At 41.7% G+C, this 71013-nt stretch overlaps 4 protein-coding genes across 7 annotated transcripts; 2 read left to right on the forward strand and 2 right to left on the reverse strand.

Annotated features, from left to right (window-relative positions):
• Nucleotides 1-40: 40 nt before the first annotated feature.
• LOC308679268 (complement C1s-1 subcomponent-like) lies at nt 41-8038 on the reverse strand (the record flags this gene model as incomplete). The annotated part of the gene is made up of 6 exons (XM_081346867.1): nt 7716-8038; nt 7239-7351; nt 6355-6559; nt 3796-3973; nt 2635-2760; nt 41-127 (listed from the first exon to the last, which is right to left on the reverse strand). Coding segments are annotated over exons 2-6 (616 nt in total), but the record flags the coding sequence as incomplete, so codon positions are not given.
• An 18438-nt stretch (nt 8039-26476) lies between these two features.
• Nucleotides 26477-45823, forward strand: LOC308679267 (lysophospholipid acyltransferase 5-like). 3 transcript variants are annotated; one of them, XM_081346865.1, is made up of 14 exons: nt 26477-26709; nt 34302-34434; nt 35039-35146; nt 35258-35364; nt 35547-35640; nt 35884-35921; nt 39347-39525; nt 39776-39884; nt 40993-41079; nt 43081-43247; nt 44060-44207; nt 45043-45201; nt 45301-45427; nt 45511-45823. In XM_081346865.1, the coding sequence occupies exons 2-13, from the start codon at nt 34425-34427 to the stop codon at nt 45415-45417; spliced, it is 1323 nt and encodes a 440-aa protein (XP_081202991.1). In that variant the 5' UTR covers nt 26477-26709; nt 34302-34424; the 3' UTR covers nt 45418-45427; nt 45511-45823. The 3 variants fall into 3 exon arrangements, with proteins under 3 accessions (XP_081202991.1, XP_081202990.1, XP_081202992.1); XM_081346866.1 differs by lacking the exon at nt 26477-26709 and adding an exon at nt 27838-27853; XM_081346864.1 differs by lacking the exon at nt 34302-34434 and having other exon boundaries at nt 26478-26709.
• A 1831-nt stretch (nt 45824-47654) lies between these two features.
• LOC308679265 (ribosomal RNA small subunit methyltransferase NEP1-like) lies at nt 47655-51856 on the reverse strand. Its single transcript, XM_081346861.1, has 6 exons — nt 51621-51856; nt 50817-50918; nt 50372-50513; nt 49313-49371; nt 49086-49235; nt 47655-47902 (listed from the first exon to the last, which is right to left on the reverse strand). The coding sequence occupies exons 1-6, from the start codon at nt 51753-51755 to the stop codon at nt 47789-47791; spliced, it is 702 nt and encodes a 233-aa protein (XP_081202987.1). The 5' UTR covers nt 51756-51856; the 3' UTR covers nt 47655-47788.
• A 31-nt stretch (nt 51857-51887) lies between these two features.
• On the forward strand, nt 51888-67058 carry LOC308679264 (prohibitin-2; the record flags this gene model as incomplete). Of its 2 annotated transcripts, XM_081346859.1 has the most annotated exons (11): nt 51961-52119; nt 53181-53309; nt 53395-53479; nt 54031-54110; nt 55943-56127; nt 58695-58824; nt 60461-60564; nt 60767-60844; nt 61617-61693; nt 62083-62163; nt 66458-67058. In XM_081346859.1, exons 2-10 carry the CDS (start codon nt 53183-53185, stop codon nt 62087-62089), a joined length of 873 nt encoding a protein of 290 aa, XP_081202985.1. In that variant the 5' UTR covers nt 51961-52119; nt 53181-53182. The 2 variants fall into 2 exon arrangements, with proteins under 2 accessions (XP_081202986.1, XP_081202985.1); XM_081346860.1 differs by lacking the exons at nt 62083-62163; nt 66458-67058 and having other exon boundaries at nt 51888-52119; nt 53176-53309; nt 61617-61697.
• Between the last annotated feature and the right edge of the window lie 3955 nt (nt 67059-71013).

Raw genomic sequence — 71013 nt, forward strand, 5'->3', positions numbered from 1 at the left:
ATCACCTGGTATCCTGGTTCCAGGATGACACGGTAATCACAGTGCGAGTTCTCAGGATACGGCCTGGGATAGTTGGGGCTGGTAATCTCCCCAGACAGCTCAGTAAATACATTCCCACTGCAGTTCACTAGAGTTTAGAAGGAAAGCAATGGCAAAGAGAATAGAAATAATCTTGACAGTAGTTTGTGATTACTGTTTAGCTCTCCTTATGGTTTAAAGGCCTATTAGTAGGCAAGCTGAAGTATGCAACAGCAGTGTTTTGGGTGATATGATAGGGGTATAGTTATATTTTTATCACCTGACCACATATTTTGCCCATGCCATTTGAAGTTTCTGTATTTAAATCTCTTGGGCTTCTCCTACTCAAGGCATTGTCCCAGGAGAACAGGAGATAATTTATCAGAAGAGCACATTTTGGTATATTAACTTCCTTGGTTAACTCTGTATTGCCTGCAAGTTCCCATCTCAATTATTTCTGAAAGCGATTCATAAGAGAATGACCCATATTAATTCAGATTTTTTTCCCTTAAAAATTAACTCTTCTCTAAGTTTTAAGAAATACTTAAAACCTTAATATAAGAATAGATATCCATGCAATATTTCTAAATGGGAAATCTCTGAGAAGTTCAGATCAACCATGGGAACCAGGCACTTACTCTAATTCACATGTGGACCCACACAATCCATCAGGACATACTCTAGATTTGGAATTCTGTTTAAGATAACATTGTGACCTGAGAATGAAGGCGATCTTATGAGCTTTAAGCTGAATATTGGTAGGAAGGTTTGCAGAGTCAGAGGACCAATTAAAAGGTCTGTCTTAGACATTTAGTGGACTGTTTCTTGAATGCACATGGGAATTTTCCTGCTCCTTCTATCAATGACAATTGAACAGGGAAACAATGGACTGTGGACACTCTTGGTCCCACTGGTTGCTCAGTTCTCTTCTTTAATGAGAACAAAGCTGATGAAGCAGAAGGAAAGTTAGCCCAGAATTCAATATAAGATGGGCAGCTGAATAAATGTTTTACATAAATAAATAAATTTAGTACAAATGAATAAAAACTCAGGAAGCTGAGATCATTGCAGCATATTCTGTAGATAAAGTTACCTGGTTCTACCTCAGTTTGGACTTCAGTGTAAGGATGTAAACTTGCATATTCTCGATTTTTAAAACCAAAACAGCTGGGGTCCTTACAGAGTCACTGTTGTGAGATGGGTAGCCTTGGTGGAGCAGTGGGCTAATGCCTCCTTAAGTAACACCAGCTGCCTGCAATTAGTGCAGGTTCGCATCCCACCAGGCTCAAGGTTGACTCAGCCTTCCATCCTTCCGAGGTAGGTAAAATGAGGACCCAGATTCTTGGGGGCAATTAAGCTGACTTTGTAATAATGCCGCTTGGGGGTGTGTGTGAAAGCCCTAATAAGCAGGCATATACATAGAATGAAGGCTACTGCTAAGCTTGTAAGCCGCCCTGAGTCTTCGGAGAAGGGCGGGATATAAATGGAATTAAAATAAAAATAAAAAATAAAATATAGATCTGTCTGTCTGTCTATGTATTATTTATCCATCCATATCTATCTATCTATCCATCTATCTATCTATCTATCTATCTATCTATCTATCTATCTATCTACCTACCTACCTACCTACCTACCTACCTACCTACCTATCTATCTATCATCTATCTATCTATCTATCTATCTATCTATCTATCTATCTATCTATCTATCTATCTATCTATCTATCTAATCTATAAAATTAGATTGCCCACTTATTTCTATATGAAAGTGTTGGGAAACGAGGGTCAGTAAAAGATGCTCTCTTCCATTTTCTATAGTCTATTTATCACGTTCATAGGAGAAAACCTCTGATGTTGGTTTCATAGTAAAACCATCCATTTGGGAGTTGAGGTTACTTTCTATTTTTTAGGAAATTCTTCTATGTAGTCAGCTGTTTTCATTTTAAATTAACAGTAATTTTAATGAAGTGTTCAGATTTTAATTCTTTGTGTTTTTATTTTTTTTTTACTGTTAGCTTTCCCCTTGAATGCTCTTCGGACAGAAAGGCAGATACAAATCAAATCTATTTCTAATCATGATCAAGACAAATGTGCATTGTGTTTCAACAACACAAGCCTTATCCCTCTGCGCTCACTGAGTGGTTCTGGTTACAGAGAGGGAATGGTTATTTGAGGGACCACCTGCCTGCCCAATTTGATCATGCAGGGTTGGTGCACTCTGGGTACCTTTGATTAAACAATGTCAGCTGTTGGGGCCTCAGGAGCATCCCTTCTCCGCCGCAGCACATGCCATCTGAGAGGAAGGCCCCACAGAGAGCCAGATGGCTCCCACTTAGCTGTTGTTTAGAAGAGCTGTGAAGCCCTGGCCCTTGAGAGGCTTCCCTCACTTCATTCCCTCTAGTCTAGTATTTCACGCTTGCCACCTTTTTATCTTTTATTGACTTTTATTGTAATTTCTTTGTTTGATTGTTGTGAACTGCCGTAATCGTTGGGAGTTGAGCAGCCTACAAGTTTAATAAAGTATTATTACTATTAATTATTACTATTAACCTCACAATGTACGTTTTGTCATTGACTCCGCACCAATGAAAATCTATCAGTCAGTCAATGGTACCTCCACATGTCTTTTTATCTTCATGCAAAAAATATTCAGGAGGACAAGAGCAATAGTATCCACCAATGTAGTTATTGCAGTAATGGCTACAGGCCTCTTCCACAAATTCTGTGCACTCATTCACATCTGTAAGAAAGGAAAAGAGATGTAAAAAAAATCCTCAGTGGAATAGGAGCAAAGATGACAGAAACAATGACATAATTTACCACCCCAAGACTTCAGCAACATGGCTTGGTCTCCTAGGGAATCCCAGTAGTGTCTTTCCCAAATCCTGAGCCCTCATTTACAGGAAAAAGTTTACAGGAAAAAGGTGGCACAATTACAGATGGTACTCCTCTCTCTCTCTCTCTCTCTCTCTCTCTCTCTCTCTCTCTCTCTCTCTCTCTCTCTCTCTCTCTCTCTCTCTCTCTCTCTCTCACACACACACACACACACACACACACACACACACAAACACCATTTATCTTCTTGGTTTTTCTAGTAATTAGCATTTCAGACTCAATTATACCAAATCAAATATTTGTAGTTTTACACGAGCAGTTGAATAGGAGAGGAAGGAGGACTAGAAAAGTATAAAAGAAGCAGCTGCTCATTTATCTATAATAATAGGAAAGCAGTACCAAGAAACCTCTTGGTTTATGAACCCATGAGTCTGCAATGCACTGCAAACGGAGGATGCTTTTCTCTAGAGATTTTCAGAAATTGGGGAAATTATAAAGTTATTCTTTTGCAACAGAATCACGACCAGATTTAAGAATGGGCTTTCAAATAGTGCAGGGAGTTTTTATTTCTTCTTTCAGAGGAACAGAAATGGTTCCATTTTTAAAAAAAATAAAATAAAAATAAATAAATATTGGTTTTGGTAACTCTCCTTAAGGCACACGCCTTTATCTGCTCAGAAAAGGCAGCTAATGTAGAAAAAGGAGTGACAGAGCCTGAGGATGGAATCAAAAGAGGAATCAACCTCGAGTTTCCACATAGCCACAAATAAATTAAGTCCAACCCTTCTTGAATTCTGTTGACTCTTATCTAATAACAAGACAGTGCTAACCTTAGTTGAATAGATTCTTCTGCCAAAGGCATGATTGGTAATAAATCAATTCAATCAGAACATCCAGTGTGGTCCTGATCTTTTGCCCCTGACAAGGGCTAAGGGCTTACCGATTGCAGTGTAATAGGCAGCAAATCCAGTGTATCTCTCTTCATTGGAAAAGTCAGACTGAAAGAGGACAGTCAAACTATGGTAGGGCACGTGGAGTTCTTCCAGGATAGGAGAGCCCCGTGTGTCCCTTGTTTTTCTCCCACAGAACTGACCCTCCACCTGTTCACCAGACAGGACCTGGAAGGATCAGATGAACAAATATAAGGGCTTGTGTTCAACTATATTTCTACCCAAAACTTTGCCCATAGAACATCCTTCCTTCATGCATCTGTGCCAGCCCTTCAAGGGAGGCCAAGTCAGGAAATAGACTCCATGACTGGAAATGTATTGACTAACAGAACCTTGAAAGCTTCTTGGTGTTTTCTTTTCCCTCTGTCTTATACCCAACAGAGTCAAGGGGGGAGTCATTTTAGGATTCCCCTCCCCCTTCTGGTCTTGAAACATATTTTTCTACAATAATGCTGTGGCACACATTATTCAAGATCATCTTTGCATTTCATTGCAGCAGCCCTTTCCAGCAATTCCTCATTGCTCTATTGCCAAAATGCAAAAAAATGTAGCCCATCAACTCCCCTTTTGTGGCTCGCAGAGCAGTAGAGTCTACAAGGTTGCCTCCATTTTATATGCTGGGATGTTCTGATGAGGTTTAAGGTCAAAACTGCCTTTTTTGCACCTCATTTACCACGATTTCAAAATGGCCCCTTTACGCCAAACACATTTTGTTGTCTGAGTGACGTGAATATCATCCAGCAATATTTGCCCTTCTTTCTGTTGTGATTCAGGGTCAGCCTGTGGGTTCGGCAGTTGGGTCGGACGACTCAGAGGAGGAGGGGGGTGTTGAAGAGCTTGCTGAGGGGGTTGAAGATCTTGCTGATGAGAGCCCTCAGCCAGGCCCCTCCCACCTGGTCACGACGGAGACCCAGCTGTGTGAGCCTGACAGCGTGGATGAAGATGACCCACAGCTGGCCCTGTTCAAGGAGGCCCAACACAGGAGGCAGTCAATCAGGAGTAAACAGAGGAAGGCAATGGGGCACCTCGGAAGGAGGCAGAGAGAAGCCATGCCCTGAACTGTATAAAAGGGGAATGCGTGGGAGGGCTGGTTTGCTGAAGGCAACCGCTTGATTAGTTCCTGTTTCATAGCTCCTGTTTCATGGTTGGTGTCTTGTTTTGCTGTTTTATGTTAATAAATTTGGCAGGCTTAATTCCAGCCTCTTGCTGTTTGTAAAGGGGTTGTCCCTGCCTTTTCTGCAGGGCCGGTAGCAGGCTGGTACAGAACACTTTCCTTTTTTGTTCATGTCACCCAAAGTTTATTTTTTTTCCAGAAAATGGCTGCTTTTTCTAGAATCATTGAAGCACAGGCCTCTGCTCCTAACACACAAGGTTATCCAAATGATGAAGTGGGCATGGTGACATCATAACACACGTTCCATCCATTTTTACTTGCATCAAGACATTGCATGTAAGAGGCAGAGTTTGGGTTGCGACATTACATCACACGATTCATCACTTGCTTCCACTTCCCCATGCCTCCAGATAAACATCCAAAGGTCCAGACTTTTAGAAGCTACTCCCTTCCCGTAAGCTGGAACAAGACTTTGTTCATGCCTTCAGTTTATCATTCAATCATCCTTTCCTTCTATTCCTTCAGAACTCAGATGTGTGCTGTATTAGGCCAGCATAGTGATAATAGCTGTAAGTGGATGACTTCTCAACATTTCTCTGATGTTTATTTTAAACCTTCTTGATATTTAAGGATAGCAGCAGACACTAAGATCTTAACTTACTACCCACCTTCCCCATCTTCATGCATTATAGGGAAATTAAGATGGCAGTCAGAGACTCCTCTCCTAAGAATTCATGTCTCCTGCTGCCGCCACTAAGTACAATAATAAAAAAAAATGAGTGAGAAGTTGGCTGGGCCACAGGGGAAAAAAACCACTATAGCCCTTAAAAAAAGAAAAAACGACCAGGAGCATGAACGAGAGGATCACAAGCAGGCACTCTGCCACGATTCCTTCAGTGATGTAGCTATCCCTGCTAGGAGGGAATGCAGAAGGCTTTTAAGTCAGGAGGAGCTGTGAAAAGGCTGGATCTGTGTCCAGATGCCATTGTGCTGGGATGAAGAGCAAGAAGTCAACAGTAGACCATGACAAGATGAAAGGCCTGAAGGCTGCCATGTCTGGAACTTGGGGTGAATGTCCTGTCCTTGGAATATTGTGAATTAGATAAGCTCAGTAGCTTGGAAACGTTCTGCCCAATTTGGGTTGTGTGCCAGTTATGAACACAGCCAGAGAACCAGCTAGCACAGGGATTCATGTCCTATAAACTTTCTATTTGAGGTTAGGGTAATGGACTTAACTGTAATCTACTATACAGAAGCAATCCAAATAAAAATTCAAAGCTATTCAAACAATCCATATTCCTAACTTTTACACATCACCAGAAAAGTTCTGTATCTTGTATGAAATAGTTTCCTAGCTGGGTGTTTCAGCCTGGAAAAGCTCAGCCTACACACATCTTCACTCTCAAGTTCCCAACAGAGAAATACGTCCCTGTACCTTCACAAAATCATATTCACAGTTTTGAGATGGCTCTATATCCAGGTGGGTGAAGTAGAGATGAATGCCATAACCAGGAGGAACTTCTATTTTCCAGGATTCCAGAGCATCATTGGGATATGCTTGAGGATAATTTGGAGACAGAATTTCTCCATGCATGGATGCTGCCTCAGTACAGGACAGGAGGAGGAAGGCAATGAAGCTCCTAAAAGAGGAAAGATCAATATTGGGCAGGGCTGCCAAACTCACATTCAGCCCCTGGACATCCTAGGTTTTGCTCAGAGGTCCAGGGCTAATAATATCCCATTGCTTAAGCCATAGTTGGTTCAGCTCTAACGTATGGGTGGTGGGACACAAACATGCGCAATCTGAACGCCCTTGCAACCTCCTCAGTCTTGATGGAAAAGGAAAGAGATAAATGTCCTTGCACACTCCTTTTCAGTGCAAAAACCAAAGAACGGGTCATGAGGAGGAATCTGCTGCTTGTCTTGAACAGAAATGACTCCACAAGTGGCTCACACACAGAAAACCACAGGAGAATGCACACAGTAGGAAGACTTTAGCTTTCCATCCCATACGCCACAGGCTGGGGTAGTCACAGCAACTTGATTCAGAGCCTCCAAAGGACAGTGGCCCTGGCTATTGACCCAGATGAGCTAGAGCTGCAAGGAAAGTCACTCTGCTAAGTGAGGGTGTGCAGCAGAGGTCCTACGGATGAGATGGGAGCAGCTGGGAGCCCTGGCAAGAGGCAGTTACTCAAGTGGGTTGTGCGTCATTTTCTGCCACCCCCACTTTCATCTGGAAGTAGTCTTCCAGCAAAGAAAGTAGCTAACCAGAGTCCCAAGTTATTTGTTCAACAATCCTCCGTTCATTGAGTAACTTACCATATCTGTAAGAGCACCATTCTTATTCCTTCCACAAAGCCACGGGATCATGAGATTTAGGAGAACACAGGCACCCTGCTCAGTGGGATGTTTCCTCCCCTGAAGTGTGCCTGCTGGATGGACAGAATAATCAAGTGAAAGTCCCGCTCCCAAAGAACGGAAATAGCATGAATTCATCGCCTATCTATTATTTCTCACTGTCATCTAGCAAGTAAAACCATGTCCTAAAGGTATGTTGGATTTTATAAGGTGCACAGTGTGACAGGAGACTCCTCAGAGCCATAAGGCGTGGAGCTCAACGTGCCGTAAAGTTACTTCTGACTTTCTAAAAAAAGTATCAAACAGCATCAAAACTCTTGGAAGAAGCATCACCTCTTTTACATTAGGAAAGCTAGAGCAGATTTTAGCCAGAAAACTTAATCCCAAAACAGGTACTCGGGATACCTATTTCTGAAAAGGAAATTGAGAGTGATTTACCTTTAACTCCTGGTCTCCGCGGCTGGCTCTCTCTTTCTGTTTGCCTCTTCTGCCTCTCTCCCCTACCAGCTCTGAGCAACATTTCTAATCAGAAACAATGGAATTTCGTTAAGGGACTCTGTCTCCCTCTGCTGTTCAAACATTTTATCTTTCATTTCTCATAGCCCTAAATATTTCAGCCCAAAGAAAAAAACCATGTTCAAATAACTCAGTTGCACAAGTCTTATTTTTGCTAGCTCTAGAATCAACCAAAGAGGGAAGGCTGATTTTTTTTTTCCCCTGAAAGAAGTCAGGTGACTTCTGCGAAGCAAATGGTTGAGGGAAATTCCAAATTCCACTTTGAAAACAAAGTTACAATATTGTGCAATTACAGTGCCTGATTGCTTTTACAAGCTTAAATCACTGACTTTGTCATTTGTTGACCTTTAGCTTAAGCTGATTTAACACACACACATACTTGTTATTGTATATCAGCTTCAAAACAAGTAAATAATACAGCAAGCATCCAAGATAAAAAAAAATCCACAAAGAAAGAATGCCACAGAAAGGTCAGTTAATACAAATATTTGCAACAGATTTATTCAAGTTTTATGGAGAATGCATACCAAATGCAATACAATGAATTAATTTTATTTGCTTGGGGACAATTCAGTCTGCAGGGGAGACTGCAAGATTAGCAGTGTAAATCAGATCTTGGCAACCTTTTAGAGCAGACATGTCAAACACAAGGCCCGGGGGCCAGATCCGGCCCGTGAAGTGGTTTCATGCGGCCCGCGAAGCCATCCTGGCAACAGTGAGGGAACGGCCCCCACTGCCTTGGCCCTGGCCCAGAGACCCTCCTTCTGCCAGAGACCCTCAGATCTGTCCCACTCCTGCCCAGGCCCCCATAGGCACCCTTGATGCGAACGATCTAGAGCTGGCCACGCCCACCCAGTAGGCCACGCCCACCCTGGCCACACCCACCCGGCCCCCTGAGGGCAACCGCAATGCTGATGTGGCCCTCAATGAAATTGAGTTTGACACCCCTGTTTTAGAGTCTGAGGTCCACAAGCAGTAGTAAATCAAGGGCTGGGAGTTTCCCAGATCCTCCCCTCTTCCAGATTCCACACTGGGAACAGTGCTTCCCCTAGAGCAGGGGTCAGCAACCTCAAACAGTGAAAGAGCCACTCGGAACCGGTTCCCTCACAAAAGGAAAAACTGGGAGCCGCAAAAAATATGTGCGCATGCACGTACATGCGCACATGAGCAGAACAGGGTTTGACTGAAGAGTAGAGCCAAGGCGAGATATGCACCTACCCTGCATATTTGAATTGATTGGTTGAACTTTTTTAGTCCCACTTTTTTTTTTGGACTGCACATGGCAGAGGACCGGGAGCCGCAGGAGACGGCTGAAAGAGCCGCATGCGGCTCCGGAGCCGCGGGTTGCAGACCTGTGCCCTAGAGTCTATGTGAGATTGCTAACAGACAGTCAAGCAATGATGGAGTGCTGGAGAAGAGCATGCTGTCCCTAAAGAGACCATGCTTCCAAGGTACCTGCTGTTCAGTTGTGTGGCTGGCTGTTCTGAGAGGGTGATACTGTATTGAGGAAAGCATTGGTCAATGACCTGCCCACTTGCCAATCAACCAATTGACTCTGGACTGGGGACTGCGATTATGGAATTTATCCTTTTGAGTTGAACATTCTTCAGCCAAAGCCCTTCCTAGGCATCTTTAGAAAGAATGCTAAACATGTATCAAATCAATCTTTATTATGATCAGAGACTGGCATACTGTTAGTTCTTTATTTAAAAACTTGGGAAAAACAGGTGAGGTTTGCCAGCTCTGTGCTGGTGGGTCTGTCAACAATGAATGCATTGCAGAGTTTCTGCTGTTTCAGCCTTCATGTGACTATATTATTATTATTATTTTTACTGTTTGAAAAGCTGGTCACCGCTACTCTCGGCCACTATTGTCATTTTCTTCAGTGCTTATGCAGTTTATTCATTATTATCAGTCACTCCTTCCTACTCTCCTCTGTTCACTTGTGATCTAGTAGCAGATGGGCTATTGCTTTGGGACATGGGTTCAGCACTCTTTCAGAAGGGTGCTGGGTCTGTGTTCAAAAGTAGCTCAACTGAGAGATAACAAATGTAGACCATCTCTGCGCCTGGAGGCTTTTACCCAGACAAGCAGAGGGCTAAATCAGCCATTCTAAGCAGTCACCTAAGCTCATTCATATCTACCCCACTGCATTAAGGAGAGTTGGTTGTTCTAACTGGCTGGGAGGGAAGCAACGATAGAGGAATTCACTAGTTAAGAGTCAAAAAGATCTTGACAAACTGGAACAATGGGTCCTATCCAACAAAATAAGTTTTAATGTGGAGAAAAGCAAAGTTTTATATTTAAGCAGGAAAAAATCAAAGATATAAGTACAGTAACTGTGAGAGGGACCTTGGAGTCCTAGTGGACGATCACTTGACTATATGAGCCAGCAGTGTGCAGCAGCAACCAAAAAAGCTAATACAATCCTGGGTTGTATAAACAGAGGCATAGAATCAAGATCACATGAAGTATTAGTACTGCTTTATAAAACCCTAGTGAAACCTGGAATATTGCAACCAGTTTTGGTCACCATACTACAAAAAAGATATTGTGACTATGGGAAAAGTTCAGAGAAGAGCAACTACAGTAAGATGATCCAAGGCCTGGAGACTAAAACATATGGAGAATGGCTGCAGGACTTGGGTTTGGCTAGTCTAAAGAAAAGAAGAAATAGGGGAGACATGATAGCAGTGTTCCAGTATTTGAGAGGCTGCCACAAAGAAGAGGTGGTCAAATTATTCTCCAAAGCACCAGAGGGCAAGACAAGAATCAATGGTTGAAAACTGACCAAAGAGAAGCAACCTGGAATTAAGGAGAAACTTCCTAACAGTGAGGACAATTGACCGGTAGAACAGCTTGCCCTCAGAAGTCATGGGTGCTCCATCACTGGAGGTTTTTAAGAAGAGACTGGACAGTCACTTGTGATGGTATAGGTTCTCCTGCTTGAGCAGGGGGCTTGACTAGAAGACCTCCAAGGTCCCTTCCAGCTCTATTCAATTCTAAAGTTAGTTACTTTAACTTGTCCTGCATTACAACAGTAAGACATACCACTTACCAGCCTGATTATTGAGACAGAAGAGGGATTGTAATGAGTGCAGTGCCATTTATGCAGCATTACTTTCTGATAGCTTGTGTTCTGGAGCATAGCACTTTAATACAGCTGTTTGGTTGTGTCCTCAACCATGGACTGGAGACAGCAGCAACAATGTGAGAACACAACAGAAGAAAGATATTGTTGGGTTCTTTGAGCCACAGTTAGGCACATGTTGGGAAAGGTTCTTAGATCAAGATGCAGCAAAGGATCATTCAAAGAACTCTAAAAGAAATTCTGGAAATTCTAGAAACTTTAAAATTCTTGCCTAATTAGAGTTGTCATTCTTTCTCACTGTTATTAGCATCAAAGAAACAGCAATCTTGACAAAGACTCATCCATCCACCCAAGCTCAGCTTACATTCTGCATTATTCTGCAACTAAACCCCATACAGGACACAGAAAAATCTGCATTTATTTTTTCCATGAAGCTTCCTTTAACATTCACGTTTTGCATACATCTACATGCTTTGCAGAATTTGCATTCCTATTCCAGTCTCTCTTTCTGTAGCCTGGAAAAAAAAGCAGAAATGTAATGGGAAGCATACAACCGCTCAGCAAAACATGAGTAAATAAGAGTAGCAATTCCATGGGGTGCCCCAAAGCTGTGTCCAAGGGAGACATTAATTGCATCATCACTTGGCCTTCATTTGTAAACTTTTAAGAGGGGCCTCAGACATCATCCTCCAATCTTTAAGAATCCTCTGTTCAAAAAGTGGTATCAAAGGATGTGATCTTTGTGGATTTTTAAAATGTCTTTATATTTTGAAATGAGTTGGAAGAGTATCTTTCTCTATATAACATGTATGTGTACATATGCATGTATGCATACACATATACACATACACAGAGATAGTCCTCATTTAGTTACCTAGTTTAGTTGGGATCGACAACTCAATCACTAAGGGGAGCAGCTGCTAAGTGAAACGGTGACTTATGGTCTTATTTCTGCTTTCCTTTGCTTTACAGGCCTGCAGAGGTCATAAATGTGAGAACTGGGTCATAAAATTACATTTTCATCATACAGACAAGTAGGATAATCACTAAAGAAGGACTGTGTATGTGTGTATGTGGAGAGAAAGAAGAGGAAGAAGGGAAGGAGGGGGGCGCCTAAGGGATGGTTATGTTGGCTCAGTGGGTTAGGACGCTGAGCTTGTCGATCAGAAGGTCGGCAGTTTGGCGGGTCGAATCCCGAGTGCCGCGTAACAGAGTAAGCGCCTGTTACTCGTCCCAGCTTCTGCCCACCTAGCAGTTCGAAAGCACGTAAAAATGCAAGTAGAAAAATAGGGACCACTATGGTGGGAAGGTAACAGCATTCCGTGCGCCTTTGGCGTCTAGTCATGCCGGCCACATGACCACGGAGACGTCCTCGGACAAACGCTGGCTCTTCGGCTATGAAACGGAGATGAGCACCGACCCCTAGAGTCGGAAACGACTAGCACACATGTGCGGGGGAACCTTTACCTTTACCTTATGTGTGTATGTGGAGAGAAAGAAGAGGAAGAAGGGAAGGAGGGGGGTGCCTAAGGGATGGTTATGTTGATGGTTGTGATGATTTTTACTTTAGCTGCTGATCTGTATTTATGTTTTTAACTGCTGTTTGCTGCTCAGAGTCACAAGGGTGAGATGGGTAGCCCCACACACTTACAATTTATCTACTATCTACTATATATTATCACTGTTTTATCTTATTTATCTCTGTTAAATTCCACTATTCAGTACTTCCCAATACTGTGGTTTTTTTCCTATTTGTTTCCTGGATAAAATCAGTTAAGAAAGAACAAGCTGCACAATGTCTCTTGTTGCTAACATTGGGAATCTTCTATCTGGAACCCCTCCAAAATGAAGACTCATCCAACCCAGCTGGTCTTCAATCAAATTTTAAAATATCCTTCCCACTTTATATATAGAAACAGCAGAGGGCAGCAGACCACAAGAAATTCATGCCCAGCAGCTCTCTTTTCTTCTCCCTCACTAAAGCCAGCAAACAATGTCCAGATTTTATTGATATCTGGTTATATCTCCAAAGTTCAAAGACCAGGGAAGAAACAGAAAGATTAAAACATGTCTACAAATATATTTATGTTGATCAGATGCAACAGGTTAAAATGTAAAGATGGGCAACTGTTTGCCAATGACTTACAAAAAGAAGATTTTTAAAAATGGCTAGGAATGAATGACAATATTTCAAGAAATCTGACATTCTGAGAATTGCCGTGCAAGCAGATGTTAAGGAATGCAGTGGGATTTCTGCTGTATTCATAATGCCATCAGGAGTGACATGTCGTTTGTTTATGCCCCAAGCATGCCCTTCCTCTGTGAACATCTCTTGCCTGAGGAAGGATTTGGTGGAGAAATTAGTTTTGGATTATTTGAGCCTTAGATCCTCCATGACTAAAACAAAAGTTCTATGGAAAATTGGAAGCTATCCATGGAGGAATGAGCTAGGAATTCAGACATTTCAGAGAACATACTGAGACATTTCTTGGAAGATTTCAAGCTGCCAGAAGGGAACGTATCAAAACAGTTTTTTGGAAGGATTGAAACTGCTAGAATTTCCAGAAGAAGATAGCATCATGATTTTGAATGCCAACAGAAGTGAACCCCACAATCCAGTCTAAAATGCTAGTGTGGTACAGTGGTTAAAATGCCACGTTAGAAACCAGGATACTGTGACTTGACTTCTAGTCCTGCCTTAGGCATGAAACACAGCTGGGTGACTTTCAGACAATTACTCTCTCTCAGCCCAACCCAATTTATACAGTTGTGTTTGTGGAGGAAACAAGAGGATGAACAAGCATTAAGTAGGTTGCTTTGAGCTGTACAATATTTTATTTATTTATTTGTAAAATTTATTGGCTGCCCATCTTATCTCAGGGTAACTCTGGGCAGCTTACAGTCATAAATATGATATAAAATACAAAGGCGGGATATAAATCAAATAAAACCAATTATAAGGTTGGATTTAATCCTGTTTGTCTTCTATGTTCTACTTTCAGAATCTGCATCCGTCTCTTACGGTATTCATAATTGGACAAAGAAGCACTCTGTGATTCCAGGGGAGAAATATTATGGATTTTTTTTTGCTGGCTCAGCATGTTTATTTACATTTTTAATATAAGAAAGGTAGATTTGTGAAAGGTAAGGAAAATATTTAGGAACAAAACTTGAAGAATCAAAAAAATCTCAGAGGTGAGAGGGGAATTTAGAGTGTGAATATAAATGAATCTCAATCCCATCAGGTTATATTCAGTTGTTTATAGATGCCTGTGAGGAAAGCCTGTGAGGAAAGTTTTGATGGGCTGTAGGTCCCTGTTGACTATTAACTCATCCTTTATCAGACTGTGGGCCATGGATAGCTATTGAAAACTTCAACATCAGTATAGTTCCTCATCTAAGCTTTTCTAGCTAGCCTTGCTAGCAAAGTTATGCAAGAGTCAACTATTTATATAGGTGTAGCTCAGTATTAGCTCAAACTTGCAAGATGTTGGGTCTAGATGAAAGTTATTAACTTGGAATCAAAAAGAAAAGCTTTCCATGCTTGAATGTAATTATCATTTATTATTTCTGTGTTTTGAGGGAGGGGGAGTTTCCCTTCTCAAGGCAGCTTAAAATACTGCTTAACAAACTATGATAAGATTTTCCCTTGTTTTTGCTGCTATATGCATCTTAACCCAGGGGTCTTCAAACTTGGCCCTTTTATGACTTGTGGACTTCAGCTCCCAGAATTCCTCAGCCAGCATGCCTGGCTGAGGAATTCTGGGAGTTGAAGTCCACAAGTCATAAAAGGGCCAAGTTTGAAGGCCCCTGTCTTAACCCAATGCAACTTCCACCTGCAAACTTATGATAAAACATTGCAAATGAAGAAAAAAGAGGTCCCAGTTCGCCCTTGGAAATTCAGTTTTTTAATGTTTCTCCTTTCTTCAAGACCTCCGGTTGTAACATCAGCCACTTCCTCTCCACCTCAATCTTTGCTCATCCCAGAGAGCTCCAAATGTAAGGTGCCAGTGCTTCAATTTCACTCTCTATATGCCTTTGCCACAAACTGACATTCCAGGTCACCATGAGTTTGTCCTGCTATGATGCAGAACAGTGTTTTTCAAACTTGACAAATTTAAGCTATCTGGACTTGCACTCCCAGAATTGCTGGTTGAGAAAGAGTGAGTGTCCGTACATCTTAAAATTGCCAAATTTGGGAAATACTGGTTTAGAATAATGGTGTAGTGTAGGCACCTGTCCAGCTGCCTAATTGGTCCACCTGGCCGGCAGGAATTCTTGGACACCGGGCTGGGTGACACCTGCACGGTGGGAGAATGGAGCCAGCGGGTTGGCTAGCACCAGGTAGAGACTGGGGGATATTTATTTATTTTATTTTAATTCCATTTATATCCCGCCCTTCTCCGAAGACTCAGGGCGGCTTACAAGCTTAGCAGTATATAAGGGTAACCTGGGCAAGCAAGGCCAGTTCGGCCACGTGGAGCGAAATAAAGTAGAGTAACCCTAACCCTGTCTCCGAGTCATCTGTCGCGGCACCAGGACACAACAAATGGGAAGCCCCAACCTTTCTAGAAAGTGTTTTGCACCTGGTATAGAACCAATGGCTTCCTGAAAGAGCCTGTGCAAGAAGAAAAAAGAGGAGGGCCTGTAAACATAACTTCAAGCACAGATTTGAATGGAAAATGCATCTAATAATGCTACCCATGCCTCTGCAGAGGAGACATTCTCTCTCCTCCTCAAATCTACATCATGGAAAGTTGAATTGGGAAACGAGTTCCTTAAGAAAATCTGTATCCATCGGCTTCTCTGTATAGTTTTAGCATATCCAGGTGAATTTCATGAAGAATGTTAAGAGCTCAATATAACATCTGTTCCTTCTAATCATAGGAATGGGAAAGAAGCTAAGCTGTGATATTTAAATTATAGCCAACATTTATTCAGCAGACACTCTATGTTTTAAGATTAGAAACCAAACTTCAACTCAGCTGCTCAAATGTACGTGCAACCATGGAGCTTAAAACAAAACAAAGTGGAATAGCAATTGTTATGTACTGGGCTCTTGTGATACACCACATGGGTTGCTGGAGCAGCTAATGGCTCTCCAGCAACCCAGACTATCTGTCTCCTGTCCTGCAATTGGCTAGCCCCAGGCGGCAATGGGTGGTTCAAACCTATTGGCTGCTGCCTAGGGGCTAGACTATATATTGCAGCTGGTTGCAGCCCTTGCTTCAGTACAGTTCCAGCAAGAAATAAAAGTATGAGTTATCCTATACTCAGCCTCGCATCGTCATTCCTGCACCAAAGAACCCACTGTTTAACAGCAATGATACTATACAATACAGCTTTCAAAAAATCAGCACATGTATATAATTGCACAAAAGAACACGGCTTTTCTTTTTTTAGAAAAGCAAGCTGAAACAACAGTACAATTTTCCATTCTCCTGTGCAATTGCAGCACAATAGGAAGTTTGTAGCACATGTATGCTTACAACACCTTTTAGTACACTTCCTCATTTGCCTGTATAGCTATGGCACAGAATCACTTTTTTATTTATTTATTGACATGTATCAGTTTTAAAGTATCGTTTTCTGTCTTCTCACTTAGTCTTTGCTGCTGAAATGATCAGCACACTTCTCTGGCCATTTGGTTGGGATCTGTCCAGTTTATATCGGCCATTTTAGGCTGTTGGAAGCAGGGTCCTCCCACCAAGTGCTGGGCACTACCCTCCTTTTTTGGCATAAGATGCAGGACAGACCAGATACTTCTGGAGGCTTGCATCATAATACGCAACAAGCACTTTCCAAAGCATTAGTCAGATCTTATCTGGGAACTTTCTATATGCAAGTTTAATACCTTTTGAAAGCAGCCACATGCATTACAGATTTTCCATTGTTTCTGCCAACAAGAGGTTTCACATGGCCCCATTTGTTACTGGTTCTACTACTTTTATCTATGTTATTAACTGTGTTTATCCCCCGCCTTTTATTCAGAAGTTTAAGGTGATGTACATTGCATTTCCACCTATTAATTTCCCCACCCCAAACATCCTGTGCAGTAGGTTGGGCTGGGAGAATGGCTCACCCACAGGTTATCCAATGATTGTGCTATTGCAGTTCCCAAGGCTCTTTCTCTCAAGTACCATGGTTGTGTCATGTTTGTTGGGGAGAGGGTGTGTGCCCATTTTGCCCACATGTGCTCTCCATGGCAGGCATCATCATCAAGGAATTTAGCTTAAAAAAGGAGTAGGAGAGATAAAACAGTTGCTTAACTCTGAGGGGAAAAAAGTATGAGGGAGACTAAGTACTAAGTTCTGTCTTGACCTTGCTGTTCTTACAAAAAGGTTTTGGACAAGCTTTCAAGGTTCTGTTAATACAGCTGTTGACACCAGTGTCTGTTTCTTGACCTGGACCACCTCAGAGGGCTGACAAACAGTTACTTCCAGGCACTGCCACCCACAAGGTCAGAACTGAACCCTTGGTTTATTGCTTGGTAGCACAATAATGTCGTTATAGCATGAAATGAGGATGGGGTTCATCACTTAACATTCCCTTTTCCCTTTCTTTGCCCAGTACCATCTACTTGTCAGAAAGACTTTTTCTAAACCCAAGTTCTATGTTCTTTTGTAACTTATAACCTTCTCTTAAAATACAACAAATAATCTATCCCAATTCTTCTCTATAAACAAATCCTTAACACCTCATCATTTCAGTCCTGATGTCAGCAAATGTCCATTAAGGATTATCAGAGCTAACAACATATTTGTTTTGACCTTGATTTTAAAAAACCCTACTTTATATTCCTTCCTTTTGCTTTTAATAATCTTCATTTTAGTCAAGATTGTAATGTCCTAGAGCTTAATTTCTTTCTATTTTTTTAATGTTCCATCTCAAAAAATTCTTCAAAACTTTAGCAAGCCTCTTTTGTAAATCCGGTATAGAAAAATTTATAAATGTTACGCTCTTGGTTTGTTATTTCCATATATCTTATGATTATTAAGACGTCAGCTGGTTTCTTTTGTATATCCAATTTAGCATCTTTTTCCGTATCATTCTTATAACTTGTCATTTTCAAATCCACTTTCAGATCAGGCTATCCTGTCTCATATCCTTTTCCATAACATCTTTTAAACAGTCTTATCTATAGAACCAGATCCTCTTAAAATTAACTTCTGGGTCCACCACTCAAAACTGTCCTTCAATATATCCATTATTAAAATATTTTGCTCCATTTTGTATTAGTAATTTAATTTAATTTAATTTAATAATATTTGTATACCGCCCTTCTCCCTGAGGACTCAGGGCGGTTCACAGGGCAGAATAAAATACTAAATACAAACATTAAAAAGAGATTAAATGATTGCCCGAGTTAAAACAATTGGAATAAAATTCTAAAACACCAAGTTAAAATTAAGACACCAAAAATAAAAAACCCCACCAATCCCCATCAGGCTAGGCCGGCTTGAACAAACAGAAACGTCTTGAGATCGCGACGAAAGGAGCGAAGATCGGGCGCCATCCGGAGCTCTACCGGTAGCTGATTCCACAGCTCCGGGGCGCCCACAGAGAAGGATCTCCCCCTGGGGGCCACCAATCGACATTCTCTGATCGGTGGCACCCTGAGGAGGCCCTCTCTGTGGGAACGCACAGGGCGCAGGGAGCTTGATGCCGGCAGCAGATGTTCCCTAAGGTACTCCGGCCCCATGCCATGGAGGGCTTTAAACACCGTTACCAGTACCTTGAATCTCACCCGGAAGACAACCGGCAACCAATGCAGCTCACGGAGCAGAGGTGTAACGTGGGAGTATCGGGAGACTCCCAACACAACTCTCGCGGCTGCATTCTGTACCAGTTGGAGCTTCCGGGTGGTCCTCAAGGGCAGCCCCATGTAGAGAGCGTTGCAGTAGTCCAGACGAGAGGACACGAGCGCATGAGTGACCGTGCACAAATCATCCCGGCTGAGATAGGGCCGCAACTGGCGCACCAGGCGAACCTGGGCGAAGGCCCCCCTAGTCACAGCTCCTATATGGTCTTCCAAGGTGAGCTGTGAATCTAGGAGGACTCCCAAGTTGTGAGCCCTATCTACGGGGGGTAATAGTTCACCCCCCATAGCCAGAGGTGGAATGTCCGAATAAACCCGGGATGAAGGTATGCAAAGCCACTCAGTCTTGTCGGGGTTGAGTTGAAGTCTGTTCCTCCCCATCCAGACCCGAACCGCCTCCAGGCAACGGGACATCACGTTGAGGGCATCACTGGGGTGGTTTGGGGTCGAAAGGAAAAGTTGGGTATCATCAGCGTACTGATGATACCCAACTCCAAAGCCACGAATGATCTCACCCAGCGGTTTCATGTAGATGTTGAACAGGAGAGGCGAGAGGACCGACCCCTGAGGAACTCCACAAATGAGAGACCTCGCGGTCGACCTCTGCCCCCCTGCCAACACCGACTGCGAACGTCCCTGGAGATAGGAGGAGAACCACTGTAAGACTGTGCCTCCCACTCCCAATCCCCTGAGACACCGCAGCAAGATACCATGGTCGATGGTATCGAAAGCCGCCGAGAGGTCTAATAGGACTAGAACAGAGGAATATCCCCTGTCCCGAGCCCTCCAGAGATCATTCACCAGCGCGACCAATGCCGTCTCCGTGTTGTGCCCGGGCCTGAAACCCGATTGGTACGGGTCCAGATAATCCGCTTCATCCAGGACCAGAGGGAGCTGATGCGCCACCACACTCTCAACAACCTTCGCAAGAAAGCGAAGGTTGGAGACAGGACGAAAGTTGTTCAATACAGCTGGGTCCAAGGCAGGCTTCTTGAGGAGAGGCCTCACCACCGCCTCTTTCAAGACGGCGGGGAAGCTACCCTCACTCAGAGAAGCCGATATAACTGCCTGGAACCAGCTGCGTGTCCTCTCCCGGGCTGCATAGACCAGCCAGGAAGGGCACGGGTCCAATAAACATGTGGTGGTGCTCAGCCTCCCCATGATCCTGTCCACTTCCTCCGGAGTCACAGACCTGTCCACTTCCTCCGGAGTCACAGTAAGTCATATTTAAGTGTTCTTCTCCTTTAGCTGTTATCTTTAATTCCTTCTAAACTCTCTTCTATTCTTCCTTCTGTCTAACCTGCAAAGTCCCGGTTGCAAGGAGCAACTGTCTGAAGCACTTCTTGGTGATCTCAAGTCCTCTGCTGAGCTGTCTTCAATTTCTTCCTTGGAAGTCCATTTCCATCATGTATCCCATGGAAGGAAATCCTTTAATAAAAGGGAAGATTGAGATACTGATATATTTTGTTTGTAGAAAAGGCATATTTGAGGCAAATTGAAAGGAGGAAGGGAGGGATATAGTCATGAGATTTTGTCTCTATTACTATTGTTCTCCTCATCCCCCACTTTCCCTTTTTGGCATTTTTTTAAGGAAAGTGCTTTTTTAAAATGATGCTGTATGCTCTAAAAGACTCTCAGAATAATTGCCTCTCTCACACGCTGAGGAGAATCACGCAATGGGAGGGAGGGGAGGGTGTTTTTTTGCTGCTCCAATAACCATTTTGCTTTTACCATTTTGCTCCAATAACCATTTTGCTTTTACCACAGAAAGTCAGTTTTTTTCTTTGGAAACTTACCACACTCATACAATCATTCCACTATCAGGATCTTTCGCAACACTATCCTTCAGGGCTGGCTTTCATTCATGTTTTCTATAAGAGGGAGGCTTCTCTGCCTCTCAAATTTTTTCTTTGAGACCTCGCAATGTAATTTTTGCCTTTCAACTCACCCCAAATAGGGATTTGTTCAACTATCTCACTAGTTTCACAAAGCTGTTTGTGTGTGTGTGTGTGTGTGTGTGTGTGTGTGTGTGTAAAAAAAAAGTTGTCCAGTGTAGGAGAAGAAAAGACATTTCTGATTTATCCATGCCTCTTCAAGATCTCACTACATCATTTCTGTTTCATGCACAGAATAGTTGCCCACGTGAGTCTTTTCCTGATGAGGCTTCCAAAGGGTTTGGAAGAGACCTTTGGGACAGTACAAAGGACACGCATCCATTTGCCAGGTTGGAGGTGGGAAGGACTGACTTTATTTGCTTAGCATGTTAGAAGTAAAGAAGCAAAAGTTCCTTCTTGATAACCATGGTATGAAAAAACTAAGTTACTAAGGGAAGGAGTAATTCTTCCTAATCATTGCACAATAGAACTCTGTGCATGTCTCTGGAAGAGTAATAAAAAGGGTGGGAGGAATACATATTACATATATAAGCAGAGAACAGGCAAAATCTGCATCCTAAACCTGACTAAAAGGGGTTACAAAATTTAGTAGACTGGGTTCTCTAATGTGAATTTGACTACATAAAGGGAATTGTCAAGGAAAATTAAAGGAATTTACAAGCCAGTTTGTTGTTGTTAGCTGTGAAGTTGCGTCCGACCCATCATGACCCCATGGACAATGTTCCTCCAGGCCTTCCTTTCCTCTACCATCTTCTGGAGTCCATTTAAGCTCATGCCTACTGGTTCAGTGACTCCATCCAGCCACCTCATTCTCTGTCGTCCCATTCTTCTATTGCCCTCAATCTTTCCCAGCATGAGGCTCTTCTCCAGTGAGTCCTTCCTTCTCATAAGGTGGCCAAAGTATTTGAGTTTCAACTTCAGGATCTGGCCTTCTAAAGAGCAGTCAGGGTTGATCTCCTCTAGGACTGACCGGTTTGAACGCCTTGCAGTCCAAGGGACTCGCAGGAGTCTTCTCCAGCACCAGAGTTCAAAGGCCTCAATTCTTTGGCGCTCAGCCTTTCTTATGGTCCAACTTTCACTGCCATACATTGCAACTGGGAAGACCATAGCCTTGACTATACGCACTTTTGTTGACAGGGTGATGTCTCTGCTTTTTAGTGTGCTGTCTAGATTTGCCATTGCTTTCCTCCCCAGGAGCAAGCGTCTTTTAATTTCTTGGCTACAGTCCCCATCTGCAGTGATCTTGGAGCCCAGGAAAATAAAATCTGTCACTACCTCCATTTCTTCCCCATCTATTTGCCAGGAATTGAGAGGGCCGGATGCCATGATCTTGGTTTTCTTAATGTTAAGTTTCAACCCAACTTTTGTACTCTCCTTCTTCACTTGCAACAAGAGGCTCTTTAGTTCTTCTTCACTTTCTGCCATTAGAGTGGTATCATCTGCATAACTTAGGTTGTTAATATTTCTCCCTGCAATCTTAATTCCAACTTTTGATTCATCTAGCCCTGCCTTTCTCATGATGTGCTCTGCATATAGGTTAAATAGGCAGGGTGACAGTATACAGCCTTGCCGGACTCCTTTCCCAATTTTGAACCAATCAGTGGTTCTGTGTCCAGTTCTCACTGTTGCTTCTTGACCCACACATAGGTTTCTCAAGAGACAAATAAGATGGTCTGGTACGCCCATCTCTTTAAGAACTTGCCACAGTTTGTTGTGATCCACACAATCAAAGGCTTTAGCATAGTCAATGAAGCAGAAGTAGATATTTTTCTGGAACTCCCTAGCTTTCTCCATGATCCAGCGTATGTTGGCAATTTGATCTCTAGTTCCTCTGCCTCTTCGAAATCCTGCCTGTACTTCTGGTAGTTCTCGGTCCACATACTGCTGGAGTCTAGCTTGTAGGATTTTAAGCATAACTTTACTAGCATGTGAAATGAGTGCAATGGTGCGATAGTCTGAACATTCTTTGGCACTGCCTTTCTTTGGAATTGGAATGTAAACTGATCTTTTCCAATCCTGTGGCCAATGTTGATTTTTCCAAATTTGCTGGCAAATTGAGTGTAGCACTTTTACTGCATCGTCTTTTAAGATTTTGAATAGCTCAGCTGGAATACTGTCACTTCCACTAGCTTTGTTGTTGCTCAGTTTTTCTAAGGCCCACTTCACTTCACATTCTAGGATGTCTGGCTCGAAGTCAGTGACCACCTCATCGTGGTAAACCTGACTAAAAGGGGTTACAAAATTTAGTAGACTGGGTTCTCTAATGTGAATTTGACTACATAAAGGGAATTGTCAAGGAAAATTGAAGGAATTTACAAGCCAGTTTAAATTCATGTTTATCCATAAATCATTTTACTGCATCCCTCTAGCTCTGTGTCTTCACCTTTTCAAAGTTTATTTTGAAACTTTAAACTTTGTTTTTTAAAACTAAATTTAGAATAATGAAATAAAGGAATTACAGATTTTCAAAAGGCATTTTTAGGGATTGATGCTTCAACTATAGGACTTGCTCATCAATTTTCCTTTCTTTTCTTTGTTAATTTATGTTTAAAAATTATTTTCAATTGGAGTAGTCAATAGATGATGTTAAGTAGATAAATAAAGTTAACTGAAAATTGTTTCATGCCAAATATTTGCACTAAAGTTGATAGCAGTTTTAAAATCTGCAGAAAGGCTGATTCTAGAAAGTAAACAATAGAATGTTGGCTGCTTCAAACTGGATTACTTTTCGTTTTTTGTGTGGGTTCCTTCAAGTTAATCTTGATTCCTGGTGACTGCTTGGACAACATTTTTGGGAGTAGTTTGCCATCACGTGCTTGTAGGGCTCCAAGATCACCACAGACGGGGACTGCAGCCAAGAAATTAAAAGACGCTTGCTCCTGGGGAGGAAAGCTACGGCAAATCTAGACAGCATACTAAAAAGCAGAGACATCAACCTGCCAACAGAAGTGCGTATAGTCAAGGCCATGTTTTTTCCAGTTGCAATGTATGGCTGTGAAAGTTGGACCATAAGAAAGGCTGAGCACCAAAGAATTGAGGCCTTTGAACTCTGGTGCTGGAGAAGACTCCTGCGAGTCCCTTGGACTGCAAGGCGTTCAAACCGGTCAGTCAACCCTGACTGCTCTTTAGAAGGCCAGATCCTGAAGTTGAAACTCAAATACTTTGGCCACCTTATGAGAAGGAAGGACTCACTGGAGAAGAGCCTCATGCTGGGAAAGATTGAGGGCAAGAGAAGAAGAGGACGACAGAGAATGAGGTGGCTGGATGGAGTCACTGAAGCAGTAGGCATGAGCTTAAATGGACTCCAGAAGATGGTAGAGGACAGGAAGGCCTGGAGGAATGTTGTCCATGGGGTCGCGATGGCTTCACAACTAACAACAACAAGGGCTGAAGGAGTGTCTGGCTCAAAGTCACCCAACTAACTGGCTTTGTGCGTAAGGCAAGACTGGAACTCACAACTCAGTTTTTGGCCTGGTGCCTCAACCACTACACCAAACTGGCTCTCCACCCTTCAGATTGGTAGGGTAGGGAAACGATGAACTTACACTGGCAGTTACTGTAAATTATAGCCTTCTCATTATGTGAACAGTAAAAATATTTTATAGAGACAAAAGAAGTAGATTCTCTAAAATCTGAATAGTCACTTACAATCCTTTTAGTGCATCAGTGCAAAATGATACACTGTAATGCTTGGCATTACAAAATGTGGCAGCCCTCCAAATGTCTGTCCTGTAGCCATGTCCCCATTTGCAACCAACCTATTTTGTTTCTGTTGTGTTCCCATAATGTTCCATTCAACTCAAGACTAGACCACGAGAAACCAAACTTAAGTTGTCCTTAAGTATGCTATTGTTAAAATAACATTTCCTTTGGGTTTTTTTATACTATTTAAGGACAGCTTCAGAACAAAGAAAACATGTTGGGCTTTACCATTCCTTAACATAGTGGGGAAAAAATGTGATGGCTAAATTATTGAGAACAGAGGCAAGATAGGAATCAGCCAGCAGAGACAAGAGGCATGATAGGAATCAGATTTCTTTCACCTATCACAACAGATTAGAGAAGGATATAAGTATATGAGATGCTAAAACTACCTTGACTGGGGTAGTTCAAACCCTGTTTCAGGCCTGAAAATCGCCATGTCACATTGAACTACTGGTGCTGTCTCAGAAACGTTGTGCCCAATCAGCAGTGGCAGTGAGTTCTGACATTTAAAACATCCCCTCCAAGGAGTACCCAACAGGGAGTTTGGACAAGAGAAAAGAAGTCACCATCATTGTCACGCCTACATGGTAAATGCAGCAGAGATGGTCTGTGGGTAGTGTACAAGCTGTCTTGCTTGACTCACTTCTCAAAGCAGGGAGCTCAGTTGAAGTCAATGAGACAACGGCCTGATCTGATCTGTGTATTAGAACTTCAGAATGAGGGAATCAACACGCTGGCTTTTCCACCCATCCTACAGGCCTATACTACTACTACTACTACTACTATTACTACTACTACTACTCTTTCAGACAAGGGAGTCTCCCCTTCTGCTTCCATGGATCTTCTCAAGGACACCCAAGCACAGCTAGGAGGCAGCAAGGTGAACCTACTCAGGTTTAATGCTTTTGGAGTCTGACTCTTACCAGAGCCCCTACTTGTATGGTCCCTTCCTGTTGAGAGCCCTCAGAAAATTCAAGGAAGACAATTTCCCACAGATTGGGCTGTAGCTTCCTACTGCTCTTCCTCTAGGAAAACTCAGGTTTTCAGGAGACAAACACCTCACTTCTCTTGCAACAGAGTGGGATTTTCTTACCTCCAGGTTAGGCTTTCGAAAACACTGAACAAACAGCCTGTCCTGCTGCTTCCAGACTGAATTAAATTAGAGGGGAGGTTGCACTAAGTTACAATGTGAAACATTTGGTTTTAGGTACTATATGAATAGTTGAACACAATAAATGAGTTCTTCAATAAATTATAATTTAAAAACCCTCATGACTTAATTGGAATGTATGAATGTGTATTAATACCTCACCAAAGTTCAAGATATTCAAAACTTACTGCTTAGAAATGGAAGCTTTTTTTTAATTTTATACTCTATAAAAACATCCAAGAATTTTTAAAAATGTCTATTTGGCTAATCCCCAAAATTTGATCCTTTACTTTTAAAGTAGTAGGATATGAGGGAAAATTGAGCTATTCAGTTCTGCCTCCTTAATTAATTACAATATAATAAAATATATTGGTGGGGAAATCCACGCTCATATATGCCTATTCAATTTTGCAGGTAACAGGTATTGCATTCATTCCAAGGAAATACTTTTGAACAGTTAAGCATTCGTGTTTTTAAGGAATAAATTTGCATATGTACACAATAAAGAACGATTGAAGTGAGAAATACATGTTCACGCTGGAAGCCGGCCAAAGTCTTGCGCCTCTATTTGAATATGCATGAATAGGCGGAGTCTACTTTACTACTGACAGGTCTAGAACCACGAGAGGACCCTTCGGACCTCCTGCGGGGAAACACGCCCACTGTCTCTAGTCTGCCTCCTTATGTCCGACAGTAACCTCGGCAACACCTCCTCCTCCTGACCCCCTCCCTTTCTGGCTCTCTCCTGTCTTAGAACAGCCAATGAGAAGCTGAGAACCGCCTCACGCTCTGGACGCCACCCTTCCTTCCCAATAGAAATGGCTTCCCTCAACTCTCAACAAACTAAATGTCCCTTCACGTGTGCGCGTAAGGGAGGGGGTGTAAAAGAGGTGCGGCTAACCTTTGCCTCAGTTAAGCGTTGAAGTTCTTGCTCCACCCTTCAGCCACCTGTTAGCCAATGGAAGGTGGGAGCCGGGAGTCTTGAAACCAATCGGCGCGACAGGAAAGGCGGCAGGGGCGTGGCTTAGGTGCGGGGGCCGCCGCGGCGGTACTACTACCGCGGCTGGTAAACCGGGTTCGAAAGGGGTAACGGAGCGGGGTTCGGTCGGCTGGCCCGGCGGAGAAGATGGCGGAACACCTTGGAAACGCCATCGCCGCCGAGGTGCGGCGCTGGCTGGGCACGAGCCTGGGCGACATAGCGAAGTCGTTGGGCAGTTCGGAACAGGCACTTCGGCTCATCGTCTCAATCTTTCTGGGTGAGTAGCGGGGAGGAGGAGGAGGAGGAGGGACGAGCGTTGCAGTGCACGGCCACGAGGGAGAGAGATCGAGCCTGCCCTGGGGTGCCTAAAAAGCCCCGCGACCTCTTTGCCTTTCAGGGTCAAATTGAGGCAGAGGTCGGGGTGGGCGACTGGGCTTCTTAACGCCAGTAGGGCGGCCCCCGTGAAACTGGATCGTGGCGGGCTGGGCGATCCTTCGTGCCTGATCTGACAGATGATCTCCTCCTGTACATACCTTTTTTTTGCATTTATAGTCGTCCTTGTTGCCTTACAGATATCTGGTGTCAGTCCCAGGTTGTCATAAATCTCTGGAGCAACAAACTCTTCTGAATGACAGTCTACACGAAGGAGGGGGCGGTAGGGCTCCTGTTCCTCTCTAAATGTTTGTGCACCAGAGGGAACCGGATAAACGAGCAGCCCTGTGTGACAGGTTGCTCCTGCTGATTCCTCTCCTTTATAAGGTCCCCAGGGATATCTGCATAAAAAGTGTGGGAGACAAGTCTTTAACATGTTAAGGACTCTGTTTTTCCTGTTTATCCTGGCTCTTAAAGGGTAAAGGGAAAGACTGTACTTCTCGGTGTCTGTGGTACTGCACTAGTTGCAATGCCCCGTTAAAATTTAGAATGGCAAACTCTGGAAAAAAAAACAGCAAAGGAAAAGATAGCAAAACTATTTTGCAGTAATGGCAACTTTTTCACTCCAATTTCTGCTTAGACATTTCTTAAGCATACCTGAGCCTTTCTATCTGCCTTTTGCATCAGTACTTAACAGCTGGCAATAGGAGCTTGCATGAGGAATTGTTTTTCTTAGGAGATGGTTAAATAGGTGGAATGAATGTGAATCATTAGCTCAAGACTTTGAGCTAAAGTTGGCAAAACTTTAAAATATTATGGCTTGTAGATGCTGGAGGGATGCATTATTTATGAAAAAGAAGATGACTGCTTATGTTCTGTTTCAATTTGTTAATCTAAATTGTGAAAATGAACTCTAGGTCTGGGAATTTGAAAATACCTCTGATGTCGAAACATAAGAAGGTGGTAATTATAGTTCCATATGTAACTACTGCTATATTGTGTTCTTACAAAACAGAAAGGAGTTTTATTTTTTATGAATGCTTGCACAAGTAAGAAAAAATACAGGTATCACTTGCTTACTTTAATTACCATTCAACCCTAGAAGTTATCCTTCTGTACGTTTTAGTCTAAGTTGACAACAGCAAGTCTAAATCTTTCTGATTTCAGTGAGAAATTCTGATTTTCTACAAAGAAAACCATATTATCAATTGCAAACATGATAATGTATGCCAGAGAACATTAAACCACAAGGATCCTGAGCTCAGTGACATGCATATACGTTTTGTTTGATCGCTGAAAATTCTTTACACTTAATGTGTTACCACTCAGTTGATATATTTGATTACTTTTGGGGGAAGGGAAACCAGATTTTTTTGTTTCATTACTGTACTGCTTTCTCAGCTGAAAGCAGTATATTATCACTTTGGAGACCAGATACTGACAAAATCCAGCACATCTTGCCAATGGAATGCTATCCATTTGAGCTACATAGTTCTTTCTGTTCAAATTACAAGCCACTTGTAAAGGTAGAATGCACTTATTTATATATAAGATCTCAACATCTTACATCATCTTACATTATGTATAAGATCTCAACCTCTTACATCATCTCAAAATTCCAAAAGCGATTTGGTTTCATTGGTGGAACCAATAGTAATTAACTCTGTATCTCTGATAGAAATCTTGGCCTTTCCATCCAGAGAGTTCTCTCTCCTATAGTTAAAGGTACTTAGTTGTCTCCCAAACTTCTCTCTCTTTGTAATCTCTGCTAAGCTCATAGTAGAATGGCTTTAATTTAATGTACTTTTTCCAGTTTTTGAAGATCAGAGAGCATGCTTATCCAAGGATGTATTTGGCCTTACATTCACTGTTGCCATCAACCATTCATCTAAGGGCTTGTATGTTGAGGAGATGACTGTTGCTGCACCCTCTTCCATACTTCTGTATGTTCCTGTATCTCGGGGTGGTTATTTTAAGACAGCAACAAGATGATTACTTTGCAAACCTGTGTGTTGGGAGTATTGCAAATTTGTAGATATTTTCTCATTTCAGATGTGTGCTTAATTAAGGCTTCCAAGGTGTGGTGTAAGATCTTCAAAACAGTCATGTTTGGAACATATATTCAGCACTGCAGCTTGCAAAGATTCTCAAATTTACATGGAATGGAAGTTTTTTTTACCTTTTCACATTAGCTTTCCCATTGCTTAATTCCCAAATTTCCTCTGGTAGCTTTTAAAGCACAAATTTATTACAAATAAATGACATATCTGATGTATGCTCAGTTCTAGTATCCTACCTATATGTCAGTTATCAAATAGTGTTAACATTCAGGTTTTGGGAATTCTTAGCTTATATATATTTTCTTGTTGGAATAGTAATATTGCTGTACCATTTGATGCTGTACTGAAAAAAGTTTGCTATGTTGCTATCAGAACTTACTTTTGTTCTGAAATCTGTTCCATATTCCATTTCTGAGAGAGAGAGAAAGAGAAATGTTCTGTAGTCCGTCAGGATCCCGCATCATACTACTCAGTCATGCCTCCTGTGATTGGCAGCATTTTATAATGCCTTAAGTACGGTGAAATCTTCTTTGTAGGCACTGGGATAGAAATGTTTGCATGCAAAGCATATGCTCTGTTACTCTGTTACTCTGAGTCCCTCGGGAGATAGGGCGGGATATAAATCCCATTAATAAATAAATAATAAAATACTTGTTAGGTGGTTCTTCGTAGAGAAATAACTGAAAGCCCCAAACCTCAGGCAGTCTGAGTTGACTAGATTACAGTAATGGAGATGATTTTGCACTTTTAATGTTAACATTGCGCTGTAGCAAAAATAGTGTGTTGATTGTTTGCAATGCCATTTGGAGGCAAGTATAACCTGAAGGGATAAGGTGTCAACATTTATTGACAAATAGAGAGCAATAATGAAAGAGCAATGGATAAAATTGTGCATACTTGGAATCAGAAAAAATCATCTTGACTCCATTGATATCTTCCCTTAGCTCCTGTTCATTTGTACAATAATAATTCATTTCAATGCAGTTTTCATGGAAGGAAGTTTCAAACAGTTTGGACCTGTTGCTAATAATTACAAACCTGTCGCTCAATTTCTACAATTGTTTATAGGACAAAAAATCCAAATAAAACAAAGGTATATAAAACAAACAGGATAAAAAATTATGAAAGCAGAATAGCATTAGCAGAGATAAGCACTTTAGATTTAAATTAAAAAACTGAAAAATAAGAATGTATCTCTGAACTAAAGCATACATATATTGAACAAATAATACAGATTAAAGGAGACTTGTGAAGAAAATCTCCTCTGTTGGAATATCATAATCCATGGTTTCTGCCTGTCAGTTTTGTTGGCCGAGAACAAGGGAAAAGCATCTTGCGAAGTTTTTAATGCACAAAAGCAAACTATGTACGGTATGCACTATTAACTAAATGTATATTCAAGGTGAACTATTATTTTTTACATTAGCTAATATATAAGGGACGCAGTGGCTCAGTGGGTTAGGACACTGAGCTTGTCAATCAGAAGGTCGGCAGTTTGGCGGGTCGAATCCCGAGTGCCGCATAACAGAGTGAGTGCCTGTTACTTGTCCCAGCTTCTGCCAACCTAGCAGTTTGAAAGCACGTAAAAATGCAAGTAGAAAAATAGGGACCACTACGGTGGGAAGCTAACAGCGTTCTGTGCGCCTTTGGTGTCTAGTCATGCCGGCCACATGACCACGGAAACGTCCTCGGACAAGCACTGGCTCTTCGGCTTTGAAACGGAGAAGAGCACTGGCCCCTAGAGTTGGAAACGACTAGCACGCATGTGCGGGGGAACCTTTACCTTTAGACAATATACGGTATAATGTTTAGATTGACAATCTTACAAAGTTTACACGCTTTCATTTTAGCGCAGTTCCACATCAGCAGCTTTTAAAGAAGACTATACTTCCTACAGTTTATAAAATTTTGGATTCTGAAAATCAGCATTTTTCTTTTGAAATTCTTTGCTTCTTTGGGTATGTAGACAAAATTTGGAGGTGTAAAAGAACATATGTGATGATCTTGCAAAAGATATGAGCATCGTGATTCATGCCATAATGTACAGAATGGTTGTGTGAACTTGGTCCTTAAAAATATACATTTGCCATTAGAATTGCTAGTTTATTAGAAAAAGGTGTATGTATTTTCTAAGCCTGGCATTCTTTTGAGAAGCAGAAGAGAGAAACTGGTAAATACACATATGTAAATACATTGCACAGTATGCATTTGTTTTGTCCCAGTGCTGCTTTGGGGAATTGCATCTCAGATTTATAATCTTCATAAATGTATTTAAGCCAGAGATGTAAACAAATGCAAATCACAGGCAATGGATTGCTGTGTTTCTTTTTCTTTCAGTGAATTTTTATTATGCCCTTTCATTTTACGTAAATGTTCCCATGTTATTGAGCTATTTTAATAGTGCTGTGGAAAACTAGGCAAATGAGTTTAATTGATTCCCTCAAAAAAAATTAAACCTGATATATATGGCAGCTTATAAGTAATATGGATTTGAGCCTTTGGAATTATTCGGAAGCTTTTTGAATTTAATTTTGCAAAATCTCCTAAAATTTCAAAAATAACTATAAATTGAGAGTGTCCTTTTGCAGGATTTTTGTGAGAAAGACGCTTGTAGAAGTTGTATATTTATTAATAACTGGATGTTAATATTCATGTATGCATGTGTGTATAAAACATGTATCCAGGAAGCTTGAGATGGGCATATTGATTCAGAGGGGGAGAAGAGTGTGAAATCCAGTTTATGATATTGCTTCTATATTATATGACAGCTGGATTACCGTATTGCCAGCATGACCTAGTCTAGTGGACAGAAAAACATGTATTACAGAATGTGGCATGCTTTGTTTTAAAAGCTCAGTTTGTGAAACTGCATGTATAACCAGCCAAAGAAAAAAAGTAGAAGTGAATTGTGGTGGCTTCTCTTGCAGCTTGGGAAAGATAAAGTATTTTATAATGACATATAAAATATTAGTACCCTAGGATAGATTATACAGTACTTTATATCTCTTTGTAAAACATAGGGAAATATTGTGATTAGAGAGACAAAATAACTGGGGACTATGACTTCTAAGGAAGTAACTCAGGAAATCCTTTTACAGTTCCAATAGAAACTTTCCTGTGGCTATTTTAGAGTGAAATTTAAATTTATTCTGCTTATTTGAAACAGGAGCTTGCGCTATTTGTGCTGAGGTGCATTGCAGCTCTATAAAGCTCTAGTTATCACATCAGTATAGAAGGCAGGAAAGGAAGTAAGGGGTTTTGTACATATCGATAGAGGGTCAAAACAAAGTTTATTAACTGTTTCTTCCTGAGTTCTGTTACTCTTAATATTTGAAGTCACTCATAACGTTTGAATGATTATTTCCTCCATTTTCTAATAATCAGTTTAGGGAGACTTGGATACATAAAACTTATTTAAACATATTTTACTATAGAAAGCTATAATTACTGTGGTTTCCAATATGATGGAAAATATATTTATTTATTTATTTTTTATTTTAATTCCATTTATATCCCGCCCTTCTCCGAAGACTCAGGGCGGCTTACAAGCTTAGCAGTAGCCTTCATTCTATGTATATGCCTGCTTATTAGGGCTTTCACACACACACCCCAAGTATATATGGTATACTTCTTTTAATATAGGTCCCAATACATTTTGAAGAAAACCTTCTTCAGGGGAATTGTGCTTATAAAAATGGCATTCATAGCATGAGTCTACAGGTAGTCCTCAACTTACAACAGTTTGTTTAGTGACCGTTCAAAGTTACAACGGCACTGGAAAAAGTGACATGGACTGTTTTTCCACACTAACAGCTGTTGCAGGATCCCCAGGGTCACATGATCAAAATCCAGTCACTTGGAAACTGACTCATATTTATGATGGTTCCAGTGTCCCAGAGTCATGGGATCACTTTTTAACGACTCTCTGACAAGCAAAAACTGAGAAGCCAAATTCACTTAACAAATGTGGCAAGAAAAGTTTTTACATGGGGCAAACTAACTTAACAAATGTCTTGCTTAGCAACAGAAATTTTGGGCTCGATTGTGGTCATACATCAAGGACTACCTGTACTCAAAGAAATCAAATCAAATAAATTTTCTTTTCTATCCATTTGGTTTTCCATACATTTTCTCTTCGTCTCCAGTGTGACCTCTGCAGATATTTTCCTTGTGTATCTGCCAAGCTTACTGTCCTGTCTGAGTTTTAAGTTTTCTTAAGGTTGTTCTGAGGAGTTAAAATCACAGGGAAGAGGAGGGATATTTTACCCAAGAGATGTATGTTCATAAGAAGAAGAGAGAAAAAGAGAAGTGGCTTGTTTGGGTTAATATAGTATTTAACTTGAATTTTTAAACTTACTTGGGTTTTTTTGCCTGATTCTGGTACAGTAAATGTTTTTTACACTTTTACAAAATTGAGGGTAGTTTTTGCTAATTTGTCTTCTGTGATGATTTATTAGTGATTTATTACTATAATTGTCAGTCATTGTGTAGAGACTTATTAATACTTACCTTTGGTATGTCTGGACAGTCTATGTATGTTTATACATTTGTTCACAGCTTCATTTGTCTATATCTGTATATGTTCAAAATATTTGTTTAAAAAATACCCTAAATGTCCATTGTATTATCTGATGTAGTATTTCTCTTTTACTAGTTTTCATTCATTCATTGCATAGTGTTGTACACTTAATGTTAGTTCCCTGTTTACTGGGATCTCTTGCTAATGGCAAGGACCGTGTTTTAATATCTACAGAGTATAGGTTTTTTATATAAAATTCATTTTTGTGTGTGTTAGGAGCAGCAATTTAATGTCCTTGTTCTTTATATAGAAAAGGGTCTTGAGGGTCTTAAGTAGTACTATACCTATATTAAGTACAAACAAAATGTCACAACAGTGAGCAGGTTTTTAGGTTGTCAAGAATTAACTAGCTAAATAATAGATGAAGCAAGGTGCAGAGAACAAAAAATGGCTGGATGTTAAAGCCATGGGTCTGCATCAATTGGTCCTGATCTAAGGATGAAATACAGGAGAGGATATGTCTTTATTACAGATTTTTCTATTTTAGAGTCCGTTAAATGTGCTGGACTACAGTTCCAACCATCCTTAGCCACCATAAGGAAGACTGATTACGGATGAAGGAAATTGTAGACCAATACATCTGGAGAATATTATGTTTGTGAAGGCTGTTTCTCCAAGTACCATGCAGATTTCAACTTCTACTTTGGATTATTGATATTCAAACATTTAAATTGGGTGATTGGCAGAATGTAACATTCACAGGTTCCTTGGTTATTAGAAATTCACAGCTGAATATTTTTTTCCAAGTGTAAATAAGAAAAACTATGTATCTAGTGGTGTTACAAGGCTTCTGTATTTGCTTCTACTGCAGTGAAAAGTTAACAACTGAAAACATTTGTTTCCAATTTTATACGATAGCTTTATATCTTGGAGCAGAACTGCTGCCATTATAAATACAGATGCAGAGTCAGTCAAAAAGGACTCCGATGCCTATACACTCAAAGAATGAGGAACCGAGAGGGTGAACTTGAAATCTAGTACATGAGGGCAGGTACATTGTTGCCTTTACTGAAACTTGGGGGGATGAAACCCATGCCTGGAACACACTACTAGAATGATTTAAATTGTTCAGAAGAAACAAAACCTAACAAGAAAAGGTTAAACAACCATTTGTCCAAAATGGTATAGGTTTCCTTCTCAGGCTTGGGTTGGACTAGAAGACTTCCAAGGTCCCTTCCAATCCTGTTATTCTATGTTCTAGGGCTCATATTGTGTTCATTTAAGACTTCACAGTTCTCTATTACATAAATGGATCTTAGCCTCACTCTAGCACAGTTGCTTCTTCTGACTATTATTTCTGAAAACTGATCAGAGTTATATACCATATTGATAAACGTGATGATAAACTCTTGAAAGGCTTATTAAATAAACCTCTCATTTTTTTTAATCTCGATGTTATTTCCAAAAAAGCAACCTCCAAATTTTTTAAGGTCAGTTTACTCGTTTTACAACCTACTGTTCCCCTAAAACTATCACTATTTTCTATCAAAAAGTGGCCTACATCTTGGACAGAAGAGCAGAAAACAAGAATATATATAATATATTTTGTGAAATACAGATGTGCTGTATTGATTTCAGTTGTTTTCTCTCTTTAGGATACCCCTTTGCCTTGTTCCAACGCTACTTCCTTTTCCAGAAAAGTGACTACCTCATTCACATCTATAATACAATAATAGGACTTTCACTTGCCTACTTCAACTTTGGTAAGAGAGCTGACAAGACTGCCCTACTAGTGAGCACTGGGAAGGTCTCTGGGAGGGTGTGCAATGCTGCTTGTCTATACGGTTTGTAATCATTCCTATTTACTTTCTTAGGGCCACAGGTCTGTCACTCTCTCATATGTGTCTTCGTACAGTTTCTCATCTTGAGGCTCATGGGTCGCACAGTCACTGCCATTGTCACCACCTTCTGCTTTCAGATGGTAAACGTTTATTTAAATTTACTTGCCACCAATTCCAATGAACATACTTCCTCCCTTCATGCTTTTCTGTGGAATTTTGATTTTGTCTGGGTCTGATGGGTTCAGCAAATACTATGAGGAAATTTCAAGCAGAGAAAATAGAATCTGTGCAATAGCATGTGATTTTAGCTAATGTTTTTCAGACGTATTTGATGGCTGGCTATTATTTCACGGCCACAGAGCACTATGACATCAAATGGACCATGCCACATTGTGTCTTGACTCTAAAGATGATTGGTAAGTAATTCCATTCCATGCAGTTCCTGACCTATGCAGTTCCACCTGGTCCCTTTATATTCACTCTTGTGGTTTTAATTTATTGCCTTGGAGAGTTCTTGTATCTTTAAAAACCATAATTGACAACTCACACCCAGACTTTTCTTAGCTCAGCTGTGGCTAGATCCATAGCAGTTCTATATTGACTGCCCCCAAAGTATTCAATAGGCATATTTCTTGTTTGATAATGTATATTTTTTGTAGGTTTGGTTATTGATTACTATGAAGGCAGGAAGGAAGAGGTGAGTAGAACCAGTTTTTTCCCCTCCATTATTCTTTAATCATGAACTGGAATCATAAGAGAAATTGAAAACACTTCTGTGACTCATACCAGATCACCTGTGATTGTAAAGACATTCCCAGAATATTCTTTATAAGATAGAAATCATCAAACATTTACATTGAAATTTCAAAATAAAATTAGATACTTAGTGGAAATTCACAATAAAGGAGAGAGAGATCTAGATAGCTGTTAAGCTGGTGAGCAGACTTAAATCTCTTTAGTTGCAAACTGAGGGCCTAAAATTATGTGTTTATTAAGAGAATAGAACTTACAGGCATTTGTTTTTATTGCACCATCTTTCAAAAAGAAGTGAAAAGGAACATTCCTACATCTCACAGATCTTAGATAGTGACACCCTAACGCCTTCATTTAAACAGTGCAAACTTCCTTTATCGTGAACATTTTTTTTTGCTTCCATTAAATGTTCGTGGAAGATTAAAGCAAAAAAGAACATGGCATCATTGAGCCATTAGAAAAATCATTGTATTCCATTTAGATGAAGATTTACGAATAAGACCCAGGAGGGTAGTCTTATGAACTTCAGTGTTAGTTCACCAGATTTGGTCCACCAACTCTTCTGCATTAAAGACAATAGTATTACTACTGACCTTAAAAAACATAAGGTGAAAGCTTCCAAGGTAGAGGCTAACAATATTTATTTGAATAGTTATAAGCATTCAGGCTTATCCATGCATCAAACTAAAATTAAAGAAAGGTTGAGATTTTTGCTTGTGTGTAGCTAAAACTGTTATTGTACTACATTCATTCCTAAGTGGAAGTGAATCATCCTGCAGGCATGCAACCTGGATGTTTCTCAGAGTAAGTACAGAGTTATTTAAAATATAACAAAGGTTCTTCGTGGGAATATTGGAGGCAAAATATTAAGATAAAGTCTCCATATTTGTAAAATTATTTATTTCATTTGTTTACTAGCCTGTTTTGCTGCTTCATTCAAGCTAACTCTACTGTATGAATACAAATTCCAGCAGCTAAACTTCCCATTGATCCCATTCTATGCAATACACTCAGAGCCCTTCTTGGCAGACACTGGAACAAATTTAAATGGGCAGTCTCTGAAATCCTAAATTTGAAGATAATGGAATTGCTGCTAATTCTGTCAAAACTAAATTAGGCAGCCATATCGTACGTACAGAGGACAAATTATAGCAAAATAGGAAAATCCATTACTTGGGCAGTACAGGTAGTCCTCAGCTTACAACATTTGAGGACTACCTGTCCGCAAATGGCAGTGAAAAAGTGACCAATAATCATTTTTCACACTTATGACTATTGCAGCATCCCCGTGGTCATGTGATCAAAATTCAGATGCTTGGCAACTGACTCATAGTTAGTTGCCAGGTTGTGGTGTCCTGGGATCATGTGATCATCTTTTGGGACCTTCTGACAAGCAAAGTCAATGGGGAAGCCAGATTCACTTAACAACCGTGTTACTAACTTAACATCTGCAGTGATTCACTCAACAACTGTGGCAAGAAAGGTCATAAAATGGGGCAAAACTCACTTAACAGCTGCCTTGCTTAGCAACACAAAGCATTGTGGTCATAAGTCGAGGCCTACCTGTAAGTTGCTTCAGAGCGATGGAAGTGGGCTTCCTCCAAATGTTGAGAAAAGAAAACGTGAAATAGCAAACTCGATGTTCAATCTAATGCTTTTTTCCCTCCTTTTCTGATTTTTAACTGTTTAGCCTTGTTACATGTTTTTTTAAACCCCAGATTTTACAATTACCGTATATACTTGAGTATAAGCCGACTCGAGTATAAGCCGAGACCCCCAATTTCACCCCCAAAAACTGGAAAAAGTTGTTGACTCGAGTATAAGCCGATCCGCCGTTCTGCAAGCCTCTGCCGCCAGCAGAGGCTCGATCCGCCATTTTGCAAGCCTGAATACACAGGAATACCCTGTGTGGCCGCGGCTCTCGGGGAAGCCCTGGCTGTCCGCTTCCTCGCTCCACGCTGCCATTCGGGGCCCGCGCGTTCCCCGGGCAAATCGCGGCGCCCAGCAGGCGAGGAAACACGCCCGCTCCAGTCGCCCCCCCTTCCCTCAGGAGACGCGAAGCAAGTGACCGCCCGGAGCTTACCGAGGACTTGCGCGCGGCCGAGGCTTCGGTGCTTCCAGGATCGCGCGCACCTCTCCCAAGCCACCGCCGTCCGGAGACCTGCCGACGTTTGGGGAGGTTTGGGCGCCTCCCCAAACCTCCCCAAACGTCGCCGGGTCTCCGTTCCTCTGCGCCCTGCCTGCCTGCTTCTTTCCGCTGCGGAAAGAAGCAGGCAGGCAGGGCGCGGAGGTCCGGAGACCTGCCGACGTTTGGGGAGGTTTGGGGAGGTGCGCACGCACCTCCCCAAACCTCCCCAAACTTCGGCAGGTCTCCGGACGGCGGTGGCTTGGGAGAGGTGCGCGCGATCCTGGAAGCACCAAAGCCTCGTCCGCGCACAAGTCCTCGGTAAGCTTTTTTTGTTGACTGGAGTATAAGCCGAAGTGGAATTTTTCAGCCCAAAAAGTGGGCTGAAAAATTCGGCTTATACTCAAGTATATACGGTATTCTTTAAAAGATTGTTGGCTTGGTGAGAGTATTGCAATTCGGATACATTATTTTGAATATTTTACAATGCTTAGATTAATTTTCTATCAGCTTGTCCTCAAAGTCTCTGGATAAAGACTACAAATAGCAGTGAGGTGGCTTAAGAAGAACACAATATAGAAAATTAGTGTGAGTTCTGTCTGCTGACATCCGTAGCTTCCTGGCAGCTTGGTGCCAGGACAATGGAAGGGTATCTGTTTCTGTAGGGAGTGGGTTTTTTTACTCATTTGGAACATGTGGCTTGTTAAATTGTTACAAGCACAGTAAAAAGCTTGAAAAGTGATATTGGTAACCTTCCCACATGCTGCAACCTTCAGCTTATCATGGGTTCTGCTGTGGTTGTCTCCACCTCTGGTATCTGTTGCTGCAGTACCAAAGAATAAACTGATAAAAACTCTGTAATTGGCAAGCACTTGAAATGCTTATTGCATCAAGGATGTAACAGGAAAGGATTTTTTTTCATCTTATTTTAAATTTTACAACCATATATTTGTACAATTTCTACTACTGTAGACTAATAATGCAACAGTATTCTGTTTATGTTTTATATACCACTTCTCTTTAAAAGAGATCTTGAAGCAGCTTAAAACAACATTCAAAATGATTAAAGAATTGTGGGGTTTTTTTCCCCATCTAAGAGTTTTTATTTAGGCCAAGCACTTGAAATTCTGAACTCTTGAGTAAAGTCTAGGTATAGAAAACTAGGTTCTTTTGAGAGTCAAAACCTTACAGGAAAAGTTTCGCCTAGGAGTGCTAATGTTGGTGTTTTTCTTATTACGGTGCAGGAATCCCTAGCCCCTGACCAAAAACAGTTTGCTGTCCGGGGAGTTCCTACTTTGCTTGAGGTCTCTGGCTTCGCCTATTTCTATGGTGCCTTCATGGTGGGCCCCCAATTCTCCATGACACGATATTACAAGTTGGTAAAGGGTGAGCTGACTGATGTTCCAGGCCAAAGACCCAACAGGTAAACTTCCAGGCTGTGGCCCCTACAAACCAACTGCCAAAGTCTCCCTCGTTAAGGATACATCTGTGCAGCTCCCAAACTTGCCCAACGTTGTTAATACTATTTGCATTGGGAGCCATTTGGGGATTCTCACTTCTTTTGGTCGTGAAATGCTGGTGTGATGTGAACCATTTCAGCCAAAACACACATTCCCTTTGTTTCTCGAAGTATGACACCAGAGGGAGTCTGAATTTTCTGACATTTGTTATAGCTTTGTTCCTGCTCTTAAACGTCTACTTCTGGGCACTTCCTTCATGATAATCTATACTGTGGCATCACCTTATATCGATGAGGAATATCTTGTCTCTGATGATTACATGGTAAGTAGTGCTAAAGGCTTCTATAACTTCACATTAAGGAGAATAAAATAAAAAAAATAGAAATAGCGTTTGGCTACATTAGGATAACAGTTTAGCTCACAAGAAACTTTATAACGATTGTCTTTTGAATAGCAACCTATAGTTCTCTGATCTAGTCTTTTTAAATTTTGTCTCCCCCAGATGCGCTGAATTTAAATTCCCAGAATTTTAGATGAAAATAAGATTTGAAATTCAACCAATCTAGAGGGCATTAGATTGAACAGCTTGATTTTAGTCATCTGCTAGTACAAATGAAACAGTATCCCTCGTTCTAAAACAACACCAGAAAAACCATCAAGTATCAGTTTTCTTTACCAATGTTTTTTTCCTCACTTATTTATTTTTGATAAGTGATACATTGAGTAGTATCTTTTGATGAAGGAAAGCAATGCCCATGTATCGCTAATATCTACTATAAACCCACTTCATGAGTTCCCTGAGTCAAATTCTCAAATGTTCTCTGTGGGAATGCATGCACTCAGTGCTTTGATTTACACATCCTAACAATTTATTTATTTTATTTTATTTTATTACATTTATATACCGCCCTTTCCCGAAGGACTCAGGGCGGTTTACAGGGTAATTAAAAACCAGATACAAAAGTTAAAAACAAGTTTAAAAAAAATTACATTTGTCCCTGTATAATTTCTTAATAGTTCACATTTTGCCTGCCATGGCTTTTTTTTTTTTTTTTTTTTGTATGCTGTTCCAAAATTTGAGACCAGGAAAGCTATTTCTGAAAGTGCCCTATTTGAGGTTCTGAGGTTGGGCTTATTTGTATCTAAAATGAACCCTGTGATTAAATGTTGGAGTATTAAAAACAAATTTGCTCCTTCTGGATTTTAAGAAATAACATTTTTTTTTTGTATTTACTATGTAATTTTATTTTGATTTTTCAAAATGTCTCTAAATATAAAATACTTTTACGATTGGTTTATGATATTGAACTGCATTTTTTATAGTATAAGCCACCTTGGAAAAATAAAATGGTTAGTGCTAGGAATTTATACAATTTTTTTTTTTGCTTCTGATACTAATCTTATCTTACAAATGTGCTCTTATAATGCAGAAACAGTCCTTCTGGTTTCGCTGTTTTTATATATTGATCTGGGGCAAGATAATGCTTTACAAGTACGTTACCTGTTGGCTAGTGACGGTAAGCCTGGATGTTGGCCAGTTTATTTCCTTTGTTTGGGGCCACCTTTGTTTTGACAAGGACCAATCCAGCTACTAAAACAATAATATATATAAATAGAAAAATAGATTTAAAAAAGTAACCAGAACATGGAACTGTTAATCTTCAAAGGCCCTCGCAAGACAGATGCATCTTTACAGAGAGTGCGTGAAGGCCAAACACAGTTCCCAGGTGATATTTAGGTCTCTGTTACTTGGGCAGGTGAGGCAGTTCTGGGTTATCTAATCTATTCAGTAGTTTAAAAATTAACATCAATCCTTTAAACTGTATCCGGAAAGCAATTTGGATTTAGTGCAGATCTTGTACCAGTATATATCATCCAGGCACTTTTCAGGATTACTCCCACATAGAATCTGTTATAATAGTAGTTCAGGCTGTCACTAAGATGGGGTAGCTAAATGTGACTTCAGGAATCATTGTAGCTGATGGGTTTACTTAAATTGTTCAGATCTATGCTCCTCACCACAGCTGCCGCATGTGAATCCAGATCAAGCTGGAAATCTCTTCTTTCAGGGAGACAAGCTGAATCTACTCTTTAGCCCACTTCATTAGTAATTAACACTGGATTTAATTTTAGCTTGTTCTTCATCTAGCCCAGACATGTCAAACACAAGGCCCGGGGGCCAGATCCGGCCCGCGAAGTGGTTTCATGTGGCCCGCGAAGCCATCCTGGAAACAGTGAGGGAACGGCCCCCGCTGCCTTGCCTCTGGCCCAGGCCGGCCAGGAGCCAATGTACAATTTTGTGGTGGTCATCTATGCTGAAACGCAGTCAGTCTTAGCTCCACAAGGCCATCTGGAAACAGCAAGGGATCGGCCCGTGCTGTGTCAGCACTGCCCCCTCGGTGGACGCTGGGGAGGTATCACCCTTTGTGAGGAATGAAGAAATGCACCATCGCCTGGAAGTGGTCAGCACATGGCCCTGCCTACTTCGGGCAGGCTAGGGGCTGGGCAGTGTTGTGCTTCTCTTCAGATTTGTGCCACCCGGCTCAGCCTCTCAGCGCTGTGAGGAGAGGGCCATGTGCTGGCCACTTCCAGGCGATGGTACATTTCTTCATTCCTCACGAAGGATGCCACTTCCCCAGTTGCGTTTCTTGCCTGTTTTTCTCCCTCCCCCATCTCAAATATTTTCCCACCACTCGGAAGGAAGGAAGGAAGGAAGGAAGGAAGGAAGGAAGGAAGGAAGGAAGGAAGGAAGGAAGGAAGGAAGGAAGGAAGGAGAGGGAGGGAGGGTCTGAGGGAAGTCCTGCCTTAGTCCTTCCCTGCTGCCCTTTCACCATCCCCTTGCCCCCTCCTCCTGGCCTAACCTGGGTGGTCTCCCATCCTATTGCTAAGGAAGCTTTGGAAACAAAGCCAGTTCTCCTCACATGGAGAGGGAGTGGGCCTCCCTCTTGACGTTGCCCTCATACCCATCATGAGCAACCTGGCTAAGGAGAGCAAGCACAGCAGCTGGGCACCCCCTTGGGGAAGTGAGGCTGGGCTTAGTGCTGTGGGTGCTTGAGGGCTAGGCTGGGCATTTGACCTCCGCATCACCGTCCAGCCTCCCCCCCCCCGCATGGCCTGAGAGGAACAGTGAGGCTCCTCCGGTGGACCATACCTCGGCACTTGCCCCGGTCCCATCTCCTTCTGCCAGAGACCCTCACATTTGTCCCACTCCTGCCCAGGCCCCCATAGGCACCCTTGACGTGAACAATGTAGAGCTGGCCATGCCCACCCAGTAGATCACACGCACTCCAGCCACGCCCAACCAGTAGGCCACGCCCACCCGGCCCCTCAAGGGTAACCGCAATGCTGATGCGGCCCTCAATGAAATTGAGTTTGACACCCCTGATCTAGCCCATTATTGTGTCTAGCCACTAATCTAGGGCATTGAATATGGCCCTGCAAATCTGTTTTCTAATTAGGTTAGATAGAATAATACTTAATTGGCATAACTTGATAATCCTATGTTATTTTCATTCCAGGAAGGAGTTTGCATCTTAACTGGGCTAGGCTACAGTGGAAGGGATGAAAAGGGGTTACCACAGTGGGATGCTTGTGCCAACATGAAAATCTGGATGTTCGAGACAACTCCTTATTTTACAGGAACCATTGCCTCCTTCAATACTAACACCAACAATTGGATAGCCCGGTGAGCATAACTTGGCTGTTTTCTGCAGAACAGTTGGAGTCAGTTGGAGAGTAAGAGTGGAATAGGAATGGGGCATGGGATTGTATTTGGGGAGATTAGCTGATTTTTGTGTGCAAGGGCTAAGATCTGAGTGAACAATTTGCAGCTCCCACAGCGTTTTTGACCACTACTGCAGAACATGAGCTGCAGGTCTCCCAGAGAGTTTGAGCAATAGAATGCATAAAAACAAAAACAGAGAAAACTCCCAAACTCAATAATGTGGTATTACTCTATCTTCTTACATCATTACCCAACCTGCTGTAGTTCGCTGAAAAATGTTAAGCCTTCCAAGATTGCTGTTTGGCTTGAAAAGCAGAGGATATACAGCCGGAGGCTAAGAGAATTGGGCTACTCAATGCCTAAAATGGGAGTATTAAATACTGTTGCTTTGTTCCATGATGAAAGGAATGCAGCTGTACAGTAGCTGCCTTCCACTTCCACACACACAGACAAAATTACTCTAGGAATTATTTTGACTTAAGAGTAAGGAGCTATTCAGAGCACTGAAACAGTAGCTCTGATTTCTGGTACTCCCAGTGAGGGGCTTTTATATCGTATTTGGAAGTTTTAGTAAGCATCACTTGTATCCTCTCATCATTCAAAGCTAGAGCCTGCTGACTTTTAATACTTGCTCTTTATGTTGAACGGCCTGAAGTTAAAAGAAAAATAAAATGTTGGCAATTTCTTGGATGGCTTTGTTAAGTGTTTTTTTCTGGAGAAACAAAGTAATTACGTTGACACTTGCCCTGACAATATTACATTTCCATTCCTAGCTATATGTACAAACGCCTGAAATTCCTAGGAAACAAGTTACTATCGCAAGCTTTATCTTTGCTTTTCCTGGCTGTCTGGCATGGGCTACACTGTGGGTATCTAGTTTGCTTCCAAATGGAGTTCCTGATTGTCACAGTGGAGAGGCAGGTGAGGACCTTTTTAAAGTGTTACCTTAGATAATATTTAATATCTGGATCTGCCTTTAAAAAAGCAGACAGATTGAGTGAATTATAGATCAAGTGACAAAGTTGTACTGAGGCATCCACGGGCACAAGAAAGAAGAACAGCCAGACTGATAAAACCAGCCAAGTCCCGCTTTGTTTTCTACATGCAGCACTGCATTTATGCTCAAAGGGAATGGAAGCTGTAGCGGGACACTGCTTTCATTCTAGCGAAAGGAGCGAGATCAGACGCCCCTAAAGCTGTATTTGGTTCATTCACAGCTCACTGAATCGGGTGGTTTCAGATTACATTTTAGCACGTGGATGGATCCAGCAATTATCACAATGTGGCAAGGACTTTTAAATACTTGGAAGTTGCTTTTGAGGTTCCTCAGCAACACTTTTGTGTCAAGTTGAATTCTTCTCAAGAGAATGAAATAATGTCAAGTCTGTGCATTTCAGTGTGCTGAAGACCTTAGTAAATGTAAATCCATGAAGGAAAAGAAATAAATCAGAGAAATGCAGATTACATTCTTTGAAGTGGTTGACAGTTGCAACACATTGGCATAGGGAAACAGTCTCTTGATGAACCCAGGACAGTTTGAAGCTGAGCAGTTTGCGGCTGATTGGCAACTTGTGATAATTTATTGAAATACCAAACGATTGTTGAAGCAACTGCTGCTCTAGCGAGATGGCAATAAGCTCACTGAAGAGATTTTTCTGGGAGGAAGGAAAGTAAAAATGGGCAAGCAGCACAGAGCCATGTTTTGCTTGTTCATCTGTAAGCTTAAAGCTCATTATGGTTTTTTTTTAAATTACAGGCTATTAGACTGGTAGAAGACAGCCCGTTTCTGTCTGCCTTGGCTTCAAACATCCTCTTGAGGCCCTTCTTCTATGTGATTCAGCAAACTATTCACTGGATGTTCATGGGATATTCTCTAGTACCATTTTGCCTCTTTAGCTTGGAAAAGTGGATTAAGGTACCCAAAAAAGCCAGATTCTCTGGAAGAGGGCATTTCCCCTCTATTTACTGGCTGAAGAAAGACATAGCACACTGACTTCCTCATCCTCTTTTGCAGGTGTACACGTCTATTTATTTCGTAGGCCATGTGTTATTCTTCACGCTGCTGTTTACGTTGCCTTATCTTCGAAAAATATTTGTGCCACGAAAGGAAAAGTTAAAGAAAACTAAGTAACGGCCAAAAGGTGAGAGAACTATTCCCAAGTAGTCACTAGAGCATAGTAGTTTTGGATGACATCTAGTTGATTTCTTTTGCTTTTCTTTTCAGATTGTACCGTGTGTGCATTTATTACAGGATGGTTAAAGCGTCACCTGCCAAATTTGCTGTGGACAAACTGTATTACAGTGACCGGGGTGAAAGAGCACAGGGGTTAAGACCCCAAACTGAGGGGAACAGGCTGCAGACTTCTGTACCCTTTCTACAGATTGCCTTATCTCAACTTCTCCCCAGACACTTCCATCTCTGCAGTGTCAGATGATTGTAAAGCACTTGATCCAGCTACCGTCTAGGAATGGAGCATCTGCCTGACTTTTTTACCTTCCAATTCCACTAGATAAAATTGGTCCAAGTTGCTTTTTCATTCATGCTTCAGCTGCTTTTTTCCCACCGGAATTTTGGAACCGGTACTATTTTTCTATTCTTACTAGTGTTATTTGTGGCTTACGGCAAAGAATGAGGAACATGGTTAAATATGGCATACTGATTCTTCAGAGGTTGACCTTTTCTCCTGTGTACACATGGTTACCCACTTTATCTTCACACCTTGTTCTTGTGCCTTTCATGATGTGCACCACGGCAACCGAGTACACTTTTTATACAGGCAGTTGCTTATATACAATAGCAATCCTGGCAGAGTTTCAGCAGTGGTGAGTACACTTCAGCCAAAGTGTTTGCTCAGATAATTCTATTTCTCCCGATCACTTGGAGGAGATAAATAGTCACAGGAATCTTGTCAATTTGGCTATCACTGGGACTAGGTGAGGCTACCTCTGGAAACAGTGATGGCGTTGCTGTTATTCAGTGGTCTCTAAGTAGCCTCCAAAACTGTTTATTCCAGGGGTCTTCAAACTTGGCCCTTTTATGACTTGTGGACTTCAACTCCCAGAATTCCTCAGCCAGCAAAGCTGGCTGAGGAATTCTGGGAGTTGAAGTCCACAAGTCATAAAAGGGCCAAGTTTGAAGACCCCTGGTTTATTCAATTGACTTGCTATAGTTCATGGAGATACAGGGAAATATTTTTTTAGATTGGAGATACAGATGAAATGACTGTCAAGGAGACTTGGCGGTTATGTGCGGCTGTCATGGCAAAAGCATAAATAATCACAAAGGAAAATTAGTCTCCAGGAAGTTTTCTATAATCCAGAGGAAACTTTAAAGGGCCTAAAGATACTGATATAAGCAAATAAGATGGTAGAAGTTAGCTTTGTGCCATACCAGTTTCCTATTTATGTTTTGATTAAAATAATTTTGGGGAGGAAAAAAAGGTGGAGTGGGGAACCTGGTGGACATGTACAGTAGTGGCCAAAATTGTGGAAACCTTTTGGGAAAAGTGTATTTTTTGAGGTTTGATGGCTAATAACACCACTTGGGGGGGGGGGGCAGTAGTACCATAAAATTATGTATCAATGGAAAGATAATTTAATCAAGAATGTAATACAAGTTACAAAGTTTGTTCAATTATCTGTACTGCATTCTATGAAAAGTTATAGCCAAATAACCAGAAAACGGAAGCACAACTTGCTTAGGTTGATATCAGGTAGCTTTCCTTCATCTGATTGTAGCCAATGAGCATGAGTGTTTAGAGAGCCAATCAGGTGTCATCTTGTTTTGACAATGAACCAATCGGATCACAGTAGAATTCAGTTATTGATGTCATGTATTAAAGCTGAGAGGAGGACATTTGTCAGTGTGTTATGTGATCACTATCAAGTTGGTTGGGTTTTTTTTGTGTTCTTTCATTTAGTGAGCTTGTAAAATGTAATAAAATTAAAACAATGCTGCAAAGAGTTGACTGGTTGCCCAAAAAGCAATGTAAAATAGTATTATTAAGTGAACAAGGCTACAGTTATAAAGAAATTAGAAGAAAAATTGGTGGAAACTTAACCAAAGGTGGCATTTCTACTGTACACTTTTCCCAAAAGGTTTCCACAATTTTGGCCACTACTATACAGCAACTATTGCTAACCATTATTTAAGAGCTGTGGTGATGCAATGGTTAGAATGCAGTATTGCAGGCTTGCTCACTGCCAAGAGTTCGATTCTAACCAGCTCAAGGTTGACTCAATCTTCTATCCTTCCAAGGTTGGTAAAATGAGGACCCAGATGGTTGCGGGCAATATGCTGACTCTGTAAACCACTTAGAGAGGGCTGTAAAGTTAAGTGCTATTGCTATTAAGTATCACACTGCTATATACAAAAAATCTTTTATTTGCTACAAAAAAGGATGTATTTCCCATAAATAAGGGTACAGTACATAACATTTACAATACAGAGAGCCCTGTTAGATCAAAATATAGGCTGAGAATCTATAAACAAAACAAAAGGCTTATACAACTCCCCACATTTCTTCAAAAGCTGTGGTGATTTTAGCACAAGTCAAAGCAGCAGAGAGTGGATAGTTGCTGATAGATATGGTCTTTTCTGTGTAGTCAACATTAAGCTGAAGGAGGAAAATGGCAACCAGTCAAGTTTTCTATAGTATATATGTTATTGCTTAATATCTAGGTGATTAATACTCCAATCAATTATACAACAGAGAATGTAAGTTAGACAAATGATCTAACTTCCCAGAAAACAAATTTCGGTTTCTATACCTCTGTAAATTGGTGCACTCTTAAAAAAACCAGCTCCATAATCTCAGCAACTTAGGTTTCCCTCTTTAAGTGGTAAGTCAGCGCAGGAGACTATTAGCACTAGTATTCCCACCCCTCTTTATAGAAATGTACCAAGTTTAAGGTAAAGGTAAAGGTTCCCCTGCACATGTGTGCTAGTTGTTTCCAACTCTAGGGGGCGGTGCTCATCTCCGTTTCAAAGCCGAAGAGCCAGCGCTTGTCCGAGGACATCTCCGTGGTCATGTGGCCAGCATGACTAGAGGCCAAAGGCGCACGGAACGCTGTTACCTTCCCACTGTAATGGTCCCTATTCTTCTACTTGCATTTTTGCGTGCTTTCGAACTGCTAGGTTGGCAGAAGCTGGGACAAATAACAGGCGCTCACTCTGTTACGCGGCACTTGGGATTCGATCCGCCAAACTGATCAACAAGCTCAGCGTCCTAACCCACTGAGCCACCGTGTCCCTGTCACAGGGACCAAGTTTACAGTACGTGTTTTTAAGACACTTAATCCATAACAAGAGCCATTATAGGTAGTCCTTAACTTACATCAATTCATATAGTGATTGTTCAAAGATACAATAGCACTGAAAAAAATAACATGACTGTTTTTCTCTTACAACTGTTGCAGCATCCCCATGATCACTGATCAAAATTCAGATGCTTGGCAACTGACTTGTGTTTATGACAGTTGCTGTCCTGAGGTCACGTTATCATCTTTTGCAATCTTCTGACAATCAAAGTCAATGGGGAAGTTAAATCCACTTAACAGTTGTGTTACTAACTGAACAACTGCAATGATTCACTTAAGAAATGTGGCAAGAAAGGTTCTAAAATGGGCAAAACTCACTTAACAAATGTCTTGTTTAGCAACAGAAATTTTGGGCTCAACTGTGGTCAGAAGCTGAGGACTACCTATATTATCTTTGCTGCCAGAACCTCAATTAAGATGGAGGTGAGATAACTGGCTTGCAAATAAGAGAGAGGGTCTAAGAGCATATACAGGCCTTACCGATCCATGAGCAAACGCCCCCACAATGATGGCTATAGGATCCGCAGTAGGGACTAAGTCACGCATGTCTGTCACCTGAGGGGCTGAGAAAGAGGTGCCTAATTTTGTGCAGCCCACAGGGAGGTGATCTGTCACTGGGTTCTTGATCACCTACAGGGAAAAAAACTGGATTGAGCTGGTAATAGAAACATAATTAATCTTCTATAGAATCATAGTCGAATTAGTACCTTTAACAGCTTCTGAGGGCCATCAGCAGCTCTGACACTAAACTTATGCAGCAGCTGAACTAAGGAGAGACAAAGAAACACTGAGAATACAGAAGTACCGGTACATATTGTTAGTTGCTTGCAACAATCCCATCCAAGCAGTGGTTTTCAGAATATTTTCTTTTTCCACAGACCAGGGCTGTCAAACTGCTGGCCCGCAGGCTGGTTGCATCATGTGGAGGCCGCACCCACCCCAGCTCTGGCAATGCAAAAAAAAAAGTAGCGATATGTCGCCACACGTCATTTGGCACGGCGAGTTTGACACCTATGCCATAGACTAATGCATAATTCATGACCTACTAATTAATATGACCTGACAGGGAAAGCTAATATCCATTTGTCACCCCCAGAAAGGGAAAGTGATTTAATTTAGTAACATAATGTAAAAATACTTTCAACCCAGATGATGGCTCTCTAACCTTCTTAGCAGACCAATGGACTGACAAAATGCAGAATCATACAAAAAGCCCGGTTCTCTACCCTTAAGAGATTGAATGGATTTACATTTGCAATGTAAAGCACAAGTGACTGTAAGACTCAGGATCATATATGGAGCCTTGGACCTTTTAAAAAATGGTGCCACAGGATAAAATGTTAGTTATATAAATGTAAAATAGATGGAACATAATCACATCCATGTATTTCATTAAATTATAATTACATGTAAACTACAGTGAACTTCAACTTTTTATAGTTCAAGCCCCAGCATTATTTCAATATTTTATGTTTGCTCTTTACTTCTTGTACTGAATACAAAATATATTGTACTTCCAGGCTCAACAAAAAGGCAAATATGTTCCAGAAATAGTATCAGAAATTCCATTGCTTCAGTATGTTACCCTAATGTGACGGACAGGTTATAAACTAACAGCACCTGGAAATATAACTACCTAGGCTACCCTATATAAACATTCTGCAAGGTAGTGTGCACCTGTATCAGACTAGTTTAATACAAAGATCCACAGACAAACATTGCTCAGTATGCTTAATGGGGTGGTATATCTTAGTTGCATTTCTTACCCATAAGACCACAAAAACGATCAAAGGTGCGAGGAATTCTTGTCTGTGGATTGACTTCAATAAGAACATTTTTTTCTGTATGGATGTATACTTGGAGAAGGCCAGCTCGGTTTAAGGGACTATCCATGAGCATCAAGAGGCTCTAAAGTAAAAAAATGAAAAATCATATATGTACCTATTTAAAAAGCAAAATCTAGGAAGTATCTCTCAGAAGACTTCAAGACTGTTGTAAAGAATATATGAGAAAGGGCAGTGCCTGAAGAAAGTATTAGTATATGCATAACTAAGAAATAATAGTGAAAAAATAAAAAGGAGCATTTGTGGCGTGATTCAAAAACAGAAATGCCAGCATTAGTTTCTGGCCTTTTCATGAATGTAATTTCCCATTTAATATTTCAGGAACAGAGGTGGGCCATAAAACTGGACTTAAACCTGCATAGAATACCTGGTGGGTGATATCTGGTCGAACTCCTCCAGGGTCTCTGCCATTCCTCAGAAGCAAGGATTTATGCTTGTCACAATTAAGCAATTCATATGTTTTCCCAACCTTAAAACAATAAAACAGTGGCAAATTAGGAAAAGCTCCCATTCACAGATAAACTTTTCTATATGACTTCTGAACTCCCTGGTTCTACACCACTGGTTCTTGAGCAAGAGACATTTACGTTCTGTCTGACACATGGCACTCCATATATTGAATTTGTGGGAGGAAATGGCAATTTTATTTCTCAACAGAATTTCCCTTACTATATCAGTGCTCTTAATCTAACATCGTGTTTTAAGAAACTAAGATCGCTGCACCCCATACTACCGGTTATGACACCTACGCTTAAATATATGGCCTCTGATAATAGTATTGCCTCGGTTCTTCTTCCCGACATTTTTTTTTTAAAAGCCGTCCAAATACGCTGGGATTACAATTTCCAGAATCCGTCCAAAGTGACGATTCCGGCGGTTGCTCTCAACCTCCCCGCGGACACAACCAGCTTGGGAACTGCTGGCCGAGAAACGCTGCCGTCAGGATAGGATCTTTTGTCCCGCACACAGATTAAATCCAACGTATTTCAGAGAAAGGCGATAAAGCCGCCCCCACCCACCCACCCACCCCCGAAGGAGCTTTCGCCTTTGGCGACTGCTTCGGAAGGGGAGTTTAAAGCCGCTTCTCCTCCCGGATCCTCCTCCGTGCTCTTCCCCGAGACTTTAAAACTTTGCCCAGCACTCTCGGCCAGCCTGGCGCGCCTCCTCGCACCTTGACGCTCTCCAGCGACGCTCCCTCCAGGATCACCACCAGCCGCCTCTTCCCGGCGCGGCGGGGATCAAACGCCTCTCCGTCCGCAGAGCCGCCCTCCGTGCGGAGACGCTTCCTCGCGGGGCCCGCCGCCATCTTTAAAGCGGCGAACTCGTGGTTTTCTCCCACGGGGGGGGCGGGGCAGCGGCTTCCTCTTCCGGGGTCAGCCACTTCCTGTTCCCGAATTGCGCTTTCGCTTCCAGGCGCTCGAGCCACGGACGGAAACGAAGCCCCACACTGTTCGCACTGGCGCACGTTGCGTTTCCAGATGGGCCGAGCCGCAAATGACGAAGCGCCACTAGGCTAATGGCTGGAGAGCCATTAGCCGCTTTCGGGGCCGCTCGAGCGCCACGCTTGCGCAAGGGGAAAAGCCCTTCCGGCCTGACCCGGAAACGTTTTTCAGAGCCCGCCGTTTCCTGTGTCCTTCTCTGCGGCGCGGCGGCGTGACTGAGGAACGAGGGTGAGGGCTGGTTATCCTCGGAGGCGGATGCCGGGAGGTTTTTCTGAGAGGAGCAGACGCATTTTAGAGCCTCCGCCTGCTTCCCCGAGGATGAATTCTCTGTAGTGAAGGGGCAGCAGACATGTGGGGGAAGGGAGCGGCTGGCTGATCCAGTGCTTTTAATGAGACCGTTTCATACAAGGGGCATGCTGTAGGATGGGCGGATTTTATTCATGATTTAACAGCTGTGCTGAACGAATGGGGGGGGGCTGAATTCGCTTGCATTACCCCGCTCCATAGACAATTGCCCCGCTTGCATGGCTTTTTGTTGTTGTTAGTTGCGAAGTCGTGTCCGACCCATCGCGACCCCATGGACAACGTTCCTCCAGGCTTTCCTGTCCTCTACCATCTTCTGGAGTCCATCTAGGCTCACGCCTACTGCTTCAGTGACTCCATCCAGCCACCTCATTCTGCCGTCCCCTTCTTCTCTTGCCCTCAATCTTTCCCAGCATGAGGCTCTTCTCCAGTGAGTCCTTCCTCCTCATTAGGTGGCCAAAGTATTTGAGTTTTAGCTTCAGGATCTGGCCTTCTAAAGAGCAGTCAGGGTTGATCTCCTCTAGGACTGACCGGTTTGATCGCCTTGCAGTCCAAGGGACTCGCAGGAGTCTTCTCCAGCACCAGAGTTCAAAGGCCTCAATTCTTTGGCGCTCAGCCTTTCTTATGGTCCAACTTTCACTGCCATACATTGCAACTGGGAAGACCATAGCCTTTTTAGAAGCCTGTAATACCGCGCTTCTGTACTGGGTGATGTTCCTTAATAAAAAATTAACTTTCGCTCTTGGCATCCTAGCAGTAAAGAATGGCTGCTTTATCATATCTTATCTACATATACCATGGTCCGTATAAGTGGTTAGCAAGTTTCAGGATTCTTATTGGTGTTCTCGGCACAGAATTCTTCATTCAGAGATAATTACATACATAAAATACTTCATGCACAGTTCACTTCTACTTCCATACTTTAGCGAAATTTTGCAGAATTGTGTAATTGTATAATTCTGGACCTGTCTCCATAACAAGGTTAGCCATGGCTCAAAGCCTGAAAGACTTTGCTGGCCGCCTGCCTACTGGCCCGCGTGGGATGAGCACTGCTTTAAAGTTGCTGTTGGGTGCTGGAGCTGCAGCTTATGGAATCCGTGAGTCTGTCTTTACAGGTAGGTAACTTTTATTCTAATTCTTTAATCTCTTTCTATTGTTCAACTGATGGTGGTAACACCAGAATGCTTTTGATTTCTACAGTGGAAGGTGGACAAAGAGCAATATTCTTCAACCGCATTGGTGGAGTTCAGCAGGATACTATTCTTGCAGAGGGACTTCATTTCAGGTATTCATCTAGGGCAGGGGTCCCCAACCCCGGTCCATGTATCAGCACTGGTCCGTGGCATGCCAGCAACTGGGCCACGCAAACAAGCGAAGCCCCATCCGTGAGATGCAGGCAGCACACAAAACCACACCCCCTCGGGTCAGCAGAAAAATCTCCATGGAACCAGTCCCTGGTGCCCAAAGGGTTGTGGGCCGCTGATCTAGGAGATTGGGTGGTGTAATAAAAAAAATATTTAGAATTTACCAGTAATTTCAAGGCAATATCTTCATACCAATGTTTCCAAAGATATTTTCCCCAAAATTTAATTTGGTATTACTTCAGTTTGGGAAGATAGTTTTTAAATTTTCCCTCAAAGCTATTTTAAAAAAACCCTCATTTTGATATAATTTCTATTTTTGTTAAGATAGTGCTCTTAAAAATTTCAGAAATATTTTCTCGTTAAAGAGTAAAGTTTAAGTTATGTGGAAATATTTGTATCTCCAAATAAGAGGCATAGGATTTTATTTCTTTTTTACATCTCATTCAGTTATAATTATTGCTAATCTCCACAGAATTCCTTGGTTCCAGTATCCAATAATTTATGATATTCGAGCCCGGCCCCGCAAAATTTCGTCACCAACAGGATCCAAAGGTAAGAACAGAGTTGCACAGAGTTTTTACTTCCTAAGAAGTCAGGATGATGTATGTAGATATTTCTCCATCTTTAGTCTTTATAACAATGCCACAATGAAGTTTATACTAAGAATGATGTCACAAAACCATTGAAATCTATAAGTGACCATTGTGGAGTAAATAGGATTTGTGTTTCTATAATTTTGAGTTTTGCATTCTATATCACTTTTGATACCCTTCTGTTGGTACTTGGAAGATCATACAGTTGTCTGGCCAGAATGTAAATTAAGGACTTCAAAACAACTGATTCGGGATGAGAATGGCAGCTGCATACAAAGAAAATCTATATAAAATGTATTATAGATGGCATCTACCACCTGAGAGGTTAGCAAAAATGTTTAAAAACACATCTAGCAATTGTTGGAAATGTAGGCAAAAGCCAGGCACGTACTACCACCTTTGGTGGACATGCCCCAAAGCAAAACAAATCTGGTCAAAAATACATACCGTATATACTTGAGTATAAGCCGAATTTTTCAGCCCACTTTTTGGGCTGAAAAATTCCACTTCGGCTTATACTCCAGTCAACAACTTACCGAGGACTTGTGCGCGGCCGAGGCTTTGGTGCTTCCGGGATCGCGCGCACCTCTCCCAAGCCACCGCCGTCCGGAGACCTGCCGAAGTTTGGGGAGGTTTGGGGAGGTGCGCGCGCACCTCCCCAAACGTCGGCAGGTCTCCGGACCTCCGCGCCCTGCCTGCCTGCTTCTTTCCACTGTGGAAAGAAGCAGGCAGGCAGGGCGCGGAGGTCCGGAGACCTGCCGACGTTTGGGGAGGTTTGGGCACCTCCCCAAACCTCCCCAAACGTCGGCAGGTCTCCGGACGGCGGCGGCTTGGGAGAGGTGCGCGCGATCCTGGAAGCACCGAAGCCTCGGCCGCGCGCAAGTCCTCGGTAAGCTCCGGGCGGTCACTTGCTTCGCGTCTCCTGAGGGAAGGGGGGGCGACTGGAGCGGGCGTGTTTCCTCGCCTGCTGGGCGCCGCGATTTGCCCGGGGAACGCGCGGGCCCCGAATGGCAGCGTGGAGCGAGGAAGCGGACAGCCAGGGCTTCCCCGAGAGCCGCGGCCACACAGGGTATTCCTGTGTATTCAGGCTTGCAAAATGGCGGATCGAGCCTCTGCTGGCGGCAGAGGCTTGCAGAGCGCGGATCCAGCCTCCGCCGGCGGCGGAGGCTTGCAGAACGGCGGATCGGCTTATACTCGAGTCAATAACTTTTTCCAGTTTTTGGGGGTGAAATTGGAGGTCTCGGCTTATACTCGAGTCGGCTTATACTCAAGTATATACGGTACATGGTTAGATAAAATGCTAAGAAAACATGTAGATCTTAAGCTGGAATCATTTCTCTTAGGTATAACCTCAGAAAACTATGATAAAAATGTGTATATGTAATGTTACAAGTATTAACAGCAGCGAAAATTACATTTGCACAGTACTGGAAAAATGAAGTGGAAGAAGAGAAAATTTAAAAAAAAAATTGGACTGTGGAAATGGACAGGTTCACATTGAAAAAGGAAACGGAAAGAAGATCAGACATGGGATGTATTTTACCAATGGCTAGAAAAAAGGGGTAGAGAGTAGGAACTTAAGATATATTATCTAGTTAAATATTTGTACCCAGACAACACATTGTTTACTAAGCACTAAAGATTTGTAATTATAAAAAAAATAATAAAAATATGTTTAAAAAAAAGAAAAAAACAACTGATTCAGGATGGTGTAATTAGACATATAATCAGACTTGAGAAATAAAATAGAATGCACTTTAGAGATCGTGGTTGACTTGATTTTGTCTCTAGATCTGCAGATGGTGAATATCTCCTTGCGTGTTCTATCAAGGCCCAATGCTGTAGAATTGCCCAGCTTATATCAGCGACTTGGACTAGACTATGAAGAACGGGTTCTTCCTTCCATTGTCAATGAAGTACTCAAAAGTGTGGTAGCAAAGTTTAATGCGTCACAGCTCATTACCCAACGAGCTCAGGTTTGTCCTTTTATGATACCAGACCTGTCTTCCTGCACTTAATCCTACTTTTCACAGGTGTGTCCAGTAGTTTACTGGTTGCAGATGATTTACGTACTAAGCAATTGTTTGGGGAACAAATGAGATCTTTTGAAAATTTCCTCTAGGCAAGAAATTGAGTGGGAAATATCCTGACTTGGTAGCAGACATGCATAGGCAAGTAGTACAATGTGGCTGCAGAAATAGCAAATGTAGTTTTAGAGTATTTTTTTATTCTGCCTTGCTCAGATCTTGCATTAACTATTAAGTCCAGGGGTTTTTTTACGTTTATTTTTATTTTATTCAAAACAAGGTTCAAATACAAAATACAAAACTAAAAAAAAAAGAAATTCCAAAAGGACAAAACACACAAAACATAAAAGAATCAAAGCATTAAAAAGGTGCCTCAATAAAAGACATTATACACATATTATTCCCTCTAGTTGAATACTGATTAATATAGTACTACAGCATTAATTTCCACCCTTGCGAAACAAGCCCTCCAAATTTTTTAAACTATTAAATCTATTTACAACTTGTTGACCTGTGTTATATATGTTATATTAATGACCAAGTAGTTAATGGAAAAAACAATATTAGTGAAACAAAAGTTCAAAACTGTTAACAAGCTGTTATTGTAATCCACTCACAGAAAAATTTACCACAGCATCTTGTCTATCCCAAATCATCCCAGAAGTTATAAACAGATGCCCTGGGTCTAATATTCATGTTTGTTTGTTAATATCGTCCCTAGTCAATTGTTATTTAATTAAATATAGTAAATTCAGTCTCCAAAATATGTCTATCTTCCAATCAAAGTGCAAGCAGAAGTAATTGCCAATTAACTGTAATAAATCCATCCAGTCTCCCTCAGACTTCGTAGAGATCTGGAATCTCTTTCCCTTGTAGTCAGAGCTATAAAGTTGAATGAATGTGCAGGCTTAAACTTCAGAACAGCAGATAAAATCCACTTTGCTGGTTCTCCAGCCATGAAATTGTTCCTTTGATCTGGAACTGGATCAAAGTCCTTTTGTGTATATTCATCCGCATCCAAAAATAAAGCTTCAGATCTTTACATTCTTTTTTAACAATCATTAAAGGTTTGATCAAGCTTTTGAGAGAGGAACCCAGCTAGGAGCTGCACATCTCCCCATCCTGCTTTTTTGGGTTTCAGAGACTGTGCAGCCTTCTTAATCTGTAAAACCTAGCCGGGGAACAGAGAACAAAAAAAGTATGTTTGCCTCTATATTTCAATCCAGGTTTATAAGCAAAGTTCAATGGAACTTTTGCAAATTCAAAAAATACAGAAACCAGTGGTGAGAATCTGAGAACTCTTCATCCCTCCCACCTGAACCTCATGCTTTCCATACGGAAGGGACAAGAGGTTACCCAGAACAACATATATCAAAAGAAAGAAAAAGAAAAAGCAATTAGAATCCAGCCAGAGGTTGAAATAAATCAACCCCCATTAATCAACTTTTAAAACAGTAAGCAAGATAAAACAATGTAGCCAAAAAGTGAAAGTTAAAATTCTGATGTGCATAGAAGACGAAACTGCTCGACAGGAAGATGGATACGCCCAATGACTTTTCAATCACTTCCAGAGGGAATTGGAATCTTCAAGACCCCCCCCCTCCCTTGCCCACTGGGTCAAGGTCGTCCAAAGGTTGTCTTGGGTCACTCCTAAGTGCTCCCATTCAAAACCAGGGAGAGCACTGCCAAAGACCCAGCTTTTGCAGTGGAATCAGCAGATCGTGGATAAGAAAAAAGTAACTCTTACCTTGCAGAGCAGCTATCTTGAAAAGGGCCCAGTATTAAGCCCAGTTCTTTAAGAATTATTATGGCTTTTTTTTTAAAAGAAAAATGCAGGGCTTTTTTTCTCATAGAACGCTCAGAACGGAGTTCCGGCACTTTTTTTGGATGGAACCTTGTAGGGTAGGCAAGGCGGGTTGTATGACATCTGTGAGTTCCGGCACCTTTTTTTTTCTTTTACAAAAAAAGCACTGGAAAAATGTATTCTACTTGAAGAAGAAGAATGTAAGAATTTACAAAATAAATAAGGTCAGGAAGAGGCAATGAGAACCATTGGATAATTAGAAACAAATATCATGAAAAGAGACTGAGAGGACAGGGAATATTTAGTCCTTAAAACTGAAGGGAATTATGATGGCAGCTTTCAGATATCTGAAAAACTGACATTGAGGGGGAAAAAACACTTCAAAAGACTGTTCAGATATATGACTTTTAAGTTGATTTATTAAATTTAAATGTTGCCCATCCCACTATCCAAAGTTACAGGAAGGCATATTATGTTTAAATATCAAATGGTAAGAGCCGTTTAACAGCAGAATCGATCAGACAGGTAGTGGTGATGGACTCCTCTTGCTGGGATGTTTTGGACATGAGTGGATAGATTTTTGTACCAAAGGGATAGGTGCAAGGATTTAAATGGTCACTTCAGCAACATGATTCTGTGACTTATGTTTTTGTCACTTTTTCTGGGCAAAAGGAAATATCCTTGAGCAAGAACTGTGGCTTTTTTTTTTTAGGTATCTTTGCTTATTCGACGGGAACTGACAGAGCGAGCAAAGGATTTTAGCCTTATATTGGATGACGTAGCTATCACAGAGCTGAGTTTTAGCCGAGAATACACGGCAGCAGTTGAATCCAAGCAAGTGGGTGAGTTGATGCTTAAATTAAAGGAAACTGTAACAGCTGGAGAAACCGAAAAAAGAAGACTGGATTTGAAAATAGGATCATGCTAGCAAAGGGCTGCAGGGAAAAACATTCCTGAAAAATTCTTTAAACTCGTCCCTATATGAGAGGCAGGTGGGCAGTTGCTCAACATATAGGTAAATTCCATTCTAAGCAATTCTCTCTCCTGTCCTATGATCCAGAATAAGGGGTATGCAGTCCAACTTGGGGTTTCTGAGTGCACACATGAGAGAAGAGAAACACATAAAAGTATATTTATGTAGCATGTTACTTTGTTATATAGGAACAGACACCACCTATGGTTACTGCTGGTAAAAAGATTGACAAGAACACTAGAAGGCACTACATCATTTTACAATGCCATTTTTATTGCCTATTTTTCTGAAGAAGGGCTGTGTATTCCATGATTTGCATACATCTTATTGAAGCTTCAGATGAGAATCCTTTCTGCGAGCCTATGTGGTCATTTGAACGGTTTGCTTTTACTCTTGCCACAGGCTGCGGCACAAACCGCCTATATTATGTCGTCTCCTCTCTTTGATCCTTTTTGTCTTTTGCTTCCTGTGGCAGCCATGCTCTCCCCCCTCTTGTCCTCAGTCCTTGCTCTTCCGTTCTCCTGAATTGGATTCCGGATTATCCACAGGAGACCATCTGTGATTTAATGTCAGATCACTCAGGTGTTGTTGTTTTTCATTTTGTTTCATAGGAAATCAAGATAAGTTAGAGGGCAATACTGAGACCAATAAATTAATTACATTTACTTCCCACATAATTTTTATAAGAGACAGGGTGTAGGTGTAAATCAGTTAATTTTAAAGTTGGATATTCTAAAAGTAGTTTAAAGTGATATAAGTTTAATGCCAGTCATATTGTAATGTAATGTAAGAAATTGGAAGAATTAAATAAGTAGTGCTCGGATCCCACTTTTAAAATGATGCATCCATCGTACAGCATGTTACTCGAATGCTATATTAGCTCTCTGCGTGAAAAAAAGGTTGGGTTTTTGTTTTAAATCAGGATTCTCCAAACGGTCAATCTCACTATCCATCTTTTATTATGGTTAGTTGCACAGTCAGCTAGATGTTTAGACTCGATTTGGCATTTTTATTTACCTATCCATTATTGTTATTTGTATTACTATTAGTTCAATATTATTTTCATGTAAATGAGGATTGATGAAAAATCTGAAACTTTATGAAGCAGTTAATGAGTTGAAGACTTTGGGAAGCCCTGTTTTAAATAAAGAATAAATGTTTGTTATAATATCATGTAATTCATTGTAATACTAGCTGGGTGACCTTGTGCCTGTCACTGACTCTCAGCCTAATTCACCTCACAGGGTTGTGAGGAAAATAGGCGTATTAGATACGTTCACTGGCTGGAGTTGTTTATAAAAAAAATAAAGGCGAAATGTAAACTTAAAGACTATCTAAAAAGCTGGAAATTTACATTTGGCTTTCCAGGCTGAAAAGTCCAGTAATTTGTTTGTGACTGAATATTTAATAAATGCAAGAAGTAATTAGCAACATTCTGGCATTTCCACATGTTTATTACATGACTCTGGTTCTTGCCAAGATACTATTTTCTCTCTGTTCTCTAGCCCAGCAAGAAGCTCAGCGAGCACAATTCCTTGTGGAAAAAGCAAAGCAAGAACAAAGGCAGAAGATTGTTCAGGCTGAAGGTGAAGCCACAGCTGCTCAAATGATATCCTTGCTTTGATGTGAGAGGGAAAGATTGCTACAGGTTTCAGGCGCTTTGGATGTAGCAGTAGAATGCAAGAGCACGCTAATCTTCACATAACGTGGTTTCAGGTAAAGTAATGCAGCTTAAGCATAGCTGAGGGGATGGCAAAAGATGAGCCTGAGTTCAAAACTTTTAAGAAATGCGACCTTAACTGATTGCTCACATTGGAGAAGCCCTCAGCAAGAACCCAGGTTACATCAAGCTGCGCAAGATCCGTGCTGCCCAAAATATCTCCAAAACGGTAAGTATTAGACTAGTGGATTTGCTTTCGTATATGTGTACACCTGTCCACCCTCAGCTGCTGCTTTCACATTGTACCAGGCCAAGTGATGAATCCAAGGCGAATATGATATGCTTCTCCTGATGTTCAGCTTTACCCCGAGTGCCTGCTGATCTCCTCATCTTAACAAGAGCCAAGAAGGCTTTGACTCTTGTTGTAAGAGCAGGCCCACATCATTTCAGCGGGCTGTACTCAGTCGTGGTCACTTGCAGAACAGGTGTCACAGACTAGGAAAAGGCTCACAGCAGGAACAAAATCCGATGGAGAAGCAGAATGAATTTGGGCGTTTAAGAATACTGATGGACCTGGATCGATCTGAAATTTGTAACGAAACAAATTAAAATTCCACACCTGTTTGTGTTCTGGGATCTGATAAAACAGCCCATACTGATGACATCAAAAAGATTAATACACTTTCAAAAGGGAAGAGAGAATTTTGTCCATAGCTTGCTTCTACAGGGATTTTTCTTTTTTTCAAGGGTTGGCTGCTATTACATCAGTCTTTTCCAAGTCATTCCATACTGATTACAGTACACTTCATTATTTCCATGCAGCATGCTTGAAGGGAATCATGGGAATTAAAGCTGCAAACCCCTGTAGGGGATGAGATTATGGAAGGATCTCCTGAGTGTTGAAAAAACCTTCGGTGCTTTGGTATGTTTCTGCCAAACCGCCATGTGTTTCAGGATCTTTGCTAACTGCCTTTTTTATCCACTGCCCTAAACTTTTACAGATTGCAGCATCTCAGAACCGTGTGTATCTTACAGCTGACAATTTAGTGCTCAATCTACAGGATGAAGGCTTTACAAGGTGAGTGGCTGGTGAATATCCTAGTAGCTGATCTACAGACTTTAGATTTTCCTGTGATGAGTTGCAGCTTGAAATGATTTAGGGAAAGTTGAGAAGACTGCAGTTCCTCTCTGGAAAAGTGGGATGGAGACCACTGGGAAGCTCTTTATCTTACGCTGCTTTAGGTTTTTTGAAGAAGAACAAAGAATATAAATGTAATGTAATATATCCTGCTCTCTGGATGTAGCATAAATAGAGTTCCCAAAGCATGCGCCATAAACATGGAGGTACAACAGGCTTTGTAAATTTTTCTAATCCTTTTTTTCCCCTCTGTCCCTCTCTCTTCTGCTGCTACTGTGTGTTGATCCGGATGCAGAGGAAGGTAAGGCGCAACACTTTTTTTCATACAGTCTTTAATTTGGGGAAATGACTTAAGTTATTTCTGATTCATTTGGTAACGCTGTGTGATATATTTATAAAAGCTGTAGGTGGTAAGCGTGAAAGAGAAGGTCCTGTTCTGACATGGCATCTACTGAAATTGTGCTTTTTTTTCTCCAGTGTCTTTATGTTATCCATACACAAACCTTAATTAGTTAAATGTCTCGATGAATCATGTTCCTAGATTTTGATAAATGTAAAGTAGAAGTATGGCAAATATGGAGTGATTTTAGAGTGCTGGGAATTATTGTGGTGAGGAGAGAGGCCCATAGAAAGTAAGACGCGGGGCTGGCTTGTCCTCCATAGATCCCTATGTCTGTATAGCTCAGGGGTAGGCAACCTCGGCTCTTTTATGACTCATGGACTTCAACTCCCAGAATTCCTGAGTCAGCATAGCTGACTCAGGAATTCTGGGAGTTGAAGTCCATGAGTCATAAAAGAGCCGAGGTTGCCTACCCCTGGTATAGCTGTTCGATGAAATTTTGCTCATTGAAAAAAAGAACCTACATAAGAATAGGTTTGGGCTCTTCTTTGTTGATTGTGGAGCTTTGTTAGGTTAAACTGCCCTGATGCATGAACAATCTCCCACAGGTGCTTGATGTTAGGTTATAGGCAACCTCAGGGGCTGTGAATTTAATAGGAGTTGCTTGGATGGGTGTTGGCTTAGGTTGTTGGTTTTTTTCCCCCTCTCCCTTTGGAGGACAGGCAGGCTATTTTTCTAATCAAAACTTTTCATTCTCCCTGAGAAATTCAGTGATATGAAAATACTTAAGCTCCACATGCTTTATTATTTCTCTGGAGAAATCTTGGACTGACAAATTGTGGGGTCAAGAAGAGATTAAGCCACCACTCTTCGTTTTTCTTCCGCTGAAAATAGCAAACTTCTGGTGCTTTTCAGCTGAAACTGGATGGAAAGTTGTTCCAACCTCGCCCAAGCATTCCATACAGGGTTCAAAAGCGTGGTCATCGTCATCTCCAAAGTATTACAAGTTTCTGAATTCAGGGCTGTCTTTTCTCCAGGCTAATATTTACAAAGTTATCGGAGTTACTTTCCAACTGTAGAAAATGAAATGCCAAAATGAACAAACTAGGTATAGCTTCCCAGAACATCTATGACGGCGGCCTTTAGCTGGTGCTCCAGTTCCGTTAATAGTTTCATAGCAACTACAGGTGAAACTCGAAAAATTAGAATATCGTGCAAAAGTTCATTTATTTCAGTAATGCTACTTAAAAGGGGAAACTAATATATGAGATAGACTCATTACATGCAAAGCAAGATAGTTCAAGCCGTGATTTGTCATAATTGTGATGATTATGGCTTACAGCTCATGAAAACCCCAAATCCACAATCTCAGAAAATTAGAATATTGTGAAAAGGTGCAATATTCTAGGCTCAAAGTGTCCCACTCTAATCAGCTAATTAAGCCATAACACCTGCAAAGGGTTCCTGAGCCTTTAAATGGTCTCTCAGTCTGGTTCAGTAGGAATCACAATCATGGGGAAGACTGCTGACCTGACAGTTGTGCAGAAAACCATCATTGACACCCTCCATAAGGAGGGAAAGCCTCAAAAGGTAATTGCAAAAGAAGTTGGACGTTCCCAAAGTGCTGTATCAAAGCACATTAATAGAAAGTTATGTGGAAGGGAAAAGTGTGGAAGAAAAAGGTGCATAAGCAGCAGGGATGACCGCAGCCTGGAGAGGATTGTCAGGAAAAGGCCATTCCAAAGTGTTCGGGACTTTCACAAGGAGTGGACTGAGGCTGGAGTCAGTGCATCAAGAGCCACCACACACAGACGGATCCTGGACGTGGGCTTCAAATGTCGTATTCCTCTTGTCAAGCCGCTCCTGAACAACAAACAACTTCAGAAGCATCTTACCTGGGCTAAAGAAAAACAGACCTGGTCTGTTGCTCAGTGGTTCAAAGTCCTCTTTTCTGATGAGAGCAACTTTTGCATCTCATTTGGAAACCAAGGACCCAGAGTCTGGAGCTAGAATGGAGAGGCACACACTGCAAGATGCTTGAAGTCCAGTGTGAAGTTTCCACAGTCTGTGTTGATTTGGGGAGCCATGTCATCTGCTGGTGTTGGTCCACTGTGCTTCATTAAGTCCAGGGTCAATGCAGCCATCTACCAGGAGATTTTGGAGCACTTCATGCTTCCTTCCACAGACGAGCTTTATGGGGATGCTGACTTCATTTTCCAGCAGGACGTGGCACCTGCCCACACTGCCAAAAGCACCAAAACCTGGTTCAATGACCGTGGGATTACTGTGCTTGATTGGCCATCAAACTCACCTGACCTGAACCCCATAGACAATCTGGGGCATTGCCAAGAGAAAGATGAGAGACATGAGACCGAACAATGCAGAAGAGCTGAAGGCCGCTATTGAAGCATCCTGGTCTTCCATAACACCTCAGCAGTGCCACAGGCTGATAGCTTCCATGCCACGCCGCATTGAGGCAGTAATTGCTGCAAAAGGGGCCCAAACCAAGTACTGAGTACATATGCACGCTTATACTTTTCAGAGGTCCGATATTGTTCTATGTACACTCCTTGTTTTATTGATTGCATGTAATATTCTAATTTTCTGAGATTGTGGATTTGGGGTTTTCATGATCTGTACGCCATAATCATCACAATTACGACAAATCACGGCTTGAACTATTTTACTTTGCATGTAATGAGTCTATCTCATATATTAGTTTCCCCTTTTAAGTTGCATTACTGAAATAAATGAACTTTTGCACGATATTCTAATTTTTCGAGTTTCACCTGTAGGTGATCATAAAAATACAGAGGAAGGACCCATAGTTTGCCATCTTCATGTGAATTGAGCAGATCTCATCTAAGTGTTTTATCTAAAAAGGGTATACAGTTTAGAATGTAGACTGAATTGTTTGCCCATACTACAGGTAGTCCTCGAGTTAGGAGTGCAATGGAGCCTGCACATTCCACTCGTAACTCAAAAACTCGTAGAGTGAATCTCATACCTCGAACGAGATCACTCCCTTGCTTGTAAAAACGCACAGGGTTCATTAAGTGCACATGAGATATATCAGGGTGGGGAAGGCCATGGGGGGGGCTAGTGATGGAACAGGCCGCCAAGGCCTCCCCAATCCACTAAGATACCTCACGTTTCCCCCTCCAATCTTGCTGCGTCAGACTCACCTTGAAAAGATCCGTCTCCTTTCTCCTGTGGTTCCTGCTTTTGAGGGACAGGAGAGTGGATGGAAGCCCCTGGTGCCGTAATACCATGCGAGTTCAGTCACCGATCCTTTTTCACAGAGAATGGGTGCCTGAATTGTTGCACTGTTTGCGGTGCTTGCCTCCTACTTCCCCCCAACTCCGGAACCGCGTGGCGGCCGCCCCTGCAACAAAGATTGGGGGGGGCGCTCTTCTGCATACCTCTGGAGGTTGGATCCAGGCCTCAGAGGACTGCTCCAAGCCATTTGGGCCCAGAAAGGAACTTCCAGAGGTTGGATCCAACCTCTGGAAGCATGCAGAAGCCTCCCCCAACCTCTGTTCCTGGCTCAAACGGCTTGGAAGACCCCTCCGAGGCTTGGATCAGGCCCTTGGAAACTCTGTTCCGGACACCAGCAGCTTGGAGCAGTCCGAGTGCTGGATCCAACCTCCGGAGGCATGCAAAAGCCTCCATTCCAGGCCGCTTGGAGGAGGCCTCCGAGGCTCTAGGGACAATGGGGTCGCTTTCGTTTGGGGTTTTCTTTCTTTCTTTCTTTTTAATAGTGTTCGATGATTTGTATACCAGCCAGATTAATTGAGAGTCAAGTGGCATAAAGTGGATAATGATGCAATGATTATGACGTTAGGACAAAATGTTGAAAAAGCGGGAAGGAATATGTTCAAGAGCAGCTTGTTATAGTCTTCCCTAAATGAAGTAAAAAAGAAAAGGAAGTTTTTCTAGTGGTTCTATTTGTAGCATTTTTCATTTAAGTGATTATTATTTTATGGGCCAACCAGGTAAGTTTACAAAGGTTTGGCCTAATAATAAGGGATTCAAAGTAAATTTCTCAGTTAGGCACTGGACATCATTGTCTCTCTTCCCTTTTACTCCCATCATGGAGCAGGCTGAAGAAAAATAGAAAAATACAGAATTTCTGTATCCAGACAACAATTTAATAATGTTGTAGAAACTAAAAAACAGCATAGGACAAACCTGCTTTTCTGCCCCAAGGAATTAATCTACCAAACCCACATATATATGTTTGAACCCTTAATTACTCTTGTTCTGGATTAACCATACAAATTAATGCTTGATTTCATGCTTGCTCTCCGAGCCCATATTACGGTACATTTCTCACAGTTCTTTGTTATGTCTTTGTCTTCCAGTGACAGTCTTATCATCAAACAGACAAAAAAATGAAGCAAATTGCCTCCTTAAACCACGCAGATGACTGACAGAATGGGAATTCTGGGCTTTTGGATACTGCACCTTTGAGGCCCATAAATATTCTCTTCAGATTTCTTTTCAGTTGTCATCTTCAACCTTGTCAAGTTCCCAATTCATCCCTCTCTAAAGGACCTTTTCTAGCTAATGTGGCTCCATTTTTATGACAATATCAACAGTAGGAATCAGCTTTGTTAATGGAGTTCCCTTAGATACTTGATCCCATCCTGACAGATCAGATGTTTACTGGGAGAAACAAAGAAGGTTGCATTATGCAATTTTCTTTATCTGGGCTGATTTTTAAGTAGATCAAATTGTTGCTGTTAAGTTTATGATGGGTCTGTGTCATGCCTTATATATAAAATCCCTGGCTCTTCCATTTTTCATTTCTGACTTACTTTTCCATTCCCTGTTCCCTATTGAACATCTCATCTCAGGAATAGATGGGTCACAGTACTTTTGCAAGTCTGTGATACTTTATCTATGTAACTTGGGTTGCCTTGTGATTCACATCTTTATTAAATAAAATCAGGTCCAAAACTCTTCTGATATCACTATGTTTGTTTTCATTTTTAAGGGATAGGTTTCTTTCACCAGACAGTACTTATACAAAAAGGAGGAAAAATTATCCATTTGAATACTTTTAAAGATCGTTTTACTGTAACACCTACTTGTGTTAAAGAATGTGTGTAGTTGTGAGGAAATGGAGAGCGGGTGGCAGTGTGTTGCCATAGTTCTCATTAGAGTACTGGGGTTTTCCCCATCTTTTTGCAGAGTAGTTGCATTTTTCGTCTATCATACAAGAATATTTTCTTTTTATCAGCTTTTTGCTGTTCTATTTAGAAGTGCTTTGCCATTCCCTTTTTCCTAGGGTGGAGAGAAAGAGACTAGCCCACAGTCACATAGCCAGCTGGGGGTGGGCACTAAGGTAGAGTTCACAATCTCTCAATTTCAAGCCTGTCTTTAACCACCAAACTGGTTCTTGAGTGATGCTTGACCAAACTGCATTAACATAACACCCACCAATATAAAGCCGATCGAACATGCTTCATGTCCTACCACAGACTTGATTAAAAATCCGGTATGTACAATAACAAAGTATTGGCAAGAAGAGTGGTTGAATGTCTGGTTAACTGGTTAAACTTTTGTTTTGCTATTATCTTGGGAAGAATTCTTTCTTAAAAGCTGTATTAAGAGAAAATACAACTATCTTTGCTGGCAGATAGTTTCAGAGTATTTATTTTAAAATAAGTATACTATATGCTCTAAATGAAAACACTATATGAATAATATCTGCCAGTGTCTCTGTGTAAAGGAATAATCTTAGCTATGCCTGTTGGGCACATTTAGGATTTTGAGAGTGCATGTGAAGGCACTCTCACAAAATGGCTGCTGTAAGATGATGCCCTACCACAAAATGGCTGGTATATTAAGCATGAAAAGTCAGAACAACTGTTCTACCAGAAGGCAACTGGTAGAACTTTCTGTTGTCCCCAGGAAGTTCTAGCTTACCTTGTGCCCCTCCCCACGACATATTTTCCATATCCATGTCTGCAGGGTTTTATGCAAGGCCCAGAGAACTTCTTGTAAATAAAGAAGCTGGAGGATGTTTTGCCAGATCCCAAACCTGCCTGGATTCTCGGTGCACTGTCAACAAAATCTAGGTTGCATGAGCTAGAAGGTGAATCAGAGAAATATTTTCACTCTGCTTACACCTGTTGGCACACAAATGGGAAGTCCTTGGTGTGCCAGACAATGATAAATCACAGTTCTGAATTGTAAGATGTGCAGATGGGAGCAGAAGTTTCTGGGTTTTCAAGCATCATTGTAGTTGAGTCAAAATTGGAAGTTGTTGGAAGTCAGGCAGCATACAAATAAATATGCTGTATTCCCAGTAGTTTCCTTGTCTGATCTTACAAATGGTGTTAACCATTCCTGTTTAAAGCCTGACTTTTGCCAAGATAGGTAACAGCTCCTCCCAGAGTGGCTGACCTGAAGAAAGCTGGGTAGAATTGGATCTTGCTCAGATTTGAATAGAACACTTCAGAAAACTACAAGACTTGTAGGGTAGAGTGGGGAGTCATTATCTCCTAGAAGCCATTATCTCCTGGAAGCCATTTTCCTGTTGCTGCCAAGAGAACTACATGTAGTGATAGCTCGATGCCACACTGGTGAAGGCACATTTGGCATACCGTGTCCAGTTCAGTCACCCCAAAAGAGATGGTGAGGCCCTAGAAAGTGCAGAGAAGAGCAATAAGGATGATAAGCGGTCTGGCTGAATCCTATGAAGAACGGGTGAAGGAACAAGCTTTACAAAGAAGACTGAGGGGAGATGTCATAACAGTCTTCCAGTACTCGAAAGGCTGCCACAGGAAAGGGTGTTGATTCTCCATAACACCAGAGGATAGGGCAAGCAGTGGAAGCTTGTCAGAAGGAAATCCAACCTGGAAATGAGGATTATCCTGACAGAACTATTAAGCAGTGGAACAGTTTGCTTCCTGGAGTTGTGGATGCTCCTTCACTGGAGATTTTCAAGAAATTTGTCCAAAATAGTATGAGGATTCCTGCTTTGGGCAGAGGTTGGACTAGAACAGGGCTTTTCAACCAGTGGTACGGGTACCACCTGTGGTACTTTGGCACCTGGCAGGTGGTACGCGACCATCCTAGAAAATGGTAGCGGGGAAGGGAAATGAGCTGAACCGGTGGCAGCACCGCACAAGCCTGAGTGAGAGATGGCTGGAGCTGCAGGGCTGTCAGGGCTCAGCGTAAGTGCCAGGATCAGCACCACGCTCCAGCTGAAGCTAGGCCAGGGGTCAGCAACCTGAAACAGTGAGCCACTCGGAACCGGTTCCCTCACAAAAGGAAAAACTGGGAGCCGCAAAAAATGTGTGTGCATGCGCGTACATGCACACATGCGCAGAACAGGGTTTGACTGAAGAGTGGAGCCAAGGCGAGATATGCACCTACCCTGCATATTTGAATTGATTAGTTGAACTTTTTTAGTCCCACTTTTTTTTTTTTTGGACTGCACATGGCAGAGGACTGGGAGCCGTAGGAGATGGCTGAAAGAGCCGCACGTGGCTCCGAAGCCGCGGGTTGCAGACCTGTGAGCTAGGCACTGATCCTGGTGCTTCTGCTGAGCCCAGAAGAAGTGCCGATCAGCTGGAATTTTGCAGCATTTCCAGGGTCTTGTGATTTACATTCAGATGCTTGGCAACTGATTCATGTTTATGACGGTCACAGTGTTCCAGGGTCATGTGAAGTGACCATAACCTGCTGCAACCACCCAGCAGACGGGGGGGGGGGGAATAAAAACCAAACACCCACCCCACCCCCATTGCCAATCCTCAACAAAAATGCTCACAACAATGAAAACCTCGGACAGGAGGAAGAGCGCTGCTGGGCGGGCAGGCAGGTGTCTTGCTCGGCTGTGGCTTGGGGGGCACTTTTTTCAGTGCCATTGTAACTTTGAACAGTCACTAAGTGAACTGTTGTAAGTCGAGGACTACCTGTACTTCATCACTTTTTTCCTTTTTTTTTGGTCGTCAAGTTTTTGACACCTTGCTAGGCAACTGTTGGTACTTGGATGTTGCCATATGGTGGTACAATGGGTGAAAAGGTTGAAAAGCCCTGGACTAGAAGACCTCCAAGGTCCCTTCCAGTCCTCTTATTCTAGTCCCAAGAAGTCACTGAGAGCTGAGCTTACTTTTTTTAAACAGAAAAAGAAAAAAAAACACCTTCAGAATAAAATAGATCTTAGACTGTGTACCAAAAAAGTCAGTAAAGCAGTGGCAATTTTAAAAAAATTACCCGTTCAAACCATTAATAATATCAACCATACATTTTCACTGCAGGGGAAATTGGAATGATTACAGTCGATAAAAAGTGAAGTCTCTCTTCCGCTGGGTAGTGCTTAACCAACTCGGATCTACAGTACTAGTGGCTGTACATGAACACACATGAAAATGCCTTGAAACTCAAGCAGCTGTTTCAAATAATGTAATCTGATGATACAGCACAAGTGGGCAGTAGGCTAATAGAAAAACCTCTCCCAAGGAATATGGAGTTATGGTCTTTGGGGACGGGGAAATTCTGTGATTTAGAACCTAAATCAGTGGGAAATCCACCAGTCAGTGGTTCTGCAGAGAAAATCAATGCTTTACATGTTTATTTTCGATACTTAATCTGCCCCAATTCTAACAGAACCTAGGTGGGTAACAATATATAGGTAGTTCTTGACTTACAAACATAGCTGAGCCCAAAATTTCTGTTGCCAAGCAAGACAGTTGTTAGTGAGTTTTGCCTCATTTTATGGCCTTCCTGGCTACAGTTGTTAAGTGAATCACTGCAGTTGTTGAGTTAGTAACCAGGTTAAGTAGTAGTAGTAACAACAACAGTAATAATAATAATAATAATAATAATAATAATAATAATAATAATAATAATAACAATAACAATAACAATAACAATAATAATAATAATAATAATAATAATAATA

This window comes from Vipera berus (genome assembly GCF_964194415.1).
Source record: "Vipera berus genome assembly, contig: HAP1_SCAFFOLD_96, whole genome shotgun sequence".
In the NCBI taxonomy this organism is placed as follows: Eukaryota; Metazoa; Chordata; class Lepidosauria; order Squamata; family Viperidae; genus Vipera; species Vipera berus.

Bases quoted from the DNA above. Each gene is read 5' to 3' on its own strand.
- LOC308679267 (XM_081346864.1), top strand. From the start codon at position 26,580: ATGGCGGAACACCTTGGAAACGCCATCGCCGCCGAGGTGCGGCGCTGG. The intron at 26,710-35,038 runs GTGAGTAGCGGG...TTCTCTCTTTAG, and splicing joins CATCGTCTCAATCTTTCTGG to GATACCCCTTTGCCTTGTTC. The intron at 44,208-45,042 runs GTGAGGACCTTT...TTTAAATTACAG, and splicing joins TTGTCACAGTGGAGAGGCAG to GCTATTAGACTGGTAGAAGA.
- LOC308679265 (XM_081346861.1), bottom strand. From the start codon at position 51,755: ATGGCGGCGGGCCCCGCGAGGAAGCGTCTCCGCACGGAGGGCGGCTCT. The intron at 50,514-50,816 runs GTATTCTATGCA...TTTTTACTTTAG, and splicing joins GACCAGATATCACCCACCAG to AGCCTCTTGATGCTCATGGA. The intron at 47,903-49,085 runs GTAAGGCCTGTA...TTCCTCCTTCAG, and splicing joins GGGCGTTTGCTCATGGATCG to CTTAATGTTGACTACACAGA.